The sequence below is a fragment of the Triticum urartu genome, chromosome 2A, assembly GCF_056163025.1.
Source record: "Triticum urartu cultivar PI428250 chromosome 2A, HENAU_Tu73, whole genome shotgun sequence".
In the NCBI taxonomy this organism is placed as follows: Eukaryota; Viridiplantae; Streptophyta; class Magnoliopsida; order Poales; family Poaceae; genus Triticum; species Triticum urartu.
The window spans coordinates 702,415,335-702,487,423 of record NC_141874.1 but is presented as its reverse complement, the minus strand read 5'-3'; the positions used below and the strand labels follow the sequence as shown (position 1 = coordinate 702,487,423).

The 72,089-nt window shown below is 45.3% G+C and overlaps 3 protein-coding genes and 2 pseudogenes across 8 annotated transcripts; 4 read left to right on the top strand and 1 right to left on the bottom strand.

Moving 5' to 3' along the window:
• The first annotated feature begins 8,270 nt into the window (after positions 1-8,270).
• LOC147986937 (uncharacterized) lies at positions 8,271-9,903 on the top strand. Its single transcript, XM_087540204.1, has 2 exons — positions 8,271-9,633; positions 9,869-9,903. Exons 1-2 carry the CDS (start codon positions 8,589-8,591, stop codon positions 9,901-9,903), a joined length of 1,080 nt encoding a protein of 359 aa, XP_087396330.1. The 5' UTR covers positions 8,271-8,588.
• Positions 9,904-49,802: 39,899 nt separating this feature from the next.
• LOC125537997 (cysteine-rich receptor-like protein kinase 10) lies at positions 49,803-52,098 on the top strand. Its single transcript, XM_087542212.1, has 7 exons — positions 49,803-49,827; positions 49,918-50,030; positions 50,112-50,290; positions 50,894-51,126; positions 51,225-51,462; positions 51,557-51,707; positions 51,802-52,098. Exons 1-7 carry the CDS (start codon positions 49,803-49,805, stop codon positions 52,096-52,098), a joined length of 1,236 nt encoding a protein of 411 aa, XP_087398338.1.
• Positions 52,099-53,316: 1,218 nt separating this feature from the next.
• Positions 53,317-58,626, bottom strand: LOC147986936 (uncharacterized; annotated as a pseudogene).
• Positions 58,627-62,671: 4,045 nt separating this feature from the next.
• Positions 62,672-67,643, top strand: LOC125539853 (G-type lectin S-receptor-like serine/threonine-protein kinase B120). 6 transcript variants are annotated; one of them, XM_048703379.2, is made up of 8 exons: positions 62,672-63,154; positions 63,617-64,414; positions 65,208-65,306; positions 65,388-65,569; positions 66,212-66,422; positions 66,525-66,762; positions 66,860-67,010; positions 67,105-67,643. In XM_048703379.2, exons 1-8 carry the CDS (start codon positions 63,151-63,153, stop codon positions 67,405-67,407), a joined length of 1,986 nt encoding a protein of 661 aa, XP_048559336.1. In that variant the 5' UTR covers positions 62,672-63,150; the 3' UTR covers positions 67,408-67,643. The 6 variants fall into 6 exon arrangements, with proteins under 6 accessions (XP_048559336.1, XP_087401130.1, XP_048559333.1 ...); XM_087545004.1 differs by having other exon boundaries at positions 62,673-64,414; positions 66,212-66,272; XM_048703376.2 differs by having other exon boundaries at positions 62,673-64,414.
• A 2,757-nt stretch (positions 67,644-70,400) lies between these two features.
• LOC125541913 (small nucleolar RNA Z247) lies at positions 70,401-70,539 on the top strand (annotated as a pseudogene).
• The last annotated feature ends 1,550 nt before the right edge of the window (positions 70,540-72,089 follow it).

Sequence of the window (72,089 nt, the reverse complement as noted above, 5' to 3'; positions counted from 1 at the left end):
CAACAATTTATTCTCTTACTTAAATGAATAACCGTATTACAATAAACATGATCAAATCATATTCATGCTCAACGCAAACACCAAATACCACTTATTTAGGTTCAACACTAATCGCAAAAGTATAGGTAATGTGCGATGATGATCATATCAATCTTGGAACCACTTCCAACACACATCGTCACTTCACCCTTAACTAGTCTCTGTTTATTCTGCAACTCCCGTTTCGAGTTACTAATCTTAGCAACTGAACTAGTATCAAATACTGAGGTGTTGCTATAAACACTAGTAAAGTACACATCAATAACATGTATATCAAATATACTTATGTTCACTTTGCCATCCTTCTTATCCACCAATCACTTGGGATAGTTCCGCTTTCAGTGACCAGTCCCTTTAAAGTAGAAGCACTTAGTCTTGGGCTTAGGACCAGACTTGGGCTTCTTCACTTGAGCAGCAACTTGCTTGCTGTTTTTCATGAAGTTCCCCTTTTTCCCTTTGCCCTTTTCTTGAAACTAGTGATCTTGTCAACCATCAACACTTGATGTTTTTCTCAATTTCTAACTTCATCGATTTCATCATCATGAAAAGCTCGGGAGTCGTTTTCGTCATCCCTTGCATACTATAGTTCATCACGAGGTTCTACTAACTTGGTGATGGTGACTAAAGAATTCTGTCAATCACTATTTTATCTGGAAGATTAACTCCCACTTGATTCAAGCGATTGTAGTACCCAGACAATCTGAGCACATGCTCACTAGTTGAGCGATTCTGCTCCATCTTTTAGCTATAGAACTTGTTGGAGACTTCATATCTCTCAACTCGGGTATTTGCTTGAAATATTAACTTCAACTCCTGGAACATCTCATATGGTCCATGACGTTCAAAACGTCTTTGAAGTCCCAATTCTAAGCCATTAAGCACGGTGCACTAAACTATCAAGTTGTCATCATATTGAGCTAGCCAAACGTTCATAACGTTTGCATGTGCTCCTGCAATAGGTCTATCACCTAGCGGTGCATCAAGGACATAATTCTTCTGTGCAGCAATGAGGATAAACCTCAGATCATGGATCCAATCCGCATCATTGCTACTAACATCTTTCAACACAATTTTCTCTAGGAACATATCAAAATAAACACAGGGAAGCAACAACGCGAGCTATTGATCTACAACATGATTTGCAAAATACTACCAGGACTAAGTTCATTAAGAACTCCCACTTAGACAGACATCTCTCTAGTCATCTAAGTGATCACGTGATCCAAATCAACTAAACCATGTCCGATCATCACGTGAGATGGAGTAGTTTTCAATGGTGAGCATCACTATGTTGATCATATCTACTATATGATTCACGTTCGACCTTTCGGTCTCCGTGTTCCGAGGCCATATCTGTATATGCTAGGCTCGTCAAGTTTAACCTGAGTATTCCGCGTGTGCAACTGTTTTGCACCCGTTGTATTTGAACGTAGAGCCTATCACACCCGATCATCACGTGGTGTCTCAGCACGAAGAACTTTCGCAACGGTGCATACTCAGGGAGAACACTTCTTGATAATTAGTGAGAGATCATCTTAAAATGCTACCGTCAAACTAAGCAAAATAAGATGTATAAAAGATAAACATCATATGCAATCAAAATATGTGACATGATATGGCCATCATCATCTTGCGCCTTTGATCATCATGTTGCGCCTTTGATCGTCACCGGCATGACACCATGATCTCCATCATCTTGATCTATATCAATGTGTCGTCACGTGGTTGTCTCGCCAACAATTGCTCTTGCAACTATTGCTATCGCATAGCGATAAAGTAAAGCAATTATTGGGCGCTTGCATCTTATGCAATAGAGAGACAACCATAAGGATTTTGCCAGTTGCCGATAACTTCAAAAAAAATGATCATCTCATACAACAACTTATATCTCATCATGTCTTGACCATGTCACATCACAACATGCCCTAGAAAAACAAGTTAGACGTCCTCTACTTTGTTTTCGCAAGTTTTACGTGGCTGCTACTGGGCTTAGTAAGAACTGTTCTTACCTACGCATCAAAAACCACAACGATAGTTTGTCAAGTTGGTGCTGTTTTAACCTTCAAGGACCGGCCGTAGCCACACTCAGTTCAACTAAAGTTGGAGAAACTGACACCCGCCAGCCACCTGTGTGCAAAGCACGTCGGTAGAACCAGTCTCGCGTAAGCGTACGCGTAATGTCGGTCCGGGCCGCTTCATCCAACAATACCGCCGAACCAAAGTATGACATGCTGGTAAGCAGTATGACTTATATCGCCCACAACTCACTTGTGTTCTACTCATGCATATAACATCAACACATAAAACCTAGGCTCGGATGCCACTGTTGGGGAACATAGTAATTTCAAAAATTTCCTACGCACACGCAAGATCATGGTGATGCATAGCAACGAGAGGGGAGAGTGTTGTCTACGTACCCTCATAGACCGACAGCGGAAGCGTTATGACAACGCGGTTGATGTAGTCGTACGTCTTCACGGCCAGACCGATCAAGCACCGAAACTACGGCACCTCCGAGTTCTAGCACACGTTCAGCTCGATGACGATCCCCGGACTCCGATTCAGCAAAGTGTCCGGGAAGAGTTCCGTCAGCCCGACGGTGTGGTGACGATCTTGATGTTCTACCGTCGTAAGGCTTCGCCTAAGCACCGCTACAATATTATCGAGGATTATGGTGGAGGGGGGCACCGCACACGGCTAAGAGAACGATCATGAAGATCAACTTGTGTGTCTATGGGGTGCCCCTGCCCCGTATATAAAGGAGTGGAGGAGGGGAGGGCCGGCCCTCTCTATGGCGCGCCCTAGGGGAGTCCTACTCCCACCGGGAGTAGGATTCCCCCTTTCCTAGTCCAACTAGGAGTCCTTCCATGTAGTAGGAGTAGGAGACAAGGAAGGGAAAGAGGGAAGAGAAGGAAGGAGGGGGCGCCGCCCCTCCCCCTAGTCCAATTCGGACTAGTCAATGGGGGGGGCACGCGGCCTGCCTCTCTCTCTCCCCTAAAGCCTAATAAGGCCCATATACTTCTTCCCCCGTATTCCCGTAACTCTCCGGTACTCCGAAAAATACCCGACCCACTCGGAACCTTTCCGATGTCCGAATATAGTCGTCCAATATATCGATCTTTACGTCTCGACCATTTCAAGACTCCTCGTCATGTCCCCGATCTCATCTGGGACTCCGAACTCCTTCGGTACATCAAAACTTATAAACTCATAATATAACTGTCATCGAAACCTTAAGCGTGCGGACCCTATGGGTTCGAGAACAATGTAGACATGACTGAGACACGTCTCCGGTCAATAACCAATAGCGGAACCTGAATGTAGACATGACTGAGACACATCATTTGTCATCGGTATGTTACTTTCCCGAGATTCGATCATCGGTATCTCAATACCTAGTTCAATCTCGTTACCGGCAAGTCTCTTTACTCGTTCTGTAATACATCATCTCGCAACTAACTCATTAGTTGCAATGCTTGCAAGGCTTATGTGATGTGCATTACCGAGAGGGCCCAGAGATACCTCTCCGACAATCGGAGTGACAAATCCTAATCTCGAAATACGCCAACCCAACATGTACCTTTGGAGACACCTGTAGAGCTCCTTTATAATCACCCAGTTACGTTGTGACGTTTGGTAGCACACAAAGTGTTCCTCCGGTAAACGGGAGTTGCATAATCTCATAGTCATAGGAACATGTATAAGTCATGAAGAAAGCAATAGCAACATACTAAACGATCGCGTGCTAAGCTAACGGAATGGGTCAAGTCAATCACATCATTCTCCTAATGATGTGATCCCGTTAATCAAATAACAACTCTTTGTCTATGGTTAGGAAACATAACCATCTTTGATTAATGAGCTAGTCAAGTAGAGGCATACTAGTGCCACTCTGTTTGTCTATGTATTCACACATGTATTATGTTTCCGGTTAATACAATTCTAGCATGAATAATAAACATTTATCATGAAATAAGGAAATAAATAATAACTTTATTATTGCCTCTAGGGCATATTTCCTTCAGTGTGTGCCTTCATGGGAGATCGACCTGAAGAAAAAGATTGCATGCGTGCGATGGATAATGCCAACTAGTAGTGTGTGTGCATGCATGCACGAGAGAAGGTTAGTGGTACAATTATAAAGAGAAGGCTACTGCGTGGGTGTAAAAGAATAGCTGAATAGGTGAGGTCACAATCAATGTAAAGTTGAATTCAAATATTTGAATAAGAGATCCTGATGTTTGAAACCCATGCATGCATGAATATAACGGAGATCTGCGCGGTGTTGTTTGGAAACGAGCATGTTGTAATGTATACACATTGAACAAGGTCAGACTGATTTGAATTTGAGATACCGATGGCAGACATCATTTGGCCACGTCGCATCCGTGCATGGACACACTATTCTAATTGGAGATGATGGGCGGCTTTTGCATCACATATCTATATCTATACCCCTATATATATATATATATATATATATATAGCAAAAGTGCCCGTGCGTTGCAACGGGTGAACAACGAAAAGTTCATATTATAAATTTTGACAATCAAGGCAATTTTTTTACATGGTAGATTCTGAACAAAAATATCATTTATAACTCTTAAATTTATTTAATTCAGTGCTAAAGATTAACCGGAGATAAAGGGATAAATTCAAGTATCACAGTTCAGAAAATTAATTGACAGCCATAGAAGTGATTTCTTTTCTATTGGGGGCAGGAATGTTAATAAAGCTTTCACTAATTTATATTAACATCGAGTAGATTCCAACATTTATTTCGCACGTTTGTCCATCTCTCACTTATGCCACGTTCTCACAAATATGTGCAAACTTCACATGTTTGCTGCTGATGTCATAGGTCCTTTCGTAATCGCTAAAATTCTCTTAAAAATCTTCTTGCGAGAATTGAATTGTTGTTCTGGTTGAATAATACGTGCTCCCAACTCAGAGACACCTCATAAGAATATTAATAACTGGGAACATTCAGATTTATTTTGTATAGTTGAATATCGATCAAATCAAAGACAGGAAGATTGTCATGTAGCAATCTGGAGCGAACAACTCGCCTTCTTTTCCTCTCTTCTTTCCCCCTGTTTACTTTGATCTTGTCTTTATCACACGAGGACGGCTACAACACATCATAATATTCTCTAGCTTCTTCGGACTCTCCCTCCTCCATCTCTGCATTCATGCATAGGCATGGCAAGGCTCCGCGTGGCTTGTTCAGGTTTAATGATGCCATGACTTCACAATTTCGCACAAAGTTTGTGCAAACCTATATTAGAAAAGGAACAGAAAAATAAGCATCAGACTCACGCATCTTGTACCAAAAGCAAACAATTCATGTGTGCACTTAACACAGCAGGAGCTGATTGATCAGCATATGGTTACTGCACTACTGAGCCTAAGCTATACATTTTAAGCATCCAATAATCCAAACGGATGGCACAAACGAAGTAGCAACAGATAGCATTGTGATATCCATGCGCCACAACCACCCAAATGTAACATGTGGATAATATATATATGGCCAATCTTACTTTCATCTAAGAAAATAAAAATTATGTTTGCATGACAGAATATAACTTCTACAGCAGCCAAATCTTAAAGCAGGAAAACTAATGTGAGCACTTTTTTCCCATCAAGTTGTGATGTTGTCTCTTCTCCTCTAGCAATAATGTGGTCAATATCTTCTCCTTAGAACTGGATACCATTTCAGCAACAAATCTCACCATCAGTTCATTCTTATTGGCAGCTAATAAAGAACACAACAACAAAAGCACATTAATACTTGTTCCACTTTAACATAAAAAATAATTACATTACATGCAGTGAGAAGAAACAAAAGCAACTTTTCTATTCTGGCAATCAATCTTGTTGAATGACCAAAGCATCTAAGTCAAGCTTCTTATATGCTCTCTCGATTACTTTTGCCTCAATAGTAATACTACAATGGAACATTTTCTGTATGGCACAACTAAAACATACCGCTACCCTTCTATTTCCAAATAGAAATTAAGAACCTCGGTGCAAAAACGGAAAGACATGAACTTTTTTGTTACAAGTTCTATATGCACGGTCTTCACCTTGCAAACCCACTCGAGTGTTCCTAAGAAATAGAAGAATTCAACCCCAAACACCATGGTAACAATAATAAAAGGGAACTATCGCATGGATGTGCTGGCAGTTTAACGTCTGACCATCTCGTTGTTGTGTCTACCGTACATCTGAAAGCATGTGCAGATGATGGTGGCATGACATGTCAAACTGCGAGTATCGTGCGGATGTAGCATCACTTGGTAGTGCATTCCATAAAGAAAATACTATTTGAGAAGACTATACCAGTCACTATCACAAAGAACTGCAATATTAACGGTGGAGAGATTGATCCCACCACTTTCCCTAGTTGAAAGCCAGAAGATGAACATTTCACTCTCTGGCTTGTTGAAAGCTTAAATAAAAGGATCACGATCACCGCCACCAGTTTTGCGATCAATCTAGCAATACTAATACCCTCTGTATGTTTGATAATCTCCCAAGATGTGTAAAAGATGGGTCATCTGCAGGATACACAACTGTGATAAAATACTGAAATGGCAGGCATACATAAGAAAATACGGGATAACCATATAAGATGGGTCACAAAACTCAAGATAGAATGTGAGCATGGACACAAAATCACCTCACAAGCAGAATTTCTGTAACTCATATTGCTATCATATTTTTATCATAGTCATGATCCTTTCTGAAGCAACCAAGCTAGGTGCATAAGTAACAGAGAGAATCAGTACCTCACAGAATATTAGTACTTCAGAGCCATGGGCCTTTAGCTTGGGAATACATTTATCTAACAGAACCATCTTTTCCTGTAGAAAGGGAAGTAATTTTCCTTATCTCAAAGAAAGGAACCATTTTTCCTGTAGAAAGCATCAAGCCTTGAGGAGGCGCACAAGGACGATGCCCTCGAGCTGCTTCAGGACTCCAAGGAGACCGCTGATACTGTGGTCCGCGGCAGGGCAGGGGAGGGTTGCTACCGGTGGAATCGTCGGGGCGCACGGCGGACATAAAAATTTACAAAACATTGTCACGTACTTTTATATATTTTTACTCACTACTGCAGTTAGTGAATCATGAAAATGTATTCAAGGACAAGACTGAATTCTATACACCAAATATATTTTTCAGGATGAGGATAGCATATACGTGAAGGACTGTTCTTTGTTGAGTCACCATCCCGACGGACGGTGGGCGGATGGTTCAGAATTCTTCAGATTCAGAAGCCTACAGATAGATAAGACACTGAACATGGTGAGGCAGACTTCAATTCAAAGATGAACCTAGCCTTCTTTGCTGCCCCACAGTTGAACGCCTGTTCTCCCCATTGAATTTTAGATTTATTACTTCACATTTTCTTTTTGTCTACTATTCTTCGAGCGAACTGGCGTTGCAGAAACTACATTGATGTATCTTTTGTTGATAAAAACACAAACTGGGCTATCCATGATGAAAGGCCGAAGAATAAAAAGAACAGTTACGGAGCGGCGATGGCCGCCAGGGGTACAAACCATGCCACAGACCTGCTGCACAAGCACTACGCGAGCAGGCCATCCACTCAGATGAATACGGCAGGCGAGTGATGCATAGAAAGACCACAAGGTACTGACAAATGTCTTTTCCATTCCTCCTTTGATTTTTCTTTGAGGTGAATCTCTCTCACCTGGGCTTGTTGGTCGAGGAAAGGGTGTGTGGCCACCAGTACAGCATGAAGAGATCTCACTGTGCGTGGTGGAGATGAGATGGTACTCCCGTCCCGCCTACTGCGAGTGCCGTATGGCGGCCTCGCGCCAGGTCCGGGCCTGCGAAAGAGCAGGAGCAGCACCAACGGTTGAGCATGGAGAGGATCCGCCGAGCAGGAGCATGACCAATTGCTCAAGCACGAAGAGGATCCGTCGCCGCGTGGGCAGCAACATCGACTCGCTGATCTGCCCCGCTATGGCCTTGGAGGTCTCCCTGCTGTTAGAGTATAGCGTACTGGTAGCCTAGCGTATGTATATGCATATGTACGCGTACAGAGCACGACCTGTGGTCAGTGCGTGCGTGTGAGTAGTGGGCATGTCGACCACGATCAGCCAGGGTAGTGGCGCACTATGATCTCTGAAACTGTATATAGTTCGAGCCTAGAGACCTAATACAAGTGCGTTGAATCCTATAGCTTCTCTTCCTTCTTCATGGTATCAGATACCGGCGACCGGCTCAATCCCTTCGCTCCGGTCGACGATCCCGCTTCCGCCGCTATGGAAAACAACCCCGACTCTCCCTCCTCTCCTGCTCCGGACGGCCCTGGCGCTCCCGTCGCCCCGCCTCCACCCGCTCTTCTCCCGGCCGCGCCCGTGGCTCCTGCTCCGGTCGGTCCTCCTCTGCCCGCGACTGCTGTCTCCCCCACGGTGCTGCAAACCATCGACATCCGGCGTCACGTCCCGGTCACCCTGGACCTCCTCGCCGGCAACTACGCGCAATGACGCCGCCACTTCGACACCGCGATCGGCATGTTCGGGCTCCGTGACCACGTGGACGCCGAGGCCGTTCCGCGCTTCGACGACCCCAACTGGGCCATGGCGGACCACGCCGTGGTTCACTGGTTGAACGCCACTGTCGCTCCTGATCTTCTGGATGCTGTGATGGCGGACGACGACACGGCCCTCACCGTCTGGCTGGCCATCGACGGGCTCTTCCGCGACAACCAGCTCGCCCGCGCTGTGTACATCGACGCCGAGTACCACGCTGTGGTGCAAGGCGATCTGACTGTCATGCAGTACTGCACCAAGCTCAAGACGTACGCCGACCAGCTCTGCGACCTTGGCCAGCCCATGTCCGAGTCGCACCAGGTCTTCCACCTCTTGCGTGGCCTCAACCGTCAATACCACGGCGCCATTCCCCACATTACGTCGCAGTCGCCCCTGCCCTCGCTCCTCCAGACGCGCTCCTTCCTACTTCTCGAGGAGCACCGCGCCGAGCAGACCGCGCGTCTCCAGGGCGCGCACGCGCTCTACGCCGGCCGTGGCACCACACCGTCGCCTCCCGCGCCACCTGCTGCTTCCCCACCTGACAACACCGGTGGTGGATGTGCGCGCGATGGCCGTGGCCGTCGCCGCGGTCGTGGCAACGGTGCTGGGGGTGCGCCGCCCTCGCCTGCGCCTGCGCCCCCCCGTATCCCCGGTCTGCCTGCTCCCGTCCCCGGCACCAACTCTTCGACGGGGCTCGTTCAGGCCTGGCCCATGCCGTGGCGTGCACCGGGGTCTGGCGTGCTTGGCCCCCGTCCTGGAACGCCGCCTCAACAGGCCATGTACGCTGCCCCCGCTGCTCCTGGTGCGCACGGCTACAGGCCTCCCCCTGGCTATGTGCCCCCATACGGCTACGCCCCGACGCCCGTCTACGCCGCTCCTCCTGCTGCGCCGCAACAGCAATCGCCCCTGGACATGGCCTCTCTCCAGGCCGCGCTTCACAGCGCCACGGCGGGGCCGTCGTCCTCCGGCAGCGCCTCCGAGTGGTACATGGATTCCGGTGCGGCGTCCCACATGACCAACTCTCCTGGTACACTTCAAACCCTCCTTCCCTCTTCTTCCTCTTCACACATCATAGTTGGCAGTGGTGAGCATCTGCCATCACGCACACCGGCACCGGATCCCTCATCTCCGGTACCTCTCCCATTCAACTACGCAACATCCTTATCTCTCCCTCCCTGATCAAAAACCTTCTCTCTGTCCGTCAGATTTGTCGAGACAACCCTGTTTCGGATGAGTTTGACTTGTTTGGTTTCTCTGTCAAGGACCTCCGAACTCGGGCGGTGATCCTGCGATGTGATTCCACTGGCGACCTCTACTCCGTGACGGCGCCGCCCAAACGCTCTGCGCTTCCCTTCGCCAGCGTTGTCACTGCTGCCTGGCTTCACCAACGGCTTGGTCATCTCGGTTCCGCCCAGCTTCAGCTCGTTGACAGTAGTTTTTCTTTCAGTAAAACTGCGCCGCATCCTTGCCATGCCTGTCAGCTTGGCAAACACGTGTGCCTCCCGTTTTCAGAGTCCGTCAGTTGTACTTATTTCCCCTTTCAACTATTGCATCTTGATCTATGGACAGCTCCAGTTTCTAGTGTTTCCAGTTATCAATTCTACCTTGTCATTCTTGATGATTACACACACTACGTTTGGACGTTTCCTCTCAAGCACAAATCTGATGTTCTCCCCATTCTGCGCGATTTCTATGCCTACGCCCGCACGGAGTTTCAGCTGCCGGTGTTCTCAGTCCAAACTAACAACGGCCGCGAGTTCGACAGCCATGCCTCCCGTGAGCTCCTTGCTTCCCAGGGCACTGTCCTCCAGTTGTCCTGCCCTTACACCAGCCAGCAAAACGGCAAGGCCGAACGCACTTTGCGCACTCTCAACGATAGCGTTCGCGCCCTCCTTTTCCACGCTTCGATGCCGCCGCAGTTCTGGGCTGAAGCTCTGAACACCGCCACCTATCTGCTGAATCAACGACCCTACCACCACAGCGCGCCGCGCACACCGCATGAACTCCTGCTCGGTGTTGCTCCCGACTACAGCTTCTTGCGCGTCTTCGGATGCCTCTGCTACCCAAACGTCGCCTCCACTGCACGCCACAAGCTCGACTACCGCTCGGTGGCCTGCGTCTTCCTCGGCTATCCTGCCGATCACCGCAGGTATCGATGTTCCGATCTTCAGTCTAAACGCGTGATCACCTCGCGCCATGTTTATTTCCATGAGGATATCTTTCCCTTTGCGCGTCGTGAGGCTGCTCCTTCACCGCAGCTTGGGGCTCAGCCGCAGCTCTGGGCTCCACCGATCCTGCAGCTTCTCCCCTCCTCGCCCGCGCCTCGCTGGAGCCCTCCTACGAGTGCTCGATCGCCCGCGCCTCCTCCGCATTCACCCGTGGCTGTTGGATCGTCTCTGGACGGCTCACGCGATCTCGCCTCTAGCGCGGGCTCGGCTCGTTCAAACAAGGGCGTCCGATCACCATCCAATGGCCGTGGCTCTTCCTCCTCAGCAGGACAGCGCTCTGCTTCAGATTCAGACATGGCGTTAGGTTCAGAGGCCGGTGGCCCGCGCGCTCCCACACCTGCTGCATCGCCTCGCCGCATGGTGACCAGCGCCCAGGCCGGGGTCTTCAAACCCAATCCCAAGTACTACGACGCCGCTGCTGCCTCCTCCACCACCTCGCTCTTGCCGCTGCCCAGCTCGGTCCGGGTTGCCGTGCGCGACCCCAACTGGCTCGCCGCCATGCGCGAAGAATTTGCTGCGCTTGTCACCAATCGGACCTAGGAGCTGGTTCCTCGGCTGCCCAACGCCAACTTGATCAGTGGCAAATGGGTGTTCAAGCACAAATTCCGCGTTGATGGCTCTCTCGAGCGGTACAAAGCGCGGTGGGTGGTCAGGGGCTTCAACCAGCGTGGTGGCGTGGACTACGATGAGACCTTCTCTCCGGTGGTCAAGCCGGCGACGATCCGCGCTGTCGTCACCATTGCTGCATCGCGCGGTTGGCCCGTTCATCAACTGGACGTCAAGAACGCATTTCTGCACGGGACGCTGGCGGAGGAGGTGTACTGCCTCCAGCCGGCCGGCTTCATCGACGAGCAACGGCCTCAACATGTCTGCCGCCTAGCCAAGTCGCTGTACGGGCCCAAGCAGGCCCCGCGCGCCTGGTTCCAGACGTTCGCCGCCTTCCTCAAGACGATCGGCTTCACCGCGACACGCTCTGACTCCTCGCTGTTCACCTACACGCGTGGCGCGGATGTGGCCTTCTCCTCTACGTCGACGACATCGTCCTCACCGCCTCGACCCCAGCTCTTCTCCAACGGATCGTCCTCGCACTCACCAATGAGTTCGCCATGAAGGACCTCGGTGACCTGCGGTTCTTCCTCGGCATTCAGGTGACGCGCACCGCGTCCGGCTTCTTCCTCTGCCAGCAACAGTACGCTGAGGACGTCCTCGAGCGCGCTGGCATGGACACTTGCAAGCCGTCACCCACGCCGATCGACACGAAGGGCAAGCTCCCGCAGGCTGCTGGCCCGCGCGCGGCCAATCCGTCTGGCTATCGCAGTATTGCCGGTGCCCTACAATACCTGACGATCACCAGGCCTGAGCTGGCGTATGCCGTCCAGCAGATATGCTTGCACATGCATGACCTGCGGGAGTGCCATCATGCTCTCATCAAGCGCGTGTTGCGCTACGTCCGGGGCACGCCCACGCTCGGTCTGCATCTCCGCGCTTCCTCCACACTCGATCTCCGTGGCTACACTAACGCTGACTGGGCCGGCTGCACGCACACCCGTCACTCGACGTCTGGGTTCTGCATCTACCTCGGCGACGCGCTCATCTCCTGGTCCTCCAAGCGTCAGGCCACCGTTTCTCACTCGAGCGCCGAAGCGGAGTATCGTGGCGTCGCCAACATCGTTGCAGAATGCATCTGGCTCCGGCAGCTCCTCGGCGAGCTTCTTCTTCCCATTCGCTCGGCGACTGTGGTCTACTGCGACAACGTGTCCGCCTGCTACCTCTCCGCCAACCCCGTCCACCATCGTCGCACGAAGCATGTCGAACTCGACATCCATTTCGTGCGGGAACGAGTGGCGCTCGGCCAGTTTCGCGTGCTTCACATCCCCACCACCCAGCAGCTCGCTGATGTCATGACGAAAGGCTTGCCCACGGACATTTTTCTTCAGTTCCGGGCCAGTCTTTGCATCTCGCGAGCCGACGCCAAGACTACGGGGGGGTGTTAGAGTATAGCGTACTGGTAGCCTAGCATATGTATATGCATGTGTACGCGTACAGAGCACGACCTGTGGTCAGTGCGTGCGTGCGAGTAGTGGGCATGTCGCCCACGATCAGCCAGGGTAGTGGCGCACTATGATCTCTGAAACTGTATATAGTTCGAGCCTGGAGAGCTAATACAAGTGCGTTGAATCCTATAGCTTCTCTTCCTTCTTCACCTGCCAGCCATGGAGGCGAGCCCCCACCTGCAAGGACTTTGCGCTGCCGTGCCGGAACCCTCCGTCTCTGCGCCTGGCTCCGGTGAGCTCCTTCCTAGGCCGCCCCCTTCTTCTCTCCCTGCTGCGGATGCCATGAATCTGCACAGAAAGCCGCGATCTGGCCTTGGTGGGTCGAGTGGCGTGGTCCGCACGCGCGAGACGCGTCGCCGCCGCTGCCGTCCCCATGCATCTCCTGGACTTGGGACGGGAAGAAGGCTGCCGGGGAGGTCGAAGATCGAGGGAGAGGGAGGAGCTGGAGAGATGGAGACCGCTGCTCCTGGCATGGAATTTGGTCGCGGACTCGGCGAGGAAGGCAGCGGCGCGCCCGCTCGTGCGTGGGAGGATGAAGGGGATCGTGCATGGGGAGGATAAAGGGGATCGGAGGAGGCCGGCGGCGTGCGGGGTGAGGTAGGCGGGGCGGACCGCTCGAGGGATAGCGTGGCTGCGTTTTCTTTTTTTCCTTCGTACCGGTTTGACTTGGACGGCGGGTTAGTTCCTAAAAAGCACAGGGACCTTTATGTAAAAACTCCACGACGGTGAATCCGGAGACTCAATGCATGCTTTATTATTAGGGAGAGATATATATTATTTTATATATTTTTATATTGTCTGCGGGTAACTTTAACTTTGAAAGATGGTCGTTGGATGAGGCGAGTCCGATGGTCCAAAGATGGCAAATTTGAGCACTACTGGCCGTTGGATATCATCTAGATTCCACCAGATTTTGCCACATGTATAATCTAGAAGACTCTATGGTTGAGCTTAAGCATAATGCACAAACATCAAAACACAAGAACTTCTCATTTGTTCTAGAATCTTCCGTATCAGAATTGCCCAAATGTTTTTCTACATGATTTGCCATTATTTGTTTTTACTTTATGTCTTACGACGCACAATTCCATGAATCTTAAAATAGATTAGCTTTCTTATAAAAACTAGATGATTTTGAGAACTATAAGAATTAAACGAACATCTACACCATGCATATATGACTCAAATCTTGCATGCTATAATGTGGTATTTATTCATAATTTGGTTGCCAAATCTCATGCGTGCAATGCACATGTACCTTACTCTAGTCTAAATGGTGTTTGTGTGTGTGTTGTGCGTGTTGAAGTGAAAATTGTCTTTTTTGGTACACGTTAAGCTTGTTCTTCTGAAATTTCAAGCCGCGCCTTGTTATGCCGAAAATTCAAGCTAGCGTCTCTGTCTATCGTGCTGGGAAACTCCCGCCTCTTCAACCCGCGCCTTATTAGCCTGAAATATTTAAGATATATCTTTGTCTCGTTGTGCTCCGACAACTCCCTCCATCTCAACCTGCGCCTTGCTATTCCGAACTTACAACGCGCGCGAAAACTCCCACCTCCTGTGAAATCCCGACACGGGAAATGCTCGTGGTACCCCTGAACCGAAAGAACCGCCTCAAATCGGTGGGGGTACTTTCATAACTTACCCCACATTTCGGACAAGCGTGTCTCTAAGCCATGGTTCCCCACTGCCATCCCATCTGCCCACCCATTCGTACACCGAGGCCGTGAAAACCCGCAACGAAACCCCACACCCTGCTCCGTCCGCCACCCAGCCGGAGCCTCTTCCCCGACGACGTCGTCCATAGCAACACCTCGACGTCCCTCATCCACCATACCGGATGAGGATCCATCGTCGATCTCATCATCCCGTCGGTTCAGCCACACCGTCCTCCACCTCCAAGGAGCTGCCCCGATATTCCCCTCGTCTTTCATGCCACCTCCATTCCCACACCGCCGTCTTCACCTGCACCACCGGAAGAGCATCATCATCACCGTATTCTCGGATGAAGCTGCGGCCTAATCGGCACCACCAAAGAGGTTGTACACTAATCGCCGCATTTTCTTCTTGATTCGATCTCATGGTGCTGCCGGCGCTCGGTCCCGAGCCGACACGGCGCAGCTCCATCCACGGCAGCGTTGCTGGCCACTTCCTCCACGATGTCGCTCCCTCGGCGGCGACGTCCACATCAGTAGGACCTGCTGCTGCTTTAGCTCTCGCTCGCGCTGCTGCTGTGCTCTTGCTCTCGGTCCCCTGCCTGGTCTGCTCTTGCTATTGCTCTTGCTCGCGCTGCTGCTCTCGCTCTTGCTCTTGCTTGTGATGCTGCTCCGATTTAGCTACACTTCACTCCGATGCCGCCGGGGTGAAGGAAGAACCAGCCGCAGCGGGGAGGGGGGCTCGCCGGAGAGGTACCCCACTATCTATCTTAGGGTTTAGGATGGGGGCGGTGGTCGCCGGCGGTGGCGGGGCGGTGGCGTGTGGATCGCTGGAGAAAAAGCTCGGCACAGGGGGGCCTAGAGGGATGGTCGGGGCAGCGGCGGACCGGCGGTGGGGAGTGTTTTCAGGGCGGGCGGGGCGGCGGGGGCGACGGGGGGCTGCTGTTTGGCCGGCTAAGGGGGGTGGAGGTTGAAGATAAACCGCAGGCCCTTGATTTCGTATCCAACGGCTGAAAAATCGACTGACCAGAGATAAAAAAGTTAGTCGACCGACGTGTAGCCTCACCTTGCTAGTGCGTCCAGTTTCGACAGCAAAATTCAGTTTCGACAACAAAATTCAGTTTCGATAGTTAAGTTCAGTTTCGACAGTTAAGTTCAGTTTCGACAGTTAAATTCAGTTTCAACAGTTAAGTTCAGAGATGAGCGGCTGATGTATTTTACATATAGCACTTTGTGTTTATGTATTTTACGTCATGTATTGGAGATGCTATTAGAATTCCACTCAGGTTAATGTTGTTCGTTGTCTCTCTTGTCCTGCTTCAGCCTCGGCGTCGTACAACTCACCAGAGCTGCTCCAACGACGAAACCCTCCATCATAGCAGAGCAGTACCTCGGGCTCCATCTCCAGACGCCTAAGATCTTCTTCCCCTCCTCCGACAGCCAAGTCAGCCGGAGCATCCTCACCGGCCAACCCAATCACGCTGAGATCGACATGGCTTCGCCAAAGAGGTTGTACACTTGTTGCATCTCTTTTTTACTCTACATGTTATATATATTGTCCACTGAGCACTCGTAGTAACGGGAAATACGATTATTTTATCCTACTATATGACAAGCAGTGAGGTACCAGGCAACTTAGCTATCTGTGATGGACTCTCTTGAACACCATCATTATTTATCTCTGCGCGTTTGAGCTGTGCATTTGTCGATGGGCCTGGCAGTTGAGCTAGTATGGCAGTGGCCTGGGTCCAAAGTAATAGAAGTAGCACAAAAACATTTTTTAGTGTAGGATTTTCCTTGCTCAAGCCTGCCTACTAGAATCGCCAGTGCTTGAAAGGAAAAGTGAATGAAAAACATCAGAATTGGAAAGTTTCCTATGGTACTACTTCTCATGAATTTGGTGCAAAGGAATGGAGCAAAGGAAAACTGTAGGATTTGTTCCTTTAGTGTCTCCTTGAAAGAAAAACTATAGGAATTCTAATTTCCACTTCTCCTCCTTTTCATATTCCTATTCATCAAGCACAAGACTAAGAGATAGTAGCATAATAGCATTATAACCATACATTTTCTTGTGGTTTGACTTAATCTCACCATGCTTTTTTGCATCCTTTGATCTTCCAATTGTTGTGAATCAAACACCCAGATTGGCAGAAATCTTGTGTTTTAAAATTCTCTGTTTTGCACATGCATTCCTATCCTATTCCTGTCTATTTTCAATCCCTGCATTGTTAGAATCCTCAAATTCAAACAAGCTCTTACTCAATTACTTCTGTTACAGATATGTGTCAAAGAAAACCTTGTGTGGTTTGTCCTGCTCCTGCGGCGCTGTGTTCCACCCCAGCTCAGCTGCTCCAACGACGGAAGGGTTCACCACAACAGGGATCCGCTCTCCAGACTTTCTTTCGCCGCCTCAGATCTTCTTCCCCGCCGCCGGCAGCCACGACAACTGCATTACCATCATCAACTGAGCAGGTGACCTTGAGGACTACACGGGTCCGCAAGAGAGGTCGCACTCTTCCGTGTCTGCTTACGTTATGCATCGCTTAATATGATGACATGCTACATTATCGTCGTGTTCACCTATTAGACTCCGAGTCAGGTCCAAACTAATGCTGAAACTTGAGTTTTTAAATGGTTGTGGGGTACATATTGGGGCAGCAATCAGTACTATATGTCTACTACCTGGTTAATCTCCGGTGTCTACTATGAGTTTCATGTTGGGTGCAAACAAACATTAAAGGAGCCAGTATCTGTATTTTTTAACTAAAGCTATTATCTGCCTGCTCTCATTGGTTTTGGGTCTATCCACAGTTTTCTACCATCACTCTGGATTTGTGCATGCACTCCTTACATAATCTCACTATGTTTTATTCCTATGCAAGCCAGTTATTGTACATAATGGAACAGATCATGTAGAGCAAAAGAGACGAGCCTTGTGTGGCAATAAAATTTCATGCAGACGTCGTTCCATGGTGGGCGCAAAGGCAGCCCCCCCTCCACCCATTTTGGATCGTAATCAAGAGGAAGATAACTATTATGAGGGGGATTCAGAAGGAGAAGACCACTCCTATTTACCCCAAGAGGTCTTCGCTCTAACTTGGCATGCTGATGTTGGTAATATCATGCATATGGTGCCTTGCATTGCTTACTGTATACATTAAAGATGTCATCTGCTTAGTTTACACATGCTTTGTGTCAATGCCATCTGTTTAGTTTCTTTATCGTATATGTGAATCAGGCAATGCCATCTTGTCTAGCCAGGCATCATATATGTGAATTTTGCAATGCCACCCTGGTTAGCTAGTCATCTTATATGTGAATTATATCATGCCATCATTTTTTTATTACGTGTTAAATTTGTCAACAATTTTAGTACATTCAATTAATCTTCCTGTGCATCAGCCATTTGGCACCGTCATGGAAAAATCTGGAGTGGAAACAAGGTCTTCAGAGAAGACAATGCTATCTGACGAAGCGCATGTCTTGCTGGTTACCGATAGCTCCTCAGAGGAGGATTCAGAGACAGATGACCAGTCATATCCCCCCCCCCCCCCGAGGTGCATGCCCTAACTTGGCAGGGTTATGTTGCTCATATCGTGCGTATGGTATCTTGCATTGCTATGTCATTTGCTTAGTTTAGACATGCTTTGTGTGAATGCCACCTGTTTAGTGTCTAATTACCATATATGTGAATTATGCAATGCCATCTTGTTGCAAGACATTATATATGTGAATTATGCAATGTTATCTTGTTGCAAGGCATTATGTATGTGAATTATGCAATGCCATGTTGTTTAGGCAAGCATCATATATGTGAATTATATCATGCCATCCTTTTTTTTGTATTTCTCATTGCTTTTGTCGACAATGTTTGTATATTCAACTGCTCTTCCTGTGCATCAGCCATTTGAATTGGTGATGGAGAAATCTGGAGTGAAAACAAGGTCTTCAGAGCAGACAATGCTACCTGCTGAAGTAGATATCTTGCTGTTTACAGATAGCTCTTCAGAGGAGGATTAGGAGGTAGATGACCAGTCCTATTATCCCCCTGAGGTGTATGCTCAAACTTGGCAGGGTTATATTACTCATATAATGCATATGTTGTATTGCAATGCTTAGTTTTTACATCATATACACAATATTGAATGCCATCTCCTTAGTTGACACATCATATATGCGATTGCCCTCTGCTCACTTCCTTAGTATATAAATCATATATTTGAATTATGTCATGCCATGATGTTTACATAGACAGCATCTATCTGAATTATGGCATGCCAACCCATTTTCTAAAGACATAATATAGTTATATCATCTCATCCTTTTTACATAGTCATCATATTTAAATTATGTCATTCTATCCGTGAATTATATCATGCCATCATGTTTCCATCGACGGCATGTTTGTGATTTATGGCATGCCAACCACTTTAATAGACACATCGTATAGTTATATCATGTCATCCTGTTTACATAGTCATCATATTTTGAAGTATGTCATTCTATCATGTTTAGTTAGCCATCATACATGTGAAATTGTGTCATGCTATCCTGTTTAATTAGCCATCATATATGTGAAATTATGTCCTGCTATTCTGTTTGCTTAGACAACATAAATGTGAATTATTTCATGCCCTATTTTCTTCCCTACTATCCATTGCACCTGTCTATCTTACAATGTCTGTACATTCAATTACTTTTCTTGTTTATCAGCCATTTCAATTGGAGGGAGTGATGACAGTATCTGTGGGAGTAAAAACACGGTCTTCAGAAAAGATCGTGCTACCTGTTGATGCAGATAGAACCATGGTTGTACTTGCCCAAGAACCAGCCCCACCACACATAACCCACACTCATGCAGATTGTACCCCTACCCAGTTGGACAGAGAACCAGCTACACCCCTTCTAACCCCAACCCCAGCAGATAGACACCCAGTTCCCGTTGACACAGCACCGTCTCCACCACAGAGCACCCAAACACGAGCAGTTAGTAAGGCAACTGCAGTGCCCAAATCACGAGGACCACCACTCCGAACTCGAAGTCAACGCTTAAAGTAGAAGAAGAATTGTTCCCAGGTCAGGTTCCGTAGCTATGGTTCATACTACTTTGCTCTTGCATCACTGTATTTACTGATACCAACTAATTTCAAATTTGAAGGATGCAATTGAAACTCCAATGGCGCAAGAGGTATGTTTTAAACCTGTTTCTTCAATGTGTTTGGCTGTTTGCTGTTGTAACTTGCTCTATGTTGATTTCAGTTTCAATTGAATAAACAGTTATGTTCTCATGCCATGCACATTACAAGTGTTGTTATTGCTGTGTAGTTTCCCACGCTTATATTCTGTCTATGCTGCTTTGTCTTAAATAGATATGATTCGAACTGTATCTATCTTGATTTGGCAACATAAACTAGAATGATATAGACCATACAGTGACCATACTACATAGATATATGTTTGTTTCATGCTGTTATCCTGTCCACCTTACTACTGAACTGGTTTACCAAAATGAGTTTCATATACTACATTGTAAACCTGAGATGTGTTTGTTTGTTTCTCTTTTTTAGAACGCGGATAAAATATTGGAGAAGAGTACCCTATTATGCAATGGTAAAGGAAGTAATGCGGATAAGGTTCAAGATAGTGAGATATCCTTGTTGGTCTCCAAGAAAGCTGATAAAAACTATATTGAAGACACTAAGACAACCCCAAAGTCCTGGCTTGATGTAGTGTTCGAGTTACTGGCTACCACTGCTAACACCAGCTCTTCGAACTCATTGCCTGAATCAGTTCGACTTCTTGAGTCTCAACTTCAAGTTGAAAGACATCGATCAGATGTTATGCGACAGGAAGCCGAAGGACTGAGGAAATCCCTGCAGAATTCAGATGCATACTTTCTGGTGCAACAGCAAGCGCTGGAGGACTTAAGCGCCAAACAAGAGAAACTTAATAAGCTTGCTAAGCATCTTGCCAACATTATGGGTACCCAGGATATTGTTTCTTGAGCTCTTCTGAAGTGGTTTGAGTTCTGGACTTGTTTTGCTGCGGCGTTTATATGCTGCTGTGTTCCCTATATTTGCACTAGTGGCGAACTTTGATGCCCAATGGATGTAATATGTGTAATAGCCGTGATAGCCTAGTGTAAGTTGCTTGCTTATTTATTTCCTTATTGTCTTGTTTATTTGTTTGCTTGCAGTCAGTGCAGTTCTTTTTCTGCGGTTTGCTAGTGGCTGCAATAACCTATTTTTTAAACTAGGCCACAATAACCATGTGCTAATATTTACTGTAGTGACACTGGGCCTCCTATGGGCCGTAGAAACAGTGGGCCTTCTACGGGTCGTAGAAACAGTGGGCCTTCTATGGGCCGTAGAAACAATGGGCCTTCTACGGGCCGTATCATCAATGGGCCTTCTACGGGCCGTATCATCAATGGGCCTTCTACGGGCCGTATCATCAATGGGCCTTATATGGGCCGTATGATCGATTGTCCAAACATGTGCCAAACAGACCACATTCTGGCCGTAAACGGGCTAGAGTTGGAATCGTCCGTTCATGGGCCGACCATAACGGGCCATCGTTAATAGGCTGTATTTGATGACGCCATGAAAACGGCCCAACGTATTAACGGACCACAAACGGGCCGACTGTAACCACGGGCTGAATTTGGCCCACAAGCAGAAAATGACAGTAACAAGCCGTAAGTAAACGAATGCTGGAAATGAGCCCAAGAATAAATGGGCTCTGAGAAGGCCGAAAGATAACATGGACTGGAGACGGCCCAACGGAATAATGGGCCGTTAATGGGTATAAAGTGATACACTGTTCATTACGGGCCAGTTTCACCATGGGTCGTTAATGGGTGTAAAGTGATACACTGTTCATTACGGGCCAGTTTCAGCACGGGCTGCTAATGGGCTAAGAGTTACAAAGGGCCTCATATGGGCCGAAAGACGTCATGGGCTATACATGGGCCAGAAGTGAAAACGGGCTGGAATCTATTGGACGGCCCAGATGACGCTACTGGGCCTAATTCGGATAGGGCGTAATGGGCCTTGGGTTAGCGGGCTATAAATGGGCTATATGCGAACAGGTCGTTAACAGGCTTTCCATGGGCCGGCCCGCCAGCATTTGACCAAGTCAAATGGGCCGACCTTTTCACAGGAATGGGCCACTGTTGGGCCGTGCCACGTGTTGACGTATCATAGGCGCCTTCTGTCCAGTGAGTGGATGACATCTGTCCCAACGATGAGCCGACACGTGTTTCCTCTAGCCAATGATGATTTTACATGTGGAAAATCCCCATTGGTCGGGGCTGTTAACGGGTTATCGGATGCAAAACCCAACCCGATAGCTTAACGGCATTCCGTTACGGTGGATGCCACGTGTCGGTCACCCTTGACGAAAGCACTTCTGTGACGCGCGATTTATTGTCATGGAAGTGGACACTTCCATGATGATAATTTTGGTAATGTCATGGAACACTTCTACGATAGCACAGGTATGACTATCTTGATTCTGTCATAAATTTGTCATGGATGTACATGCATGACAAAAAAAAGTGACCTACTGTGACAAACACGTATCATCACAGAAGTGTATTTTTTGTAGTGGTATATGTTGGAAATGGTAACGAGCTACAAAGCACACAGGAGGTGGTTGATTGTCCCTGGTTTACTCAAGGGCACGCCTTTTCCTCCACATTCAAAGTCTTGCCTCTAGGATCTTATCACGTGATCCTTGGAATGGACTGGTTGGAATACCACCGCTCGATGTTGATCGATTGGCCACGCAAGTGTATGCAGATTGAGGATCGGGGCCACACAATCGTAATCCAGGGAGTGGCAGCCAAACAGCGGACACATGCGCTAGTATCCAATGCACAATTGGCCAGTGTACACAAGCTATAAGTAGTAGCTTTTATAGTTCACTTGTGCCACAACTCTGAAGCAGAACAAGGGTGGAAATACAATACCAAGAACTTCCCCTTGGAGTAGCAGAAATCTTGCTTGAATTTGAAGGTATCGTCAAGGAACCAACCGAGCTTCTTCCCCCAAGATCATGTGACCACAAGATCCCGCTTATGCTAGGAGCACAACCCATAAATATACGGCCATAAAGACACAAACCTGAGCTCAAGGATGAGATCGAGAGGCAGATACGAGAGCTGTTAAAGCAGGGATAATTCAGAAAAGTGACAGTCTGTTCTCTTCACCAATAATCTTCGTGAAGAAGAAAGATGGAACATGGTGTCTGTGCATTGACTGCTGGCATCTGAACGCACTCACAATCGTCAATCGTTATTCAGTGCCCATCATTGAAGAAATATTGGATGAACTGGCCAGAGCCCAATAGTTTTCAAAGCATGATTTACGCGCGGGCTACCATCAAATCCGCCTCGCGCCAGGTGAAGAACATAAAATAGCTTTCCAGTCCCACTCCAGGCACATCGAGTTAAAGGTGGTGCCTTTGGAGCCACGGGAGGACCAACCACCTTCCTAGGTTCTATGAACACAACTCTGCACCCCGTCCTCAGAAAATGTGCAATGGTCTTCTTTGACGACATCATCATCTTCAATCGCTCACTTGCACAACATCTTCAGCACCCGCGCGAAGTGTTGTCGCTATTGCGGAAGGACCAATGGGTCATCAAAGATCTAAGTGTGAATTCGCCCAGCAAGAATTGAACTACCTGGGCCACACTATCTCAGCTGACGGTGTTTCGACGGATAAAAGCAAGATTTAGCAAGTCTCAGTGTGGCCAACACCAACTACAATGAAAGAGGTGCGCTCATTCTTAGGATTGGCAGGCTACTACCAGCACTTTGTTCGCCACTTCGGCACAATTTCACGGCCACTCACCAACCTCCTACGCAAGAACCAACATTTTCAATGGACAACAGCTACAGACGAAGCATTTTCAGCTTTGTAGAACGCATTGGTGTCGGCCCCTACACTGGCGCTCCTGGACTTCACGAAACCATTCATCATAGAGACTATCACCTGTGAATACGGGGTTGGCGCAGTCTTACAGCAGGAAGGGCAACCAATTGCCTACCTTAGCAAGGCCCTGGGTCCCAGGACAAGAGGGCTTTCCACCTATGAAAAAGAATACCTCACAATGGTGCTTGCGGTGGATCAATGGCGTGCCTACCTTCAGTTCTCGGAGTCACCATCAAAACAGACCAAAAATGTCTAGTACATCTGGAAGAATAGCGACTACACACGCCATGGCAGCAAAAGGCTTTCACCAAACTCCTTAGGTTGTAGTACCGCATCTGTTATCGTAAAGGAACTGAAAATAGTGCCACCGATGCCCTATCAAGGCGACCAGTGGCAAGCAATGCCCAACAACACACTGTCTCGGTCTGCCAGCCTGCGTGGATGCAGGAGGTCACTCAAGGCTACGCGCAAGACCCCAAAACCCAACAATTGATCACACAGTTGGCACTGGCGCCCATAGCGGATGGCAAGTTCACGTTCAATCAAGGGATCCTCTGGTTCAAAGGAAGAGTGTGGCTGGGGAATAATCAAAAGATGCAAACACAAATCATGAGAGCTATGCACAACAGCGCGTTAGGGAGGCACTCAGGGTTCCCCGCGACTTACAACCAGATCAAGCAACTTTTTACGTGGCCAAGCATGAAAGCGCAGATCAAGGCACACGTGCAGGCATGCCACATTTGCAAGCAGGTGAAACCAGATAGTTCACCGTACCTGGGGTTGTTGCACCCTTTGCTTGTGGCCAAACGATGCTGGGACATCGTGTCGCTCGACTTCATCGAGGGGTTGCCAGCATCTGGGAGAACAAACTGCATTCTGGTCGTGGTTGACACGTTCTCCAAGTAACTTCTTTCCAGTAGCTCACCCCCTACACAGCTCAAGGAATTGCGCGGCTTTATATCGACCACATCACAAACAACATGGTATCCCAGATGCCCTTGTATCAAACAAAGATCTAGTTTTTACAAGCAAAGTTTGGCAAACCATATTCAAGCTGCAATGGGTGGATTTGAAAATGAGCTCCGCACATCATCCGCAGACGGGCGGCCAGACAGAGCGAGTCAACCAATGTCCTAAGACATACCTTCGTTGTTATGTTCAAAGCGCACCCAAAACTTGGAGTAAGTGGCTGGCATTAGCAGAATTTTGGTACAACACGGCATTTCACTCCATGCTGGGCAAGACACCATTCATGGTGGTGTATGGGCAAGAACCCAAGCAGCTGGGGATCACTTCCTACCATGCAGCACCACTACCAGAACTCAACTCTTGGTTGGAAGAGCGACAACTCATGCAAGACCTCCTGAGATATGATACGTCTCCAACATATATATATTTTTTGATTATTCCATACTGTTATATTATCATTATTGGATGTTTTACAATCATTTTATATCATTTATTGGGACTAACCTAGTGACATAGTGCCCAGTGCTAGTTGTTGTTTTTTGCTTTTTTTTACATCACAGAAAATTAATATCAAACGGAGTCCAAATGTAGCGAAACTTGTTGTGGAATTTTTCTAGACCAGAAGACACCCAATGGGCCAGAGAAGCACCTAGGGGTGCCCCGAGGGGGGCACAACCCCCCAGGGCGCGCCTGGGCCCCCAGGCGCGCCCAGGTGGGTTGTGCCCACCTCGGTGGCGTCCCGCACCGCCTCTTTGCTCTATAAATACCCCAATATTCCAGAAACCCTAGGGTAGTCGACGAAAATCAATTCCAGCCACTACAAGTTCCAGAAACCACAGATCCAATCTACACACCATCATGAAGGGGTTCATCATCCTCATTGGTGCCTCTCATATGATGCGTGAGTAGTCTTTTGTAGACCTACGGGTCTGTAGTTAGTAGCTAGATGGCTTCCTCTCTACCTCTCTCCCCCCTCTCTCTCTCTCTCTTGATTCACAATACAATGGTCTCTTGGAGATCTATTTGATGTAACTCTTTTTGCAGTGTGTTTGTTGGGATCCGATGAACTTTGAGTTTATGATCAGATCTATGTTTTTATCCATGAAAGTTATTTGAGTCTTTTGATCTCTTATATGCATGATTACTTATAGCCTCGTATTTCTTCTTCAAATCTTTGGTCTAGTTAGGCCAACTAGATCGACTTTTCTTGCCATGGGAAGAGGTGCATTGTGATGGGTTCGATCTTATGGTGCTTCATCCCAGTGATAGAAGGGGAACCGACATGTATGTATCATTGCGGTTAAGGATAACAAGATGGGGTCTATTTCTATATATATAGATCTTGTCTACATCATGTCATCGTTCTTATTGCATTACTCCATTTCTCCATGAACTTAATACACTAGATGCATGTTGGATAGCGGTCGATGTGTGGGTAATAGTAGTAGATGCAAGAAGGAGTCGGTCTACTAATCTTGGACGTGATGACTATAGAATTATCATTGCCTGGATATCATCATGATTATTCGAAGTTCTATCAATTGCCCAACAGTAATTTTTTTACCCACCGTTGCTACTTTTCTCGAGAGAAGCCACTAGTGAAACCTATTGCCCTGGGGTCTCTTCTTTATTATATTTGCCTTAGCGATCTATTTTTATTTGCTTTTATTTTCAGATCTATTAAACCAAAATTACAAAAATAACTTGCTGCAATTTTTATTTATTTACTTTATCTCACGTTCCTGCAAGATCTATTTATCCAATCTACTACAATTTTACCTATCTTTTTACCCGTGAGGGGTTGACAACCCCTCTCTTACGTCAGGTTGCAAGTATTTGTTCTTTGTGTGTAGGAGCTGTTTACATGGTGTTTCGTGGTTCTCCTGCTGGTTAGATAACTTGGTCTCATCACTCAGGGAAATACCTACCGTAGCTGTGCTGCATCATCCCTTCCTCTTTGGGGAAATACCGACGTAGTTCAAGCCACATCAAAAGCAATTTTTGGTGTCGTTGCCGGGGAGGATTCACGTCTGCCGTCAACTTGCCAATTTCTGGCGCCATTGCCGGGATACATCATCAACATCTACCATGTTCCTAATCACAAATCTTATCTCCTTGCAATTTACATTATTTGCCATTTGCCTCTCGTTTTCCTCTCCCCCACTTGACAAAAATTTGCCGTTTTATTCGCCCTCTTTTTTGTTTCGCCGTTTTCTCGTTAGATCTATCTTTTTGCTTGCAATCATGAGTGATTTTGGTACGGCAGAAATAGATCATGGCCTAACTCCTAAAATTGGACGATCTGGCAATCTGGATGCTAAAACTTTTATATTGGGGCAAGGGAATGTTATAGGAAAAGAACGTATCCAAGAATTTTTCAATTGTGTTGGAAATTTAAGTCTTGATGATGCTCCTATTCTTAAGAGGGCTAAATCTTATGTGGAAGCTATTTCAAAACTAGTTATGAAACTTGAAAATAAACTTATCCATACCCATCCTACCTTGCAGAGATTATTTTTTGAGCTACCCACTATAAAGAATCCTAAAGCTAAAAAGTTAGCCACCCTTGTTCTTATGAATGAATTTGATTACATAATACAGGAAGCTAGAGAAAATTTTCGGTTCTATGGTATCAATCATGAAAAACCGATCATAGATGAAATTCTTTATAATAGTGATTATGTGCTAAGACATTTGCTTGGGGATAATCAAATCTTTGATGAGAATCTTAAAAAGGAAGTCCCTGCTTTAGATATAATCCAACATGTTTTCAATGATGTTAATTAAAACTATTCTTGGATTGTTGCCGGAAATAAAAAAGGATATGATGATAAGCAACTTGATAGTGCTAAGGTCTGTATGGATAAAATGTTCTATGTTGTCTTTACAAAACCCCTAATAAGGACATCTCTAAGGAAAATAAAAACAAAGATGGCAATACTTGATCCTTTGCATTATGCCTACCTAGGGCATAAAACAATAGCGCTTGCTGGGAGGCAACCCAATGAATAAAATTTATTTTTCTCTTTTTCTTTCTGTTCTTGAGTGTTTGCACAATTATGCTACTGTTATGATTGTGTTTTTCAGTTTTAATTCATGTTTCTGCCAAGCAAACCCTTTGGGATCATGTTGGGTGATAGTTGATTTGATCTTTCTGAAAAACAGAAACTTTTGTGCCCAGAAAAATAATTTTCATTTTTAATAGAAGCGCGATAAAATACTAATTGTTTTTGCAGAAGATTATTATACAAATTGCTGATGTTGTCCTAATTTTTCAGAATTTTTGGAGTTACATAAGTATTTGAAATGTCCAGATTACTACAGACTATTCTTTTTTGACAGATTCTGTTTTCTTTGCGTTGTGTGCTTGTTTTGATGATTCTATGGCTTTATTTGAAGAGTTTTGCCATAGAAGAGTTGGAATACAGTATATATAATGTAAAAATAAAATATGAATGGGTTTGCAATAGTACTGATAGTATGATTTGCTTGCTTATACTAACGGATCTCACGAAGGTTTTGTTGAATTTTGTGTGATTGAAGTTTTCAAGTTTTGGGTGACTTTATGATGGATGAAGGAATAAGGATTAGCAAAAGGCTAAGCTTGGGGATGCCCATGGCACCCCAAGATAATATCCAAGAAGTATTAAGCAACTAAGCTTGGGGATCCCCCCAAGTGGCATCCCCTCTTTCTTCTAACGACCATCGGTATTTTACTTGAAACTATATTTTTATTCATCACATATCTATGAGTTTTGCTTGGAGCGTCTTGTATGATATGAGTCTTTGCTTGTTTTGCTTTGTGTTTTTAGTCATGAATCCTTGTTGGACACACTTATTTGAGAGATCCAAAATTATGCCATGACTTGTTAGAATTGCTCTCTATGCTTCACTTAAATCTTTATGAGCAATGGAATTGCTCTTGTGCTTCACTTATATCTTTTTGAGCACGGTGTTCTTTAGTATTTTTGAAGAAACACTATCATTCTTCACTTAGATTTATTTGAGAGTTAGTAATTTTTTTAGAAATACTCTCTTGCCTCACTTAAATTATTTTCAGAGAAGAAAATGTTTATGCTCATGTTCTTCACTTATATTTGTTTGAGCTTATTAAAAGCAACATATGAAATTAGTCCCAAAGTGATAGATATCCAAGGAGGATATAATAAAAACTTTCATGAAGATCATTGGACAAAATAAACTTGATTCCTTCTAATAGTTTTGAGATATGATGGTAGTGATATGTGAGTCATGTTGATGACTAATTATGCTTTAGTAAGAATATTGGTGTTAAGGTTTGTGATTCCCTATGCAAGCACGAAAGTCAACAATTATGCAATGTAATTACATCCTACTTGTGGTGCATTATTCAGTGTTAGTTATGCCTAATGCTCGCTTATGAGATTTTCTGTTTCTTGGTTGGTCGCTTCTCAATCTTTTGCTAGCCTTCATTTTGCACTAAGTATGATCACTACTTGTGCATCCAAAATCCTTTAAACCAGTCTTGCCACATGAGTCCACTATATCTACCTATATGCTGTATTCTTTTGTCGATCTAAGCAATTTTGTATATGCCATCTCTAATTTTCAAAATAAACTTCTCTTTTGTGTGCTCGTACCACTCATGAAACAGTAGGGGGTGGCTGATATATTTCCATGCTAGATGTGTTATTCTCAAGATGAGTGTTTATTCACTTGTCATTGCACGAGACTACGGCAAAGGTATTAGGGATGCCCAGTGCCGAGATGAAAAACGAATTTACTTTATGTTGTCAAATAATAAATTCCTTGGAAAGTGTTGGTATGGAAGTCACCCGTGGATACAGTTAGCCATGGAAAGTGAAAGTATGGTGGAAAAAGGAATAAACTTTATTTTCTTTTTTGGGAACTGCCTATGATATATCTAGCATGGAAAGTATTGGGTGAAGGAAATATGCCCTAGAGGCAATAATAAAGTTATTATTTATTTCCTTATATCATGATAAATGTTTATCATTCATGCTAGAATTGTATTAACCGGAAACATAATACATGTGTGAATACATAGACAAACAGAGTGTCACTAGTATGCCTCTACTTGACTAGCTCGTTAATCAAAGATGGTTATGTTTCCTAACCATGAACAAAGAGTTGTTATTTGATTAACGGGATCACATCATTAGATGAATGATCTAATTGACATGACCCATTCCGTTAGCTTAGCACCTGATCGTTTAGTATGTTGCTATTGCTTTCTTCATGACTTATACATGTTCCTATGACTATGAGATTATGCAGCTCCTGTTTGACGGAGGAACACTTTGTGTGCTACCAAACGTCACAACGTAACTGGGTGATTATAAAGGTGCTCTATAGGTGTCTCCAAAGGTACATGTTGGGTTGGCGTATTTCGAGATTAGGATTTGTCACTCCGATCGTCGGAGAGGTATCTCTGGGCCCTCTCGGTAATGCACATCACATAAGCCTTGCAAGCATTGCAACTAATGAGTTAGTTGCGAGATGATGTATTACGAAACGAGTAAAGAGACTTGCGGTAACGAGGTTGAACTAGGTATTGGATACCGACGATCGAATCTCAGGCAAGTAACATACCGATGACAAAGGGAACAACGTATGTTGTTATGCGGTCTGACCGATAAAAGATCTTCGTAGAATATGTACGAACCAATATGGGCATCCAGGTCTCGCTATTGTTTATTGACCAGAGACGTGTCTCGGTCATGTCTACATTGTTCTCGAACCCGTAGGGTCCGCACGCTTAAGGTTTCGATGACAGTTATATTATGAGTTTATGCATTTTTATGTACTGAAGGTTGTTCGGAGTCTCGGATGTGATCACGGACATGACGAGGAATCTCGAAATGGTCGAGACATAAAGATTGATATATTGGAAGCCTATGTTTGGATATCGGAAGTGTTCCGGGTGAAATCGGGATTTTACCGGAGTACCGGGAGGTTACCGGAACCCCCCGGGAGATATATGGGCCTTAGTGGGCCTTAGTGGAAGAGAGTAGAGGTAGCCAGAGATGGGCCGCGTGCCCCTCCCCTCCCTTGGTCCGAATAGGACAAGGAGAGGGGGACGGCCCCCCTTCCTCCTCTCTCTCCTCCGTGAATCCTATTCCAACTAGGAAAAGGGGGGAAGTCCTACTCCCGGAGGGAGTAGGACTCCTCCTGGCGCGCCTCCTCTTGGCCGCCCCCCCCCCCTTTGAGCCTTTATATACGGAGGCAGGGGCACCCCCTAGAGACACAAGTTGATCCTCGTGATCATATTCTTAGCCGTGTGCGGTGCCCCCTTCCACCATAGTCCTCGATAATATTGTAGCAGTGCTTAGGCGAAGCCCTGCGACATTAGTACATCAAGATCATCACCACGCCGTCGTGCTGACGGAACTCTTCCCCGACACTTTGCTGGATCGGAGTCCGGGGATCGTCATCGAGCTGAACGTGTGCTAGAACTCGGAGGTGCCGTAGTTTCGGTGCTTGATCGGTCGGGCCATGAAGACGTACGACTACATCAACCTAACGCTTCCGTTGTTGATCTACAAGGGTACGTAGATCACACTCTCCCCTCTTGTTGCTATGCATCACCATGATCTTGCGTATGCGTAGGAAATTTTTTGAAATTACTACATTACCCAACAGTGGTATCAGAGCCAGGTTTTATGTGTTGATGTTATATGCACGAGTAGAACACAAGTGAGTTGTGGGCGATATAAGTCATACTGCTTACCAGCATGTCATACTTTGGTTCGGCGGTATTGTTGGACGAAGCGGCCCGGACCGACATTACGCGTACGCTTACGCGAGACCGGTTCTCCCGACGTGCTTTGCACAAAGGTGGCTAGAGGGTGATAGTTTCTCCAACTTTAGTTGAACCGAGTGTGGCTACGCCAAGTCCTTGCGAAGGTTAAAACAGCACCAACTTGACAAACTATCATTGTGGTTTTTGATGCATAGGTAAGAACGGTTCTTGCTAAGCCCGTAGCAGCCACGTAAAACTTGCAACAACAAAGTAGAGGACGTCTAACTTGTTTTTGCAGGGCATATTGTGATGTGATATGGTCAAGGTGTGATGAGATATAAGTTGTTGTATGAGATGATCATGTTTTGTTGAAGTTATCAGCAACTGGCAAAATCCTTATGGTTGTCTCTCTATTGCATAAGATGCAAGCGTCCAATAATTGCTTTACTTTATCGCTATGCGGTAGCAATAGTTGCAAGAGCAATTGTTGGCGAGACAACCACGTGACGACACATTGATATAGATCAAGATGATGGAGATCATGGTGTCATGCCGGTGACGATATAGATCATGACAGTACTTTGGAGATGGAGATCAAAGAAGCAAGATGACGATGGCCATATCATGTCACATATTTTGATTGCATATGATGTTTATCTTTTATACATCTTATTTTTGCTTAGTTTGACGGTAGCATTTTAAGATGATCTCTCACTAATTATCAAGAAGTGTTCTCCCTGAGTATGCACCGTTGCGAAAGTTCTTCGTGCTGAGACACCACGTGATGATCGGGTGTGATAGGCTCTACGTTCAAATACAACGGGTGCAAAACAGTTGCACACGCGGAATACTCAGGTTATACTTGACGAGCCAAGCATATACAGATATGGCCTCGGAACACGGAGACCGAAAGGTCGAGCGTGAATCATATAGTAGATATGATCAACATAGTGATGTTCACCATTGAAACTACTCCATCTCACGTGATGATCGGGCATGGTTTAGTTGATATGGATCACGTGATCACTTAGAGGATTAGAGGGATGTCTATCTAAGTGGGAGTTCTTAAGTAATATGATTAATTGAACTTAAATTTATCATGAACTTAGTCCTGGTAGTATTTTGCAAATTATGTTGTAGATCAATAGCTCGCGTTGTTGCTTCCCTGTGTTTATTTTGATATGTTCCTAGAGAAAATTGTGTTGAAAGATGTTAGTAGCAATGATGCGGATTGGATCCGTGATCTGAGGTTTATCCTTATTGCTGCACAGAAGAATTATGTCCTTGATGCACCGCTAGGTGACAGACCTATTGCAGGAGTAGATGCAGACGTTATGAACGTTTGGCTAGCTCAATATGATGACTACTTGATAGTTTAGTGCACCATGCTTAACGGCTTAGAATCGGGACTTCAAAGACGTTCTGAACGTCATGGACCATATGAGATGTTCCAGGAGTTAAAGTTAATATTTCAAGCAAATACCCGAGTTGAGAGATATGAAGTCTCCAACAAGTTCTATAGCTAAAAGATGGAGGAGAATCGCTCAACTAGTGAGCATGTGCTCAGATTGTCTGGATACTACAATCACTTGAATCAAGTGGGAGTTAATCTTCCAGATAAAATAGTGATTGACAGAATTCTCTAGTCACCATCACTAAGTTAGTAGAACTTCGTGATGAACTATGATATGCAAGGGATAACGGAAATGATCCCCAAGCTCTTCATGATGCTAAAATCGATGAAGGTAGAAATCAAGAAAAACATCAAGGGTTCATGGTAGACAAGACCACTAGTTTCAAGAAAAGGGCAAAAGGAAGAAGGGGAACTTCAAGAAGAACGGCAATCAAGTTGCTGCTCAAGTGAAGAAGCCCAAGTCTGGTCCTAAGCCTGAGACTAAGTGCATCTACTGCAAAGGAACTGATCACTGGAAGCGGAACTACCCCAAGTGATTGGCGAATAAGAAGGATGGCAAAGTGAACATAAGTATATTTGGTATACATGTTATTGATGTGTGCTTTACTAGTGTTTATAGCAACCCCTCGACATTTGATACTAGTTCAGTTGCTAAGAGTAGTAACTCAAAACGGGAGTTGCAGAATAAACAGAAACTAGTAAAGGGTGAGGTGACGATGTGTGTTGGAAGTAGTTCCAAGATTGATATGATCATCATCGCACACTCCCTATACTTTCGGGATTAGTGTTGAAACTAAATAAGTGTTATTTGGTGTTTGCGTTGAGCATGAATATTATTTGATCATGTTTATTGCAATACGGTTATTCATTAAAGTCAGAGAATAATTGTTGTTCTGTTTACATGAATAAAACCTTCGATGGTCATACACCCAATGAAAATAGTTCGTTGGATCTCGATCGTAGTGATACACATATTCATAATATTGAAGCCAAAAAGATGCAAAGTTAATAATGATAGTGCAACTTATTGGTGGCACTGCCGTTTAGGTCATATTGGTGTAAAGCGCATGAAGAAACTCCATGCTGATGGGCTTTTGGAATCACTTGATTATGAATCACTTGATGCTTGCGAACCATGCCTCATGGGCAAGATGACTAAAACGCCGTTCTCCGGAACTATGGAGCGAGCAACTGACTTATTGGAAATAATACATACTGATGTATGCCATCCGATGAGTGTTGAGGCTCGCGGCAGGTATCATTATTTTCTGATCTTCACAGATGATTTGAGCAGATATGAGTATATCTACTTGATGAAACACAAGTCTGAAACATTTGAAAAGTTCAAAGAATTTCAGAGTGAAGTGGAGAATCATCGTAACAAGAAAATAAAAGTTTCTACGATATGATCGCAGAGGTGAAATATTTGAGTTACGAGTTTGGCCTTCAGTTAAAACAATGTGAAATAGTTTCACTACTCACGCCACCTGGAACACCACAGTGTAATGGTGTGTCCGAACGTCGTAATCGTACTTTACTTGATATGGTGCGATCTATGATGTCTCTTAGAGATTTACTGCTATCGTTTTGGGGTTATGCATTAGAGACAGCTACATTCACATTAAATAGGGCACCATCTAAGTCCGTTGAGACGACACAATCTGAATTGTGGTTTGGCAAGAAACCAAAGTTGCCGTTTCTTAAAGTTTGGGGTTGTGATGCTTATATGAAAAAGTTTCATCCTGATAAGCTCAAACCCAAATCGGAGAAATATGTCTTCATAGGATACCCAAAGGAGACTGTTGGGTACACCTTCTATCACAGATCCGAAGGCAAATTATTCATTGCTGAGAATAGATCCTTTCTAGAGAAGGAGTTTCTCTCGAAAGAAGTGAGTGGGAGGAAAGTAGAACTTGATGAGGTAACTGTACCTGCTCCCTTATTGGAAAGTAGTACATCACAGAAACCAGTTTCTGTGACACCTAAACCAATTAGTGAGGAAGCTAATGATGATGATCATGTAACTTCAGATCAAGTTACTACCGAATCTCGTAGGTAAACCAGAGTGAGATCCGCACCAGAGTGGTACGGTAATCCTGTTCTGGAAGTCATGTTACTAGACCATGACGAACTTGCGAACTATGAGGAAGCGATGATGACCCCAGATTCCGCAAAATGGCTTGAGGCCATGAAATCTGAGATGGGATCCATGTATGAGAACGAAGTGTAGACTTTGGTTGACTTGCCCGATGATTGGCAAGCCATAGAAAATAAATGGATCTTCAAGAAGAAGACTGACGCTGACGGTAATATTACTGTCTACAAAGCTCGACTTGTCGCAAAAGGGTTTCGGCAAGTTCAAGGGATTGACTACGATGAGACCATCTCACCCGTAGCGATGCTTAAGTCTGTCTGAATCATGTTAGCAATTGCCGCATTTTATGATTACGAAATTTGGCAGATGGATGTCAAAACTGCAGTCCTGAATGGGTTTCTGGAAGAAGAGTTGTATATGATGCAACCAGAAGGTTTTGTCAATCCTAAAGGTGCTAACAAAATATGCAAGCTCCAGCGAATCATCTATGGACTGGTGCAAGCATCTCGGAGTTGGAATACACACTTTGACAGGTTGATCAAAGCATATAGTTTTATACAGACTTGCGGTGAAGCCTGTATTTACAAGAAAGTGAGTGGGAGCCCTACAGCATTTCTGATAAGTATATGTATGACATATTGTTGATCGGAAATAATGTAGAATTATTCTGCAAAGCATAAAGGAGTATTTGAAAGGAGTTTTTCAAAGAAAGACCTCGGTGAAGCTACTTACATATTGAGCATCAAGATCTATAGAGATAGATCAAAACGCTTGATAAGTTTTTTCAGTAAGTACATACCTTGACAAGATTTTGAAGTAGTTCAAAATGGAACAGTCAAAGAAAGAGTTCTTGCCTGTGTTACAAGGTGTGAAATTGAGTAAGACTCAAAACACGACCACGACAGAAGATAGAAAGAGAATGAAAGTCATTCCCTATGCCTTGGCCATAGGTTCTATAAAGTATGCCATGCTATGCACCAGATCTATTGTATACCCTACACTGATTTTGGCAAGGGAGTACAATAGTGATCTAGGAGTAGATCACTGGATAGTGGTCAAAATTATCCTTAGTGGAATAAGGATATGTTTCTCAATTATGGACGTGACAAAAAGGGTTCGTTGTAAAGGGTTACGTCGATGCAAATTTTAACACTGATCTAGATGACTCTAAGTATCAATCTGGATACATATTGAAAGTGGGAGCAATTAGCTAGAGTAGCTCTGTGCAGAGCATTGTTGACATAGAAATTTGCAAAATAAATACGGATCTGAATGTGGCAGACCCGTTGACTAAATTTCTCTCACAAGCAAAACATGATCATTCTTTGGGCGTTAATCACATAGCGGTGTGAACTAGATTATTGAATCTAGTAAACCCTTTGGGTGTTAGTCACATGGAGATGTGAACCAATCACATAAAGATGTGAACTATTGGTGTTAAATCACATGGTGATGTGAACTAAATTTTAGACTCTAGTGCAAGTGGGAGACTGAAGGAAATATTCCCTAGAGGCAATAATAAAGTTATTATTTATTTCCTTATATCATGATAAATGTTTATCATTCATGCTAGAATTGTATTAACCGGAAACATAATACATGTGTGAATACATAGACAAACAGAGTGTCACTAGTATGCCTCTACTTGACTACCTCGTTAATCAAAGATGGTTATGTTTCCTAACCATGAACAAAGAGTTGTTATTTGATTAACGGGATCACATCATTAGATGAATGATCTGATTGACATGACCCATAACGTTAGCTTAGCACCTGATCGTTTGGTATGTTGCTATTGCTTTCTTCATGACCTATACATGTTCCTATGACTATGAGATTATGCAACTCCTGTTTGCCAGAGGAACACTTTGTGTGCTACCAAACGTCACAACGTAACTGGGTGATTATAAAGGTGCTCTACAGGTGTCTCCAAAGGTACATGTTGGGTTGGCATATTTCGAGATTTGGATTTGTCACTTCGATCGTCGGAGAGGTATCTCTGGGCCCTCTCGGTAATGCACATCACATAAGCCTTGCAAGCATTGCAACTAATGAGTTAGTTGCGAGATGATGTATTACAAAACGAGTAAAGAGACTTGCCGGTAACGAGATTGAACTAGGTATTGGATACCGACGATCGAATCTCGGGCAAGTAACATACCGATGACAAAGGGAACAACGTATGTTGTTATGCGGTCTGACCGATAAAAGATCTTCGTAGAATATGTAGGAACCAATATGGGCATCCAGGTCCCGCTATTGGTTATTGACCGGAGACGTGTCTCGGTCATGTCTACATTGTTCTCGAGCCCGTAGGGTTCGCATGCTTAAGGTTTCGATGACAGTTATATTATGAGTTTATGCATTTTGATGTACCGAAGGTTGTTCAGAGTCCCAGATGTGATCACGGACATGACGAGGAGTCTCGAAATGGTCGAGACATAAAGATGATATATTGGAAGCCTATGTTTGGATATCGGAAGTGTTCCGGGTGAAATCGGGATTTTACCGGAGTACCAGGAGGTTACCGGAACCCCCCGGGAGATATATGGGCCTTAGTGGGCCTTTGTGGAAGAGAGGAGAGGTAGCCAGAGATGGGCCGCGCGCCCCTCCCCTCCCTTGGTCCGAATAGGACAAGGAGAGGGGGCCGGCCCCCTTCCTCCTCTCTCTCCTCCGCGAATCCTATTCCAACTAGGAAAAGGGGGGGGAGTCCTACTCCCGGAGGGAGTAGGACTCCTCCTGGCGCGCCTCCTCTTGGTCGGCCGCCCCCCCCCCTTTTGAGCCTTTATATACGGAGGCAGGGGCACCCCCTAGAGACACAAGTTGATCCTCGTGATCATATTCTTAGCCGTGTGCGGTGCCCCCTTCCACCATAGTCCTCGATAATATTGTAGCAGTGCTTAGGCGAAGCCCTGCGACATTAGTACATCAAGATCGTCACCACGCCGTCGTGCTGACGGAACTCTTCCCCGACACTTTGCTGGATCGGAGTCCGGGGATCGTCATCGAGCTGAACGTGTGCTAGAACTCGGAGGTGCCGTAGTTTCGGTGCTTGATCGGTCGGGCCGTGAAGACGTACGACTACATCAACCTAACGCTTCCGTTGTCGATCTACAAGGGTACGTAGATCACACTCTCCCCTCTTGTTGCTATGCATCACCATGATCTTGCGTGTGCATAGGAAAATTTTTGAAATTACTACGTTACCCAACATTGGGAACTACTCAATCGTTTTCGTTGACAGGAAAAGCATGCCAGCCAAAATGTTTTGTATCTATCTTTTTCACTTTGAGCTCTGGCACCTCTACAAATCTCTACTTCCCTCTGCGAAGGGCCTTTCTTTTACTTCATGCAATTTTTATTTTTACTTGAGCCTCCATCTTCACTTATAAAGCACCAACTAAGGGGCAGTATGATCGTACTTGAGTATTGGGTGTAGCTAATATCCGAGTGTGTTTCATGAATGGATCAATGATTGAGCATAACGAGCTAGGGATAACTTGCTTTTGTTGGGGAATGTAGTAATTTCAAAAAAATTCCTACACACACGCAAGATCATGGTGATGCATAGCAACGAGAGGGGAGAGTGTTGTCCACGTACCCTCGTAGACCGAAAGCGGAAGCGTTATATCAACGCGGTTGATGTAGTCGTACGTCTTCACGATCCGACCGATCCAAGTACCGAAAGCACGACACCTCCGAGTTCTGCACACGTTCGGCTCGGTGACGTCCTCGCCTTCTCGATCCAGCAAGAGGGGCGAAGTAGTAGATGAGTTCCGGGAGCACGGAGGCGTGGTGACGGTGTTGGTGAAGAACAATCTCCGCAGGGCTTCGCCTAAGCACTACGAAAACTAGGACGGAGGATAAACTAGAGGGGACGGGGTTGCCGGCACACGGCTTGGTGTTTATTGATGTGTCTTGGGTGCTAGACCTACCCCTCTATTTATATGTTGAGCCTTGGGGTCAAAACTTGGAGTAAAAGCCTCCACAAAGTCGGTTTCACCCGAAAGGCAAGAGTCTTTCTCGGACTCCAGGGCCAGATGCTAGGGTTCCCGGCGTCTGGACCCTGATGCCAGGGACCCTGGCGTCTGGCCCCTAGACTCTGCAAAACTTCCTTTTGCGCTTTCCAAAAACCATGTGTGCTTTCCCCTTTGGCCCAAATAAAGTGTTCTCGTACCCAAACATTTCGGGAAACATCCGGAACCCCTTCCGGTGAATTCCAGAACCCTTCCGGTGACCAAACACTATTATCCCATATATCAAACTTTATCTCCGAACCATTCCGGAGTTCCTCGTCATGTCCGTGATCTCATACCGGACTCCGAACAACATTCGGTCACCAACATACATAACTCATATAGTACTATATCGTCAACGAACGTTAAGCGTGCGGACCCTACGGGTTCGAGAACTATGTAGACATGACCGAGACACCTCTCTGGTCAATAACCAATAGCGGGACCTGGATGCCCATATTGGCTCCTACATATTCTACGAAGATCTTTATCGGTCAGACCACATAACAACATACGTTGTTCCCTTTGTCATCGGTATGTTACTTGCCCGAGATTCGATCATCGGTATCTCAATACCTAGTTCAATCTCGTTACCGGCAAGTCTCTTTACTCGTTCCGTAATACATCATCCCGCAACTAACTCATTAGTTGCAATGCTTGCAAGGCTTATAGTGATGTGCATTACCAAGTGGGCCCAGAGATACCTCTCCGATAATCGGAGTGACAAATCCTAATCTCGAAATATGCCAACCCAACAAGTACCTTTGGAGACACCTATAGAGCACCTTTATAATCACCCAGTTACATTGTGACGTTTGGTAGCACACAAAGTGTTCCTCCGGTAAACGGGAGTTGCATAATCTCATAGTCATAGGAACATGTATAAGTCATGAAGAAAGCAATAGCAACAAACTAAATGATCAAGTGCTAAGCTAACGGAATGGGTCAAGTCAATCACATCATTCTCCTAATGATGTGATCCCGTTAATCAAATGACAACTCATGTCTATGGTTAGGAAACGTAACCATCTTTGATCAACGAGCTAGTCAAGTAGAGGCATACTAGTGACACTCTGTTTGTCTATGTATTCACACATGTATTATGTTTCCGGTTAATACAATTCTAGCATGAATAATAAACATTTATCATCATATAAGGAAATAAGTAATAACTTTATTATTGCCTCTAGGGCATATTTCCTTCAGTCTCCCACTTGCACTAGAGTTAATAATCTAGTTCACATCGCCATGTGATTTAATACCAATAGTTCACATCACCATGTGATTAACACCCATAGTTCACATCGACATGTGACCAACACCCAAAGGGTTTACTAGAGTCAAATCGCTATGTTATTAACACCCAAAGAGTACTAAGGTGTGATCATGTTTTGCTTGTGAGAGAAGTTTAGTCAACGGGTCTGCCACATTCAGATCCGTAAGTATTTTGCAAATTTCTATGTCAACAATGCTCTGCACGTAGCTACTCTAGCTAATTGCTCCCACTTTGAATATGTATCCATATTGAGATTTAGAGTCATCTGGATCAGTGTCAAAATTTGCATCGACGTAACCCTTTACGACGAACCTTTTTTTTCACCTCCACAATCGAGAAACATATCCTTATTCCACTAAGGATAATTTTGACCGCTGTCTAGTGATCTACTCCTAGATCACTATTGTACTCCCTTGCCAAAAACAGTGTAGGGTATCCAATAGATCTGGTACACAGCATGGCATATTTTATAGAACCTATGGCCAAGGCATAGGGAATGACTTTCATTCTCTTTCTATCTTCTGTCGTGGTCGGGCTTTGAGTCTTACTCAGTTTCACACCTTGTAACACAGGCAAGAACTCTTTCTTTGACTGTTCTATTTTGAACTACTTCAAAATCTTGTCAAGGTATGTACTCATTGAAAAACTTATCAAGCGTCTTGATCTATCTCTATAGATCTTGATGCTCAATATGTAAGCAGCTTCACCGAGGTCTTTCTTTGAAAAACTCCTTTCAAACACTCCTTTATGCTTTGCAGAATAATTCTACATTATATCCAATCAACAATATGTCATTCACATATACTTATCAGAAATGTTGTAGTGCTCCCACTCACTTTCTTGTAAATACAGGCTTCACCGCAAGTCTGTATAAAACTATATGCTTTGATCAACTTATCAAAGCGTATATTCTGACTCCGAGATGCTTGCACCAGTCCATAGATGGATCGCTGGAGCTTGCATATTTTGTTAGCACCTTTAGGATTGACAAAACCTTCTGGTTGCATCATATACAACTCTTTCTTTAATAAATCCTTTAAGGAATGCAGTTTTGTTTATCCATTTGCCAGATTTCATAAATGCGGCAATTTGCTAACATGATTCAGAAAGACTTAAGCATCACTACGAGTGAGAAAATCTCATCATAGTCAACACCTTGAACTTTGTCAAAAACCTTTTTCGACAAGTCTAGCTTTGTAGATAGTAACACTACTATCAGCGTCTGTCTTCCTCTTGAAGATCCATTTATTTTCTATGGCTTGCCGATCATCGAGCAAGTCAACCAAAGTCCATACTTTGTTCTCATACATGGATCTCATCTCAGATTTCATGGCCTCAAGCCATTTCATGGAATCTGAGCTCATCATCGCTTCCTCATAGTTCGTAGGCTCGTCATGGTCAAGTAACATGACCTCCAGAACATGATTACCATACCACTCTGGTGCGGATCTCACTCTGGTTTGCCTACGAGGTTCGGCAGTAACTTGATCTGAAGTTACATGATCATCATCATTAGCTTCCTCACTAATTGTGTAGTAGTCACAGGAACAGATTTCTGTGATGAACTACTTTCCAATAAGGGAGCAGGTACAGTTACCTCATCAAGTTCTACTTTCCTCCCACTCACTTCTTTCGAGAGAAACTCCTTCTCTAGAAAGGATCCATCCTCAGCAATGAATATCTTGCCTTCAGATCTGTGATAGAAGGTGTACCCAACATTTTCTTTTGGGTATCCTATGAAGATGCACTTCTTCGATTTGGGTTTGAGCTTATCAGGTTGAAACTTTTTCACATAAGCATTGCAACCTCAAACTTTAAGAAACGACAGATTAGGTTTCTTGCCAAACCATAGTTCAGATGGTGTCGTCTCAACGGATTTAGATGGTGCCCTATTTAATGTGAATGCAGCTGTCTCTAATGCACAACCCCAAAACTATAGCGGTAAATCGGTAAGAAACATCATAGGTTGCACTATATCCAATAAAGTACGGTTATGACGTTCGGACACACCATTACACTGTGGTGTTCCAGGTGGCGTGAGTAGTGAAACTATTTCACATTGTTTTAACTGAAGGTCAGACTCGTAACTCAAATATTTCACCTCTGCGATCATATCGTAGAAACTTTTATTTTCTTGTTACGATGATTCTCCACTTCACTCTGAAATTCTTTGAACTTTTCAAATGTTTCAGACTTGTGTTTCATCAAGTAGATATACTCATATCTGCTCAAATCATCTGTGAAGATCAGAAAATAATGATACCTGTCGCGAGCCTCAACACTCATCGGATTGCATACATCAGTATGTATTATTTCCAATAAGTCAGTTGCTCGCTCCATTTTTCTGGAGAACAGAGTCTTAGTCATCTTGCCCATGAGGCATGGTTCGCAAGCATCAACTGATTCATAATCAAGTGATTCCAAAAGCCCATTAGCATGGATTTTCTTCATGCGCTTTACACCAATATGACCTAAAACGGCAGTGCCACATATAAGTTGCACTATCATTATTAACTTTGCATCTCTTTGGCTTTAATATTATGAATATGTGTATCACTACAATCGAGATCCAACAAACCATTTTCATTGGGTGTATGACCATAGAAGGTTTTATTCATGTAAACAGAACAACGATTATTCTCTAACTTACATGAATAACCGTATTGCAATAAACATGATCCAATCCTATTCATGCTCAACGCAAACACTAAATAACATTTATTTAGGTTCAACACTAGTCCCGAAAGTATAGGGAGTGTGCGATGATGATCATATCAATCTTGGAACCATTTCCAATACACATCGTCACTTCACCCTTAACTAGTCTATGTTCATTCTACAACTTCCGTTTCGAGTTACTATTCTTAGCAACTGAACTAGTATCAAATACTGAGGGGTTGCTATAAACATTAGTAAAGTACACATCAATAACATGTATATCAAATATACCTATGTTCACTTTGCCATCCTTCTTATCCGCCAATTACTTGGGGTAGTTCCGCTTCCAATGACCAGTCCCTTTGCAGTAGAAGCACTCAGTTTCAGGCTTAGGTCCAGACTTGGGTTTTTTCACTTGAGCATCATCTTGTTTGCCGTTCTTCTTGAAGTTCCCCTTTCTTCCCTTTGCCCCTTTACTTGAAACTAGTGGTTTTGTTTACCATCAACACTTGATGTTTTTCTTGATTTCTACCTTCGTCGATTTCAGCATCACGAAGAGCTTGGGAATCATTTCCGTTATCCCTTGCATATTATAGTTCATCATGAAGTTCTACTAACTTGGTGATGGTGACTAGAGAATTCTGGCAATCACTATTTTATCTGGAAGATTAACTCCCACTTGATTCAAGTGATTGTAGTCCCCAGACAATCTGAGCACATGCTCACTGCTTGAGCTATTCTCCTTCATCTTTTAGGCAAAGTACTATCAGAGGTGTCATACCTCTCGGCACAAGCATGAGTATGAAATACCAATTTGAACTCTTGGAACATCTTATATGCTCCAGGGCGTTCAAAACGTCTTTGAAGCCCTGATTCTAAGCCGTTAAGCATGGTGCACTAAACTATCAAGTAGTCATCATATTGAGCTAGCCAAACGTTCATAACGTCTGCATCTTCTCCTGCAATAGGTCTGTCACCTAGCGGTGCATCAAGGACATAATTCTTCTGTGCAGCAATGAGGATAAACCTCAGATCACGGATCCAATCCGCATCATTGCTACTAACATCTTTCAACTTAGTTTTCTCTAGGAACATTTCAAAAATAAAAACAGGGGAGCTAAAGGCGAGCTATTGATCTACAACATAGATATGTTAATACTACCAGGACTAAGTTCATGATAAATTTAAGTTCAATTAATCATATTACTTAAGAACTCCCACTTAGATAGGCATCCCTCTAATCCTCTAAGTGATCACGTGATCCATATCAACTAAACCATGCCCGATCATCACGTGAGATGGAGTAGTTTCAATGGTGAACATCACTATGTTGATCATATCTACTATATGATTCACGTTCGACCTTTCGGTCTCCGTGTTCCGAGGCCATATCTGTTATATGCTAGGCTCGTCAAGTTTAACCTGAGTATTCCGCGTGTGCAACTATTTTGCACCCGTTGTATTTGAACGTAGAGCCTATCACACCCGATCATCACGTGGTGTCTCAGCACGAAGAACTTTCGCAACGGTGCATACTCAGGGAGAACACTTATACATTGATAATTTAGTGAGAGATCATCTTATAATGCTATCGTCAATCAAAGCAAGATAAGATGTATAAAAGATAAATATCACATGCAATCAAAAAATATGTGACATGATATGGCCATCATCATCTTGTGCCTTTGATCTCCATCTCCAAAGCATCGTCATGATTTCCATCATCACCGGCATGACACCATGATTTCCATCATCTTGATCTATATCAATGTGTCGTCACATGGTCGTCTCGCCAACTATTGCTCTTGCAACTATTGCTATCGCATAGCAATAAAGTAAAGCAATTATTTGGCGCTTGCATCTTATGCAATAAAGAGACAACCATATGGCTTTTGCCAGTTGCTGATAACTTCAACAAAACATGATCATCTTATACAATACCTTATATCTCATCACGTCTTGACCATATCACATCACAACATGCCCTGCAAAAACAAGTTAGACGTCCTCTACTTTGTTGTTGCAAGTTTTACGTGGCTGCTACGGGCTGAGCCAGAACCGTTCTTACCTACGCATCAAAACCACAACGATAGTTTGTCAAGTTAGTGTTGTTTTAACCTTCTCAAGGACCGGGCGTAGCCACACTCGGTTCAACTAAAGTTGGAGAAACTGACACCCGCCAGCCACCTGTGTGCAAAGCATGTCGGTAGAACCAGTCTCGCGTAAGCGTACGCGTAATGTCGGTCTGGGCCGCTTCATCCAACAATACCGCCGAACCAAAGTATGACATACTGGTAAGCAGTATGACTTATATCGCCCACAACTCACTTGTGTTCTACTCGTGCATATGACATCTACGCATAAAACCTAGCTCGGATGCCACTGTTGGGGAACGCGGTAATTTCAAAATTTTCCTACGCACACGCAAGATCATGGTGATGCATAGCAACGAGAGGGGAGAGTGTTGTCCACGTACCCTCGTAGACCGAAATCGGAAGTGTTATATCAATGTGGTTGCTGTAGTCGTACGTCTTCACGATCCGACTGATCCAAGTACCGAAAGCACGGCACCTCCGAGTTCTGCACACGTTTGGCTCGGTGACGTCCTCGCCTTCTCGATCCAGCAAGAGGGGCGAAGTAGTAGATGGGTTACGGCAGCACGACGGCGTGGTGACGGTGTTGGTGAAGAACAATCTCCGCAGGCCTTCGCCTAAGCACTACGAAATCTAGGATGGAGGATACACTAGAGGTGACGAGGTTGCCGACACATGGCTTGGTGTTTCTTGAAGTGTCTTGGGTGCTAGCCCTACCCCTCTATTTATATGTTGATCCTTGGAGTCGAAACTTGGAGTAAAAGCCTCCACAAAGTCGGTTTCACCCAAAAGGCAAGAGTCCTTCTCGGACTCCAGGGCCAGACAACAGGGTTCCCGGCGTCTAGACCCAGACGCCAGGGACCCTGGCCTCTGGCCCCTGGACTCCGCAAAACTTACTTTTGCGCTTTCCAAAAACCTTGTGGGCTTTTCCCTTTGGCCCAAATAAAGTGTTCTCGTACCCAAACATTTCGGGAAACATCCGGAACCCCTTCCGGTGAATTTCGGAACCCTTCCGGTGACCAAACACTATTATCCCATATATCAAACTTTATCTCCGGACCATTCCGAAGTTCCTCGTCATGTCCGTGATCTCATCCCGGACTCCGAACAACATTCGGTCACCAACATACATAACTCATATAGTACTATATCGTCAACGAACGTTAAGCGTGCGGAACCTACGGGTTCGAGAACTATGTAGACATGACCGAGACACCTCTCTGGTCAATAACCAATAGCGGGACCTGGATGCCCATATTGGCTCCTACATATTCTACGAAGATCTTTATCGGTCAGACCGCATAACAACACACGTTGTTCCCTTTGTCGTCGGTATGTTACTTGCCCGAGATTCGTTCGTCGGTATCTCAATAACTAGTTCAATCTCGTTACCGGCAAGTCTCTTTACTCGTTCCGTAATATATCATCCCGCAACTAACTCATTAGTTGCAATGCTTGCAAGGCTTATAGTGATGTGCATTACCGAGTGGGCCCAGAGATACCTCTCCGACAATCGGAGTGACAAATCCTAATCTCGAAATACGCCAACCCAACAAGTACCTTTGGAGACACCTGTAGAGCACCTTTATAATCACCCAGTTACGTTGTGACATTTGGTAGCACACAAAGTGTTCCTCCGGTAAACGGGAGTTGCATAATCTCATAGTCATAGGAACATGTATAAGTCATGAAGAAAGCAATAGCAACAAACTAAACGATCAAGTGCTAAGCTAACGGAATGGGTCAAGTCAATCACATCATTCTCCTAATGATGTGATCCCGTTAATCAAATCACAACTCATGTCTATGGTTAGGAAACATAACCATCTTTGATCAATGAGCTAGTCAAGTAGAGGCATACTAGTGACACTCTGTTTGTCTATGTATTCACACATGTATTATGTTTCCGGTTAATACAATTCTAGTATGAATAATAAACATTTATCATGATATAAGGAAATAAATAATAACTTTATTATTGCCTCTAGGGCATATTTCCTTCAGCTTTAGCGTTGATATTTTGAAAGACATGGTTGCTTGTTGATATGCTTGAGTATTAAAGTCCTCATGTCAAAACTAGACTATTGCTTTGAACCATATAAAAGTCCAATTGTCCATGCTATAAAAGAAAGAATATGTTATGAACATGTTAGGCAGCATTCCACATCAAAAATTCTGTTTTTATCATTTACCTACTCGAGAACGAGAATTAAGCTTGGGGATGCTGATATGTCTTCAATGTATCTATAATTTTTTATTATTCCATACTATTATATTATCATTCTTGGATGTTTTACAATCATTTTATATTATTTTTTGGGACTAACCTATTGACATAGTGCCTAGTGTCAGTTGTCGTTTTTTGCTTGTTTTTTACATCATAGAAAATCAATATCAAACAGAGTCCAAATGCAGCGAAACTTTTTTTGAAATTTTTAAGGACCGGAAGACACCCAATGGGCCGAAGAAGCGCCTAGGGGTTCCCCGAGGGGGGCACAACCCACCAGGGCGTGCCTGGGCCCCAGGTGCGCCCAGGTGGGTTGTGCCCACCTCGATGGCTTCCCGCACCACCTCTTTGCTCTATAAATACCCCAATATTTCAGAAACCCTAGGGGAGTCGACAAAAACCAATTCCAGCAGCCGCAAGTTCTAGAAACCATAGATCCAATCTAGACACCATCACGGAGGAGTTCATCATCCTCGTTGGTGCCTCTACGATGATGCGTGAGTAGTTCATTGTAGACCTTCGGGTCCGTAGTTAGTAGCTAGATGGCTTCCTCTCTCTCTTTTGATTCTCAATACAATGGTCTCTTGGAGATCTATTTGATGTAACTCTTTTTGTGGTCTGTTTGTTGGGATCCGATGAACTTTGAGTTTATGATCAGATATATGTTTTTATGCATGAAAGTTATTTGAGTCTTTTAATCTCTTATATGCATGATTACTCATAGCCTCGTATTTATTCTTTGAATCTTTGGTTTAGTTAGGCCAACTAGATCGATTTTTCTTGCCATGGGAAGAGGTGCTTTGTGATGGGTTCGATCTATGATGCTTGATCCTAGTGACAGAAGGGCAACCGACACGTATGTATCGTTGCTATTAAGGATAACAAAATGGGGTCTATTTCTACATAAATAGATCTTGTCTACATCATCGTTCTTATTGCATTACTTCGTTTCTCCATGAACTTAATACACTAGATGCATGCTGGATAGCGGTCGATGTGTGGAGTAATAGTAGTAGATACAGGCAGGAGTCGGTCTACTAATCTTGCACGTGATGCCTATATAATGATCATTGCCTGGATATCGTCATGATTATTCGTAGTTCTATCAATTGCCCAATAGTAATTTGTTTACCCACCATTGCTATTTTTCTCGAGAGAAGCCACTACTGAAACCTACGGCCCCCGGCTCTCTTCTTTATTATATTTGACTTCGCGATATATTTTTATTTGCTTTTATTTTCAGATATATTAATCCAAAAATACAAAAATACCTTGCCGTAATTTTTATTTATTTATTTTATCTCGCATTCCCACGAGATCTATTTATCCAATCTACTACAATTTTACTTATCTTTTTACCCATGAGGGATTGACAACCCCTCTCTTACGTCGGGTTGCAAGTACTTGTTCTTTGTGTGCAGAAGCTGTTTACGTGGTGTTGCGTGGTTCTCCTACTGGTTCAATAACCTTGGTCTCATCACTGAGGGAAATACCTACCGTAGCTGTGCTGCATCATCCCTTCCTCTTTGGGGAAATACCGACGTAGTTCAAGGCGCATCAAGACAGCACTTGATGAGAGCGAAGCAAATCATGAAAGACCAAGCAGATAAGAAGCGATCCTGGCATGAATTCCAAGTGGGGATCAGGTTTTTCTGAAGCTACAGCCCTACATTCAGACATCTATCGCACGGCGAGCCAGCCACAAACTTAGTTTCAAGTTCTTTGGGCCATTTTCGGTGGTCAGAAGATTCAACGCAGTCACATACGAGCTCAAGCTACCCGACGGGTCTTCCATCTTCACGGTGTTCCATGTCTCACAACTCCGGCACACCCTCACTCCAGGTAAGAGTGCTTCATCCCAATTACCTGCAGATTCAAGCGTGGCTGCCACACCAAGCAAGATTCCAGATCATCGTTGGCGCCGCGACACCCGCAAGACGCGCGAACAAGGACTCGTGCGGTGGATAGACAGCCAAACGACACCAGATACATGGGAAGATTTGGATGACCTGCGTCGCCGTTTCCCCACAGCCTCGACTTGGGTTCAAGTCGGGTCTAAAGGAGGAGGGGGTGTCAGCGACCTGCCAGGCAACGGCACTGGCGTGCCGGACCAGCAGGAGGAAGGCGCCAAGACCACCAGGCCCAAGAGAGAAAGGAGGCCCAACCACAAGTTAATAGGCCCGCTGTGGGTCTCCTACATGTTCGAGCCCAAGGACATATGATTTCTCATGAAAATACCCAGATTATAAAATGTTGTATTAGTTATATGACAGTACTGCTTATGACTAATTATTCAAGTGTGTCCATCTAATTTGCCCCATCACCTTGACATGATATTTTGAATGATGACATGGTAATCAAAATGTGAACATTGTTTCCTACTTCAATATATGTACTAAACCCAACAAGATTACATTACTATAGAAGTAATGCCTGGGGAAAATTTAGGCATATAATTTTGAAGTACCTAATCTAAATTTTGAATAGTATCAACAACTAAAATTTAGACATATCCAAAACATCACCGTTACAATAACTGGAGGAAGTGATATTGAACATCCATTTTAACAAACTGGAAATTCCTTTCGACATTATTTACAAATGCAATATATATGCTTTTCAATTATGTCGAGCCTTCAGTTTCAAATGTGTTTACAGTTCTTTTCAGATTTCATGTCTTACCTTTTCCATAAGGAAATGACCAGTTACAAGAATTAAGGAAATAACGAGTTACTGCAATGAACTGACTCTAGCCAAATAATTATTTAGTTGGACCGGTAGTTTCTACATGAGCATATTTGGCAAGATCAAATACTTAATTTACCACAAGTCATGGTAGCACAATTAGCTAAATTGTGTTAGTCTAGGCACCTGGATTAGTTCCACGGACCCACCATGGTATTTATGCAGGTAAATTCCAAATTTCTGGTTTGTTGCACTTCTGCAGTTGACAAGGAGATCAGTTCAGTAAAGATTACAATCCTAATTACAGCATGCCTGTTGCTACTAACATGCCTAGGCCTTGACTGGATGTACAAATACATAGGTAGAGTAACAAACGTCCTCTTGTTTTACATATGACACTAGTGTAAATTTTAAGAAAAATAATTGATGTCCTAACAAGCAAGCAAATTGCAAAAGAAGGAAAAGCAGAAGAAATTGTCGCAGGGATACTTTAGCACATCCAACAATCTTGAAGGCAAACATACAGAATTTCCATTTGTTAGCTATGGAGACATCCTTTCAGCAACAAATTATTTCGCTGATTCCAACTTGCTTGGACGTGGAGGTTTTTGCCAACATTTACAAGGTAATAGATAGTGGTGATTGGAATGTGTTTTGACAGAAGACCGTACAAACATATTTTAGACGTCAATCGTTGTCTGACTCCTAAAACACCCTTGACTCTTGAATCGTTTTTATCCGATAGTAAAATTATTGAGAGTAATATGTTAGTGGGGATCACCTATTTAGTAATACTATATAGGATTGGGTTATCGAAAATAAGTAGCATAATAGAATGGAGTATTTTTCTATGCATGGTTGCATGTTGAGGTGGGTTATTTCCTATGCATGGTTGCATGTTGAGTTGACATGTTGAGAGAAATTGGCTAATGGGGATACCCTGTTAGCAATATGTAATTACTGAAATATATGTACATGTTGATGCCATATAGTCCAAAAATCAGTGTGGTTTTCAAGGGCATAACAGAACAATTTTAGAGTTGAATAATATCTTGTGGGATCAGAATTAAAAGGTGCTAAAGTATACTTATTTTTGCTAAATAAAACAGTTATGGAAATGATAACCTGCAGGGCATATCCTTATTGGTCTTTGGTGTCATACCATCTACCTACTACTGCATAAAACCCGTGAAAGGGTAACTTTAGAAGTAAGAAAAGTCGGTTCCAACTTGTTCAAGTGAAAAATATGCGCTCATGTATGGCATACTGGAAGGTGGAAATGGGGTTGCTGTGAAGAGGCTTAGTCAGAGTACCGGACAAGGTATAGTGGAGTTTAAAAATGAAGTAATTCTAATTGCGAAGCTGCAGCACAAGAACCTAGTCAGACTTCTTGGATCGTGCATTCATGAAGATGAGAAGTTACTGATCTACGAATACTTACCTAACAAAAGCTTGGATGCTTTTCTTTTTGGTATATCCTTCTCTTTTGTTAAATGCACATTAGAAAGTTCTTTAAATGAACAAAGTGCTATTCATTTGACAAGCTTCATCTCATATTAAACATGAAAGATGCTTCACGGAAACATGTGCTTGATTGGTCGACACAGTTCAAAATAATTAAAGGAATAGCAAGAGGTCTTCTTTATCTCCATCAAGATTCAAGATTAACAATAATTCATAGAGATCTCGAAGCAAGCAACTTCTTGTTGGACACAGAAATGACTCCCAAAATTTCAGATTTTGGTATGTCAAGAATTTTTGCTACAAACCAAAACCAAGCAAACACTACCCAGGTCGTTGGGACATAGTAAGTAATTGTTCAACAAACCCTTGACATTGCTATTCTATAGTTTCGTATAGTTCATTTTGTGGATTCCTTGACTTGTTTAATGTTTAAACAGTGGGTACATGTCGCCTGAATATGCGATGGGAGGTGCTTTTTCTGTAAAATCAGACACATATAGCTTCTGTGTTCTTCTCTTAGAGATTGTTAGTGGCTTGAAGATCAATTCACCTCAGCTCATAACAAACTTTTCTAGCCTTATCACTTATGTAAGTATGATTACAAGATATTTTCAATCTCCCCTCCCTCCTTTCCCATCAGAAAAGTTCGTAACTTGATGTTGACCTTATTCTAATTGCTCAGGCATGGAGATTGTGGGAAGATGGAAACGCAATTGAACTTGTGGACTCTTCCTTTGTTGCAAGTTGCCAACTTCAAGGAGTTCTGTGTTGTATTCACGTGGGACTCTTGTGTGTTCAGGACCATGCTAGGGATAGGCCACTTATGTCACCGGTTATGTTTATGTTAGAGAACGAAAGTGCACCGCCCGCTCCAAAGCAACTTGTATATTTTGCTCTAAGTACTTGCGCAGAAGAAGGAAGGGAGATTACAACAAATTCAGTGAATACAGTGAGTATCACAACAGTTGATGGACGTTAGAGATTAGAGATCTTAGTACAACATAATTGTATACTTTATGGCTTGCTCTCCGTGAACTGATTTTTTGTGTGGTTATTTACAATAACTTGTAGATGAGTTTATTATATAAGAAAAGTTTTGATTAACAGAGGGGGGTCGTCCTCACCCCTACCCCTGCCCTGCAACTCAATATGCCGTACTAAATGTATAGTACCTTCAGATTTTTTTTTGATAAAAGAGTTTAATCAGATATTTTTTTTACTTTCAGAAGCCATCCATGATATAATATCCTAATAAACAAGACTATCACCTGCTGTTGTTTGATCAGTTAAAAAAATGTGTTCAAAACATTACGTAATACTATAGTCATGATTTAGTTCATGTAACTGTAGCACATGACATTTGATTCATTAAGCAAATTGTGCGCTTCACGTCACTGTGGCAAACACCAGTTGTTTCATTCAACAAACAACTTGTACACTGAACTCACCTCCTTTGCACCTCAACCAAATGACTATACAAATTACGTAGAACAGGAATCCAAATGCGGGTCAGTACCTTTGCTCAAGCCGAGACTATGAAGGCATCTTGTGTCCTGCTCCACATTTCATCAAACAGGACCTGGGCAGACCTGCTCCACCATTTTGTAAGCCTGATGATGTCTGCTCTGCTAAGAGCATCTCCAGCCATTGGCCCCCCATGGGGCGCGTAAAACCGCCACAAGGCGCGAGCCGGCGCTAAAATCGGCATGGGGGCGAGCGGGTTCCTAGCCGCTCGCCCCAGGGTCACCCCAGACACAGGTTTTAAATAACGGAATTCAGCAAAGTTCGGTAAATTGGACAAAATGTTCGGCTAAAGTTTGGCAAACTTGACGTATATTCAACATGTTCGATGTTACATAGGTTATTAAAAAAACTAACTAAGGGGCGAAGAAGTCGCCGACGTCACCGCCATCCTCATCGTCGGCGGCGGCCTTCTCCTTCTTAACGTGGCCGCCCATGCTGGACCCCTGCCCGACGTCGCCCTGGCAGACCGGTGGCGGCGGCATGTCATCGTCGCTGTCGTCGAAGAAGACAACGCCTCCCTCGTCCCGGCCACGGCGCCGAGCTTCGAACCGCTCGTAGGCGAGGCGCTGGCGCTCTAGCTCCGTGCGTGCCCAGTCTTCACGCACCCATTTGAGGGTCGCCGCATCGTTGAGCTCCTCCTCCTTGACACCGTCGGTGAGCCCGGGCACCGTCTTCACAATGGGGAGCCCCGGCTCCGTCTTGACGGCGGCGAGCCCAAGCTCCGTCTTTGGCTTAATGTAGCACAGAGGAACCGACGAGGAGGCGCGCCGGCTGCCCTCGTTGTTAACGATGCCGGCGCTGCGGGTGCGCCGACCGAGTGGCGTCTCCACGGCGGGCTCGGCCTTGATGCCGAACAGCGCCGGCGAGCCGGAGGAATGGGAGGAGCGGGAGGAGGACTGAGAGGAGGAAGATGAGGAGGATCCGAACCTCCTAGGCACCCATTGCCCGGCGCTCCGGCAGGGGGGGGCGCCGCGGCAGGGTATTCCAGGGGCGGGGCAGCCGCCACGGCAGGGTATGCCATCGGTGGGTTCTTGCCGCCCTCGAGGTCGTGGAGCGTGCGGCTGGGGACGCCCCACCATACGCGGCGCCCATCGCTGTTCTTGACGCCGCCCACCATGGGCACCCCGTTGGTGGACGCCAGCCGCTGCGCCTACCGGCGCTGGAAGTACGCCACCCACGATGCATGGTTGTCGGCGGTGTACTGGGGGAGGGCGCGCTGCTCCTCCGGCAGGGACGCCCACACGCGGTCGACCTAGGTGGCGAAGATGTCGGGGCGCGCGTCGACGTCGGGCACCGAGGGGATGGGGACTCCCCCATTGCTGAGCCTCCACCCCGTCGTCCTGGCGCATATGTCCGACGGTGCCGGGATGTTGGCCTCGAAGAGGAGGTGCGCCTCCCACTCGTGGAGTGAGTAGCGGCCAATGCCATTGACCGCCGCCGTGTCGCCGGGGAAGCGTTCGGCCATCGCTAGGAAGGGGAGGGAAGGAGAGATAGGCAGAGGTTGGCGGCGGACGGAAGAGATGCAGAGCTCGGCGGCTGGTTTGGGCTCGGGCTGGTGTGGCCAGCGGCGAGGGGCAGCCGCAAGTTTTATAGCCCCGTGTCGTGTGTACGCGTGGTGGAAAGGGAGGCGCCACCGCGCCCGCCCGCCCGTGACGCGCCGTCCATGAGGAATCAATGACAAGGCTGACCGGCGGCAGCCTTACCATTGATTCCCTGCGAGAAACCGAGGCGTTCCGGGGAAGACAAGGCGCGTGTCGCTGACTCGGCGGGCCCGTGGCTCTTTCGCATCAAAACCGCTCACTCCGGCGCCCCCAGCGCGCCGGGTTCGGCGTGAGGCCGCAGGCACCAGTTTCGGCCTAAACCGACGAAAAACAGGCTTCTGGGGATGCAACTGGACCAATTTTTGGGCGCCTGCGCGGAAAAAACGCCTGGAGAGGGCCTGTTGGTGGCGCGGCTGGAGATGCTCTAAATCGCTTTGGATTCAACGGACAGCCGGACCGCCCTTGGTCGCATCGGCTGCCACTGCGCCAACACGGGCTGCTGGCCGGTTGCTTCCTCCGAGGCCTGTACATCTCGACCGGCGCGCCGCACTGGTGGTGGCCGACGCAGGTTTCCTCATCCTCATCCTCTCAAAGAACTAGATGAAACCCCGCACATTGTTGCGGGAATATTTTACAATATATTCTAAAGAGATTTGCTTATATGGAACATGAAGATTTGGAATAATATGATAACTAAAGTAAAACAAATGGTTTATTGTGTAAAATTATTGTATAATTATAAATACCATTGTTGAGGAAATCGTTAACTGGTAACTGCTCGGTTGGCTGGCGAGTAGGGGATTAATAGGCTAATCGGCAAGTTAATCGGATGATTTATCAGTTTATCGGCTTCTCGGTGAACCTACGAATATGGATTAATCGGCAAGTTAACTGGTTAATCGGATCAATTCTTGAATAGGGATGAATACTTATTAAATATTAATAAAATGAAATTTCCATACATGTTTGCATGTTGAGGTAGCATTTACTTATGCATGGGTGCATGCTAAGGTGTGCCTTTTTACATCCTTGTTGAATGATGAAATGGCATGCTTGCATGTTGAGAGAAATAGACTAATGAGGACTATAGCTATTTGGATATAGAAGATGGCAGTTGTAGTGTGGTAGGCAGGCCTTGGCCCATCCCTTCCGTGTCGACTGAAGTGCTTACGAGGCCGAAAGTCCTTGATGGTCCACGGTTTGGAGGCCCATATCGACCGCTGGTTGCTCCCCAACTTAAAAAAAAAACAACAACGACAACAAAGTATTTAGTCCCAAATAAGTTGGGATAAGCTAGAGGTGAAACCCATAAGATCTCGCAACCAACTCATGGCTCTGGCACATGGATAGCAAGCTTCTACGCACCTCTGTCCATAGCTAGCTCTTTGGTGATACTCCAATCTTTCAGGTCTCTCTTAACGGACTCCTCCCATGTCAAATTCAGTCTACTCCGCCCTCTCTTGATATTCTCCGCACGCTTTAGCCATCCGCTATGCACTGGAGCTTCTGGAGGCCTGCGCTGAATATGCCCAAACCATCTCAGACGACGTTGGACAAGCTTCTCCTCAATTGGTGCTACCCCAACTCTATCTCGTATATCATCATTCCGGACTCGATCCTTCCTTGTGTGGCCACACATCCATCTCAACATATGCATCTCCGCCACACCTAACTGTTGAACATGTCGCCTTTTAGTCGGCCAACACTCCGCGCCATACAACATTGCGGGTCAAACTGCCGTCCTGTAGAACTTGCCTTTTAACTTTTGTAGCACTCTCTTGTCACAAAGAATGCCAGAAGCTTGGCGCCACTTCATCCATCCGGCTTTGATTCGATGGTTCACATCTTCATCAATACCCCCATCCTCCTGCAACATTGACCCCAAATACCGAAAGGTGTCCTTCCGAGGTACCACCTGGCCATCAAGGCTAACCTCCTCCTCCTCACACCTAGTAGTACTGAAACCGCACATCATGTACTCGGTTTTAGTTCTACTAAGCCTAAACCCTTTCGATTCCAAGGTTTGTCTCCATAACTCTAACTTCCTATTTACCCCCGTCCGACTATTGTCAACTAGCACCACATCATCCGCAAAGAGCATACACCATGGGATATCTCCTTGTATATCCCTTGTGACCTCATCCATCACCAATGCAAAAAGATAAGGGCTCAAAGCTGACCCCTGATGCAGTCCTATCCTAATCGGGAAGTCATCGGTGTCGACATCACTTGTTCGAACACTTGTCACAACATTATCGTACATGTCCTTAATGAGGGTAATGTACTTTGCTGGGACTTTGTGTTTCTCCAAGGCCCACCACATGACATTCCGCGGTATCTTATCATAGGCCTTCTTCAAGTCAATGAACACCATATGCAAGTCCTTCTTTTGCTCCCTATATCTCTCCATAAGTTGTCGTATCAAGAAAATGGCTTCCATGGTCAACCTCCCAGGCATGAAACCAAACTGATTTTTGGTCACGCTTGTCATTCTTCTTAAGCGGTGCTCAATGACTCTCTCCCGTAGCTTCATTGTATGGCTCATCAGTTTAATTCCACGGTAATTAGTACAACTCTGAACATCCCCCTTGTTCTTGAAGATTGGTACTAATATACTCCGTCTCCATTCTTCTGGCATCTTGTTTGCCCGAAAAATGAGGTTGAAAAGCTTGGTTAGCCATACTATCGCTATGTCCCCAAGACCTTTTCACACCTCAATGGGGATACAATCAGGGCCCATCGCCTTGCCTCCTTTCATCCTTTTTAAAGCCTCCTTCACCTCAGACTCCTGGATTCGCCGAACAAAAAGCATGCTGGTCTCATCAAAGGAGTCTCCAGTTCAATGGTAGAACTCTCATTCTCCCCATTGAACAGCTTGTCGAAGTACTCCCGCCATCTATGCTTAATCTCCTCTTCCTTCACCAAGAGTTGGCCTGCTCCGTCCTTGATGCATTTGACTTGGCCAATATCCCTCGTCTTCCTCTCTCGGATCTTGGCCATCTTATAGATGTCCCTTTCACCTTTCTTCGTGCCTAACCGTTGGTAGAGGTCCTCATATGCCCGACCCCTTGCTTCACCAATAGCTCGCTTTGCGGCCTTCTTCGCCATCTTGTACTTCTCTATGTTGTCTGCACTCCTATCCAGGTATAGGCGTCTGAAGCATTCTTTCTTCTTTTTAATCGCCTTCTGGACATCATCATTCCACCACCAGGTATCCTTATCTTCACTTTTCCTTCCCCTGGACACTCCAAACTCCTCCGAGGCCACCTTACGAATGCAAGTCGTCATCTTCATCCACACATTGTCCGCATCCCCTCCTTCCTCCCAAGGGCCCTCCTTAATGACCCTCTCCTTGAACACCTGAGCTACCTCCCCCTTGAGCTTCCACCACTTCGTTATAGCGACTTTGGCACGCTTATCCCGCTGGACACGAATCCGAAAGCGGAAGTCAGCAACCACCAGCTTATGCTGGGGTACAACACTCTCTCCAGGTATCACCTTACAGTCTAGGCACGCACGCCTATCTTCTCTTCTCGAGAGGATGAAATCAATCTGGCTAGAGTGTTGGCCACTACTAAAAGTCACCAGATGTGATTCTCTCTTTCTAAAGAGGGTGTTAGCTACAATCATGTTGTAGGCTAGAGCAAAGCTTAAGACATCTTCTCCTTCTTGATTCCTGATGCCATAGCCAAAGCCCCCATGTGCCCCTTCAAAACCCGTGTTAGATGCACCCACGTGGCCATTGAGGTCTCCTCCTATGAAGAGCTTCTCACCAATCGGTACACTCCTAACCATGTCTTCAGGCCTTCCCAGAACTCCCTCTTGGCGTTCTCATTGTGGCCTACTTGCGGGGCATACGCGCTGATAACATTGAGAACCAAGTCCTCAACTACCAGCTTGACCAGGATAATCTGGTCCCCACGTCTCTTGACGTCTACCACTCCATACTTGAGGCTCTTGTTGATCAAGATGCCTACGTCATATCTGTTCATGGCCGTCCCCATGTACCACAGCTTGAAGCCGGTATCCTCCACCTCCTTCGCCTTCTGTCCTCTCCATTTGGTTTCTTGGACGCAAAGGATATCAACACCTCTCCTCACCGCTGCATCAACTAGCTCCCGAAGCTTCCCTGTCAGAGACCCTACGTTCCAGCTACCTAAGCGAATCCTCCTAGGCTCGGCTAGCTTTCTTACCCTTCGCACTCGTTGAGTCAAATGCGAAGACCCTTGCTCATTTTCCACTACATCCAGGCGCCGATGTAGCGCGCCACTAAGGATGCGACGACCCGATCCTCGCTTACTTGCCACCGTATCCGGATCAAGATACGGCGCGCCACTTGGGGGGTGACGGCCCGACCCTTACCCATTTTCCACCACACCCGGGTTCCGATGTGGCGCGTCGCTGAGAGGGTTACGCCCCAACGAAAATCTTTTGGGTTTCATTTCCATAAGAGTGGCTGAGTTTTTACGTTGGCTTGCCAAGCCTATCACAACCCTCCTCCTTTACCCGGGCTTGGAATCGGCTATGTTGAGACAACATAGGCGGAGTTTAAACAACACATTCTTCCCCAAACCCTCGTCATCGTCTCCTCGACCAAATCCACGCCGGTCGCCGCGATACATCTCTAGTAGAGCAATCCGGGCGCGAATGGAGAAGCCACGCCGTAGCTCCGATCCCAATCGACCTGTTCCTCCTGGCCCGGCACCGGGAGGAGGCGACGGCGTCGTCCGCGGCTACGGCGGCACGGTAGGGAGCTCCCCGCGGTGGCTGGTGCCTCGGCGGCGGCGGAAGGAGGTCGCCATCCTGGGTTGAGGGGGCAGCAGGAGATCGCTGTCGTGGCGTGACCCTCCATCCGGCCCACGCCTCCGAGCCATGAGGTTTCCCCTGTCGCACTCTCGGTCCAACTGCAAAGGGAAAACTCCCACATGGATACCTGAAATCCGAACTCGTAGCGACGACTTTTCTCTGCGCCAGTAGCATCGTCGACGACTTCTCTTGCTCTTCCTTGCATCTTACTTTTATGTTGGAGAATGAAAGTGCACTGCTCCTAGCACCAAAGCAGCCTACATATTGATATTTTCCTCTACGAAGCTTCGAACCTGGAAAAATAACGGAAAAAAGGAAAATTTCTATGAATGTAGTGAGTATCACAACACTTGTGGGGCGCTAGATGGGAGGTCGTACACTTTATCATAGGCTGATAGTTTGTGATGTACAAATATGTGGAGTGCAAATTTTTTCAGTAGGTTGTTGGGTGAGAGCGAAAAGGCTGTGAATAGGGAACTAACAAGGAATGTAGGCACTGTATCAGTTGTATTGTTAGCCTATAAAAGTTCCACAAATCAATCAAACTGGGAACACTTCTATTAGCTGCACTTTTATCCGCTTGACAGATACATGCCTTACCGAAAAAGCCTTTCGCCCCGCTTTATAAATAAAGCAAACCACCGAGTACAAAGTCAACAAGGTACCATCCGAACAACACACACACATACAACGTCACCGCAAGCAAGGTCCAACACACGCGCGCACAAACACTACACAAGGTTCAGTTGTTGGCACAGCACAACAAGCCCAGCACATAAAGAGGCACGCACAACACATAAATGGCGGTGGCGGCGAGGTAGAGAAGATCTAATCCGGCTCTAGTGGTGGTGGGGGAAGCGGAAGAGCCATCCGGAGAATCATCGCACGAAGCTGGCTGACGATGGAGGTGATGGCGTCTCTCTCCCTAGGGCGGCTAAGCGGCCGCCAAAACTGCAAGTAACCAGACCATTTGAACAAAGCGTCAGTAGCGCGACGAAGAGGGACATGCTGAATCACAAGCTTATTTCTAATAGTCCACAGCATCCAGGCTAGCACACCGATGGTCAACCACCTAATGTGGCGAGACGCGGGTGGTAACGCCTGAAGTTCGGCGAAGAGAGCGGGAAAGTTGTTGTGGTCCCAGCTTTCGCCCACTAATTCGCGAAAACAGCTCCAGAGGAACTGCGCAGACACACAGGTGAAGATGATATGGTTTGTATCCTCTTCAGGCCCTCAAAGCGGGCACCGCCCATCACCAGGGCCGTTGCGCTTCAGGACCTCTACGTCGGACGGAAGGCGGCCGCGAATCCATTGCCACAAGAAGATCCTAATCTTCAAGGGGAGCCGAATCGCCCAGATGATGGTGAGAGCCTCAGGGCCGAACGAAGGGGCTATAGCCTGGTAGAGAGATTTAGAGAAGAATTGCCCAGATGGCTCTAGCCGCCACCTGGTGCGGTCCTCTCCTATCTCCAGATCCGGCTCGTGCAAAGCAATGCAGTCGAGCAGGTCCTGCCACTCAGCATTCTCCGCCGGTCCAAATGGTCTCCGGAACGCGAGGTGCCCTAAGTCAATAAGGGCCACCGCTACAGAAATCCGCGGATCTACCGCGATGGTGAACAGGTCAGGGAAGCGAGTCGCGAAGGGGGAGTCCCCAGCCATCTATCGAACTAGAACAGCATGGCGGTGCAGGATCCAACTGCAATCGAGGTCCCGATAGGGAGGACTGGGAGGAGCTGTATGATGGATTGCCAGAACTGGGACCCACCGGATCGCTGGCAGAAAGCGAGTGGCTGACCACGGAGGTATTTCTGTTGGATGATGCAAAGCCACAAGACACCCTCTCCGTTCGCAGTCTGCCAAAGCCACCTAGTCAGGAGAGCTATGTTCATGCGTTTAGAGGACATGATCCCAAGTCCACCCTGATCATGAGGTTTACAGATCTCCGACCACCGGACCTTTAGTCCTGTATTATGGACTTGAAGTTGTCTTTACCCATATGAATGTTGGTGATGGTAAAACTAACCTGCCACATAACTTCCTTGTTGCCTTGATTTTGAATTTTTTGACATGTATTCCTGAAGCCCTTCTTTCCTGTATAAAGGTACTGTTTTCACATACTGATATATTGTGTGACATGAATGTCGATAGAACTTCTGATTTCCTGACAGTATATAAATTTAATTTCTGCAGCGAATTTATACTAAGTAGTCTGTATCATCCTGAGATTAATCTTGGTCAGACGCGATTTTATGCCGACGGAAGAGAAGTCGCCACGCACGACGCGGCCAACAGCGTACCATTATCCTCGTCTGTACCGCAGCAAACATACCCACGTATGCCCGGCCATGAGGTTTTTCCCCTGTCGCCCTCTCACTTTATACTCCAATCTGGACTTCCCAGTAGTGACGATTTTTCTTTGCATGAGCAGCACCATCAGTGCTGACTTTGGGGTCTGCTCTACTTTGTTATGGTCTAGGTCGACCTTAGTGTCTCATCAATACCAGTCCTTTCTAGACTGTTTTATTGAAGTGCAATAAAAGTCCAGTCTAGATTGGAAGGACGAGGAAGAAGTCTCCAACCACACATCCACTCACTAAACTGTTCCGAAGAAGAAGAAAACTGTCCCAGGAACCATTACCTCAATTGTTTATCTTCTATGGCAGCATGCCATTTTCTTCACTTCGGCACAAAGCATTTTCCGATGAATATGGCCACATCTTGCACCCCCATTTTCACCCTCTTTTTCCGGAGCTCATTCTGAAAATCTGATGATACTCTTACACATGCAAAACCACTCTTTCCCGGCGACAAGCTCGGCTCCAGCAAGGATGTCTTTGCTCTCGGCTTCTTCTCCCAGCAAGCTCCAACACAAGCCTATACCTTGGTATATGGCACAACCAGATCCCTGATCGACGCTTTGTGTGAGTCGCCAACCACGATGACCCAATCACTGCACCTTCTTCTGCCGCGTCGGCCTGAATGCCAGGAAGGCGGATGAGCTCCGCCTGATGCGGGAGGAAATCGTCCTCTCACCCGTCCGTTCATGTTTGATTGGAAACGACATTGACGCGCTGTAAGCGGCGCGCCGGAGCAGCTTTCTCGACCACCACACCGGTATGAATGCCACGTCATTGAATAAATTAGTATTGGTTTTCATCCAATTTAACTTATTGACCCTGGTCAATTCTACTTTCTCTTAATGTGTAGGCGTCTTGTGAGTTACTCGGAAGAAAAGGCACATAGTGATTATGTCGACCACAGCGTCCACCGGCTCCGACGATATCAAGCATTGCATTATCTCAGGAAGCGATGAGCGCGTGATCATGAGCTGTCACTACTCAAGTTTGAACTGTTCGTAGTAACGACTTTTCTTTGGGCGTATGGCATTATTCAAGTCTATGAGACTTGCTGGCGTGCTGTTGTCCAGCCATCAGTACCAGTCAAGGTCCCTGAAGAAAGGTTGTTCTCCTTGCCGTCTCTATAGATTAGTCCGAAAATCGAGACTTTGCCACTTTAATATCTTCAAATCAATTTCTCTTATTCTTTGATACTACCTCTGTATCAAAATATATATAAAAAAATTTGTAGGCTAAACTAACCTAAAAAATGCCTTATATTTAGGAGGGAGTATATATTTTCAAATCCTTCGATTGGGTCTTACCCTTTTGGGCCCATAGTGAGATGTCAATGCCAGAGCCCTCTGTGCCCACTCATGCATGTTCATAACTCCATACACAAATCGATCGGAATTCGGAAACAACACAAGGCTTTACCACACACGTCGCTCTTCCAGTGTGGGTGAAGCTCATGAATCATCAGCCGACCGTTTTGTGGCCCTGACGAGGCCGGTGATAGCCGTCAGGTATGGCCGTAGATGATGCCAACGAGGTTTCTCCTGTCGCCCTCTCACTCTAGGCCCCAATCCGGACCTGTAGCTATAGTGACGATTTTTCCTTGCGCGTTGAATGCCGTTTGTAGACTTTTTCAGTCTGGCCAGTCATCTATGCCATGGTCTAGTCGACCTTGATATTTTTATATATATCATCACTAGCCTACCCAGCTGTGTCTTTTTTCCACATCATTTCAAGATTCTGCCATCTCTCATTTATATCAGTGACACACTTTCGTCCTCGGCACAACCAGATGAATGAAGGAGCCTAATGGGTATGCACTACATCTCCATCTTCTTCCTCTTGTTCTTGAGTTCTTTATGCAAATCGGATGACCAGCTAACACAAGCAAAGCCACTCACCCACGATGACAAGCTCGTCTCCAAGAGCGGTGACTTCGCTCTTGGCTTCTTCTCCCTGACCACCTCCAACAAGAGCTTTTACCTTGGCATATGGTACCATAGCCTTCCCGGACCACACACCGTCGTGTGGGTTGCCAACCGAGACAACCCAATCGTCGCCCCTTTGTCCGCGAAGCTCATCGTCACCAACAATTCTCAAATGGTATTGTTTGACTCCAGAGGCCACAATATTTGGATGACACCAAGCAATATCACTGCTGGAGCGCCAGGAGCTTACGCAGAGCTAAGCAACTCTGGGAACTTTGTTCTCCGGTTGCCAAGTAACACTGACATATGGCAGAGTTTTGATCACCCAACCGACACAATCCTTGCAGGCATGAGGTTTTTGGTGAGCCACAAGGCACAGGTCATCACGCGGCTTGTTGCTTGGAAGGGCTCGGATGATCCATCTTCTGGGGACTTGTCAATCAGCGGCGACCCTAGCGCCCCAGACCTTCAGCTTGTCACTTGGAACAAAACTAGGCCATACTGCCGCACTGTGTGGAACGGTGTGTCAGTGTCCGGTGGCACATATCTATCAAACACCAGCTCCATCCTTTATCAGACTGTTGTCAACTCTGGAGACGAGTTCTACTTCACGTACGCAATCTCTGACAACTCGGTGTACACACGCGTCATGCTTGATCATACTGGCAAGTACAAGTTTCTAGCATGGAACAATCACTCGTCATCATGGGCACTCATCAGTGAATACCCCACTGCTGCATGCGAGCTCTATGCCTCGTGTGGCCCATTCAGTTACTGTGACTTGACTCAAATGGTCCCAACTTGCCAATGTCTTGAGGGGTTTGAGACTGTCGATGATGCAAACTTTTCTAATGGATGTCGGAGAAAGCAAGCGTTGAAATGTGGTAATCAAAGTCATTTTGTGGCCTTGCCTGGGATGAAAGTTCGTGACAAGGTCTTGCATATACACAATAGAAGCTTGGATGAGTGCGAGGCTGAGTGCAGGCGCAACTGCTCATGTGTAGCTTACGCTTATGCTAACTTAAGCGGGGCCATAGGTATGGCTGACCCGTCAAGGTGCTTGGTATGGTCAGGGGAGCTTGTTGACATTTGGAAGGCAACCACAGGCGGTGAGAGCCTGTACTTACGGCTTGCTGATTCTCCTGGTATTGTTCCATGTCCTCCTTTCTTCCCAAGTAATTAGCATGTACTCTTCAAATTAACACCGATATTCACAAAGGGAGCGTGTGGACATATGATTTCTCATGAACATACCCAGATTATAAAATGTTGTACTATCTTACTGCCTATGTCCATCTAATTTTCCCATCACCTTGAGTCCTTGACATGATATTTGAATGATGACATGGTAATCAAAATGTGAACATTGTTTTCCTACTTTAATATATGTACCAAACCAAACAAGATTATAATACTATAGATGTAATGTGTGGCGAAAATTTAGGCATATCATTTTTAACCTAATCTATTTTTCTTGAATGGTATTAACAACTAAAATTTAGAAGTTCCATATCCAAAACGCCACATTTTTAATAACTAAAGAGAGTAATATGGAACATCCTTTTTATCAAACTGGCAATTCCTTTCAAGATCATTTACAAATACAATAGATATACTTTTCCATTCTTGACAAACCTTCAGTTTCAAATGCGTTTACAATTCTTTTCAGATTCATGTCTTAGCTTTTCCATGAGGAAATAGCCAGTTACTGCCATGGCCTGACACTAGCCAAATATACATTATTTAATTTGGAGGGGTAGTTTCTATACACGAGCATAAATACTCTTTTAAAATGATCAAATCTTTATTTTACCACAAACCATGGTAGCCCAGTTAGCTAAATTATGTTAGTCTAGACACTTAGTTTAATTGCACAGACCCATCATGGTACTTATATTCAAGTAAATTCCAAAATTTTGGTTTGTTGCATTTCTGCAGTTTATAAGGGGATCAGTTCAGTAAAGATTATAATCCTGATTATAGCATGCGTGCTGCTACTAACATGCGTGTGCCTTGTCTGGATGTACAAATATAGAGGTAGAGTAACAAATGTCCTCTTGTTTTTATATATGACACTAGTGTAAATGTTAAGTAAAAATTTGATGTCCTAACAAGCAGGCACATTGCAAAAGAAGGAAAAGCAGAAGAAACTGTCACGAGGATACTTTAGCACATCCAACAATCTCGAAGGCAAACATACGGAATTTCCATTTGTTAGCTATGGAGACATCCTTTCAGCAACAAATTTTTTCGCTGATTCCAACTTGCTTGGACGGGGAGGTTTTGGCAATGTTTACAAGGTAAGGTAATAGATTGTGGTTATCAGAATGTGTTTCAACAGAAGATCAAACAAACATATTTTACACTTCAATTGTTGTCTGACTCCTAAAACACCCTTGATTCTCAAATCATTTTTATCCAACTATAAAATTATTGAGAGAAATAGGTTAGTGGGGGTCACCTATTTAGTAATATATGGGATTAGATTATTGAAAATAAGCAGCATAATGGAATGGGGCATTTTTTCCATGCACGGTTGCATGTTGAGGTCGGCCGCTTCCTACGCATGGTTGCATGTTGAGTTGACATGTTGTGGGAAATTGGTTAGTGGGGATCACCTATTAGTAATATGGAATTGCTGAAATATATGTCCATGTTGATGCCACATAGTCCAAAATCAGTGTGGTCTGGTTGAGTTGGTGATTTGCACTAGTTTTGATATTCAAGGGCATAACGGAAACAATTTTAGGGTTGAATAATATCTTGTGGGATCAGAATTAAAAGGGGTTAAAATATACTCCCTCCGTCCCAAAATAAATGTCGTTGATTTAGTACAACTTCGGGATGGAGGGAGTACTTCTTTTTGTGAAAAGGTATCTTTATTAGAAGTAAAAAAAAGTCGGTATCCAACCTGTTCAAGTGAAAAATATGCGCTCATGTAGGGCACACTTGAAGGTGGAAATGAGGTTGCTGTAAAAAGGCTTAGTCAGAGCTCCGGACAAGGTATAGTGGAGTTCAAAAATGAAGTAATTCTAATTGCCAAGCTGCAGCACAAGAACCTAGTCGGACTTCTTGGGTCGTGCATTCATGAAGACGAGAAGTTACTGATCTACGAATACTTACCTAACAAAAGCTTGGATGTTTTTCTTTTCAGTAAATCCCTTTTATCTTTTGTTGAATGTACATTAGAAAATTCTTTAAAGTAACCAAGTTTTAATCATGTTGACAAGCTTCATTTTATATTAAACATGAAAGATGCTTCACGAAAACATGTGCTTGATTGGTCGACACGGTTGAAAATAATTAAAGGAATAGCAAGAGGTCTTCTTTATCTCCATCAAGATTCAAGATTAACAATAATTCACAGAGATCTCAAAGCAAGCAACATCTTGTTGGACACGGAAATGAATCCGAAAATTTCAGATTTTGGTATGGCAAGAATTTTCGCTACAAACCAAAACCAAGCAAACACTACCAGGGTCGTTGGGACATAGTAAGTAATTGGTTTACCAACAAATCCTTGACATTGCTATTTTATGGTTTGCTACAGTTTGTTTTGAGGATTCCTTGACTTGTTTAATGTTTAACAGTGGTTATATGTCGCCTGAATATGCGATGGGAGGTGCTTTTTCTGTAAAATCAGACACATATAGCTTCGGTGTTCTTCTCTTAGAGATTGTCAGTGGCTTGAAGATCAATTCACCTCAGCTCATAACAAACTTTTCTAGCCTTATCACTTATGTCAGTATGATTACAAGATATTTTCAATCTCCCCCTCCCCCCTTTCCCAACAGTAAAGTTAGTAACTTGATGTTGACCTCACTCTATTGCTCAGGCATGGAGACTGTGGGAAGATGGAAACGCCATTGAACTTGTGGACTCTTCCTTTGTTGCAAGTTTCCGACTTCATGAAGTTCTGCGTTGTATTCATGTGGGACTCTTGTGTGTTCAGGACCATGCTAGGGATAGGCCACTTATGTCATCGGTTATGTTTATGTTCGAGAACGAAAGCGCACCGCTTCCAGCTCCAAAGCAACCTGTGTATTTTGCTCAAGGTACTTGTGCGGACGAAGAAGGAAGGGAGATTACATCAAACTCTGTGAATGCAGTGAGTATCACAACAGTTGATGGCCGTTAGTATATGCAGATCTTAGTACAGCTTAATTGTATACTTTATGGCTTGCTCTCCATGAGCTGATCTTTTGTGTGGTTATTCATAATAACTTGTACTCCATATGAGTTTATTATATGAGAGAAGTTGTGAATAACAGAGGGGGAACCGTCCTCATCCCTACCCATGTCCTGCAACTTAATATGCCGTACTAAATGTATAGTACCTTTTTTTGTTGATAAAAGAGTTTAATCAGACTTTTACTTTCAGAAGCCATCCATGATATAATATCCTACTGAATAAGATTAACACCTTCTGCTGTTTGATCAGTTAAAAAAATTATGTGTCCAAAACGTTGCAAAATACTATAGTCATGATTTAGTTCATGTAGCTGTAGCACACGCCATTTGATTCATTAACCAAATTGTACACTTCATGTCACTGTGGCACACGCCATTTGTTTCATTCATCAAATAAATTGTACACTGAACTCAATATGCCCCCCTTTGCACCTCAAGCGAATAACCTATACTGCAAATTAAGTTCAGAGCAGGAATCCAAATGCAGGTTAGCACCTTTGCTCAAGCCGGGACTTTGAAGGCCCTGGAATGGCCTTGGATTCAACGGACAGGTCGACGCCACAGCACGGCCGGAGCGCCGCCCGCCCTTGCTCGCATCGGCTCCGCGACGAGCAGCTGCCATTGCGCCACCACGGGCTGAGCCGGTTGCTTCCTCCGAGGCCTGTACGCCTCTCGACCGGCGCGCCGCACCGGCGGTGGCCGACGCAGCTTTCCTTATCCTCATCGACTCTGGAAGGAATGGCATTTTTCTTAGGGGTGGAAAGATTGGGAGGCCTTGGCCCAAGTGGTTACGGGGCCGAAAGCCTGTGATGGTCGAAGCTAGGGTGGGCGGCCCATATAGAGCGCTCCTGACGCTCCCAGCACTTCCCCAAACTTTTCTCAAAAAAAAGAAAAAAAAGTTCTTCCCCAAACTGTCTAAAAAAAAAGGTTCTACCCCAAACCCCCGGTCAGTTCCTCGACCAAATCCACGCCGGTCTCATTGAACCAGATTCTCTTTGTGCTCGTGTACTGAAGGCAAAGTACTTTCCAACATTCATCTTTATCCTTGAGGCTGAAAGTAAACCCGGTATTTCTTATACTTGGAGAAGTATGTATACTTAGAGGGGCTGAGGTAGTAAAAAAAGGTCTCATTTACAGAATCGGTGATGGGTCTAACGTAAACATATGGCAGGATCCTTGGCTCGCAAGAGACGGGTTGCATCAGCCATGTACTCCGAGGGGACAGTGCATTCTCACGAAAGTCTCGGAATTAATCGATCCTACTACCATGATGTGGGATGAGACGTTGGTCAGGGATATTTTCTGGGAGGAGGATGCTCGGATTATTTTGGCAACACCCATCCGGAAAAACTTTGAGGACACACTATGATAGGAAGGGGTTCTTCTTAGTCAAGTCAGCGTACCAGCTATACATTGCAGAGAGGGTGAGCCAGTTTCCTCTTCTACCAGTGATCAAGATGAGTTCCAGTGGAATGAAATTTGGAGTACCCATGTCAGCCTAAAGTTAAGAAATTCATATGGAGATTTGCTCATAGCAGTCTGCCGCTGAAAGTGAATATTAGTCGTAGGGGAATGGATTGTGAGAAACTTTGTGTGTGTTGCCGGAGATTAAACGAAGATGGTTATTTTTTCCGAAAAGGGCCCTGGCCTCTGCATCAGAACGATGCATACGGCCATATTATTAATAATAATCAAAAAGGTTCCACAAAGATCGTCTGATCTGAAAAGCAGAAAAGCTCACAAAGAGCAAAAGCATCATGACAGGAAAAGCCACAACCGGCAGGCAAAAAAATATAAGATGGGAACCTAAAACCCTATCCTATTACATGACCGCCATCCAAACCGATTGAAGATATCCCGAGCTACCATCTCCCATCGGATAGATCCAGTAACCAAACGCTCCCTGGCTTCCATCGGAGTGAGTAGCGACCACATACGGATCAATGTAGTAGCCTGAAAGATAACCTGCAAGAAATGAATATTTGTTGTTCTGTTAAAAACCAAATCGTTTCTGCAGTTCCATACAGCCCATAATAAAGCACATACTCCAACACGGATATATCTCGCAGTTTCGGAGTCTAACCCATCTAACCACGTCCCAAATAACGTGTTGATGGTATTTGGAGGAGTAATATTAAAAGCTAAGTACACCGTCCGCCACAAATTTTTTGCCAAGGGACATTCTGTTAGAATATATTGTATGTATATACGGTTGTGTATATAAAACCGTATATACTCTTGGTGTTGCGTGCGTGATCAACTTGTAATCCGGTAGTTAGGTTTAAGCTTCGATCTTTATCTCATAGGATAGCTAACTTGAGGATCAAGCCTAACCAACTACCGAATCCTGTAAACCCTAGCCTATGGCTATATATAACACGCAACGCGTCCCTGCTAGGCATACGCTTCAAGCCATCTTTCATGGTATTCAGAGCCTATCTCCTCTAAAGCACATCTCTCGTAGCCATGCCCTCCTCAAGGTCCAATGTCGCCACGCCTGCCCTCATTCCCATAGCCGACCGACTCCATCGCTCCAACTTCCTAGTATGGCGCGCACAAGCCATGGCAGCCATCCGTGGGGCGCAGCTCGTCTCCTACCTCGATCCAGATCGGGAGCAGCCAGAGCAGAAGCTCCGCGACAAGGACGGCAAGCCCACGGACGTGCCCAACCTTGCATGCGACACCGACAAGGCTCAAGACTATCAGGTGCTGAGTTTCATCTTCAACTCCATCTCAGCTCCTGTCATGGTTCAGGTCGCACACTGTGACGCGGAGGCCGAAGCATGGGCCGCCATCACGGAGATCTTCATCTCCCAAACTCAGGCACACGTCGTCAACACCAGAATCGCCCTCTCCACCACCAAGAAGGGCAATGCGATGATGTCCGAGTACATCGGGCGCATGAAGGTGCTCGGTGATGAGATGGCATCGGTGGGCAAGCCGCTCACCGACGACGACATGGTGTCCTACATCCTGGCGGGACTCGACTATGACTACGTGTCCTTCGTCTCCACGATCTGCGCTCGCACTCAGCAAATCAAGGTGAGCGAGCTTTACTCGCAGCTGATCAGCTTTGAAAGCAGGCTGGCCATGTTTGAAGGCAGAGGGCAGTCCTCCCACTCCTCTGCCAACGCCGTGTCTCGTGGCGGACGCGGTGGATCCAACCGCGGTGGTGGCCACGGTGGCAATGATGGCCGCAATGGAGGCGGCCGTGGCAATGGAGGAGGCCGCAACGATCTGCCTGAGGTCTTCTGCCAAATCTGCACCAAGCCAAATCACACGGCCATGGAGTGCTATCGTCGTGTTGATGTCTCCTTCAACAAGGAGAAAACTGCAGCAGCCGTCAACACCAACTCCTCCTACGGGGTGGACACAAACTGGTATGTGGACTCAGGTGCAACAGACCACATTACCGGCGAGCTCGACAAGCTCACCGTCTGTGACAAGTACAATGGACACGATCAAGTAAACGTGCCAAACGGCGCAGGTATGAAGATTTCCCATATAGGTCATGCATATGTTCGTACCCCTACTCGTAATCTTCATCTCAAAAATATTCTGCATGTGCCCAAAGCCACTAAAAACTTGATCTCTGCTCATCGTCTAGCCAATGAGAATCATGTGTTTCTTGAAACTCATCCTCATTTTTTCTTTGTCAAGGACAAGGCAACGAGGAAAACCCTCCTCCACGGCAGGTGTAGAAATGGGCTCTATCCCCTATCATCAGCTCCAATAAGCTCGGGCAGACATGCACTTGGCGCCACCAAGATATCTCCATCGAGGTGGCACGATCGTTTAGGGCATCCATCTTCGGCAATAGTTGAACATGTTCTTAGACACAATCAAATTTCCTTTTCTAGCAAAGAGTTGAATAAAGAGGGAGTGTGTGATGCTTGCCAACAAGGCAAGAGCCATCAACTTCCCTACCCAAATTCTAGTAGTATTTCAAAAGCTCCTTTAGAGCTAGTTTTCTCTGATGTATGGGGGCCTGCCCGAGATTCAATTAATAAGAAAAATTATTATGTGAGTTTCATCGATGATTTCAGCAAATTCACATGGATATATATCCTCAAACATAGATCAGAAGTTTTCAAAGTGTTTCATGAGTTTCAAGCACTAGTTGAACGAATTTTTGATCGCAAGATTATCACCATGCAAACGGATTGGGGCGGTGAGTATGAGTGCCTCCACTCATTCTTTCGTCAAGTAGGGATCACACATCACGTATCATGCCCACATGCCCATCAACAGAATGGGTCAGCCGAGAGAAAACATAGGCACATTGTGGACGTGGGTCTCTCACTTTTAGCTCATGCTTCCATGCCTTTAAAATTTTGGGATGAGGCTTTTCTAGCTGCTACCTATCTTATCAATCGTACTCCTCGCAAGGTGATTAATCTTGACACTCCTTTGGAAAAATTGTTTCATGAAAAACCCAACTACCATGCCCTACGCACCTTTGGTTGTGCGTGCTGGCCAAATCTCCGACCCTTTCATGCTAACAAGCTAGAGTTGCGTTCAAAACAATGTGTTTTCCTTGGCTATAGCAATCTTCATAAAGGGTTCAAGTGTCTCGATGTCAAAGAAGGACGTGTCTACATCTCTTGAGATGTTATCTTTGACGAAACT

Coding starts and splice junctions, on each gene's coding strand:
- LOC125539853 (XM_048703376.2), top strand. CDS start 63,151: ATGGGTATGCACTACATCTCCATCTTCTTCCTCTTGTTCTTGAGTTCT. Junction 65,570..66,211: donor GTTTTGGCAATGTTTACAAG/GTAAGGTAATAG, acceptor GCGCTCATGTAG/GGCACACTTGAAGGTGGAAA. Junction 66,423..66,524: donor CTTGGATGTTTTTCTTTTCA/GTAAATCCCTTT, acceptor TAAACATGAAAG/ATGCTTCACGAAAACATGTG.
- LOC125537997 (XM_087542212.1), top strand. CDS start 49,803: ATGGTAGCACAATTAGCTAAATTGT. Junction 49,828..49,917: donor AGCACAATTAGCTAAATTGT/GTTAGTCTAGGC, acceptor GCACTTCTGCAG/TTGACAAGGAGATCAGTTCA. Junction 51,463..51,556: donor ACCCAGGTCGTTGGGACATA/GTAAGTAATTGT, acceptor ATGTTTAAACAG/TGGGTACATGTCGCCTGAAT.
- LOC147986937 (XM_087540204.1), top strand. CDS start 8,589: ATGTTCGGGCTCCGTGACCACGTGGACGCCGAGGCCGTTCCGCGCTTC. Junction 9,634..9,868: donor CCACATGACCAACTCTCCTG/GTACACTTCAAA, acceptor TTCTCTGTCAAG/GACCTCCGAACTCGGGCGGT.